At 40.9% G+C, this 72,089-nt stretch overlaps 3 long non-coding RNA genes across 4 annotated transcripts in view; 2 read left to right on the top strand and 1 right to left on the bottom strand.

Moving 5' to 3' along the window:
• The window catches only part of LOC128851345 (uncharacterized), an 11,095-nt gene extending 8,269 nt beyond the window's left edge, over positions 1–2,826 (top strand). The window contains exon 7 of the long non-coding RNA XR_008448701.1: positions 1–2,826. This exon is cut by the window's left edge and continues 643 nt beyond it. This is a non-coding gene — a long non-coding RNA (uncharacterized LOC128851345).
• A 10,561-nt stretch (positions 2,827–13,387) lies between these two features.
• Positions 13,388–46,922, bottom strand: LOC128851343 (uncharacterized). Of its 2 annotated transcripts, XR_008448697.1 has the most exons (4): positions 43,554–46,922; positions 31,498–31,592; positions 29,703–29,764; positions 13,388–20,131 (listed from the first exon to the last, which is right to left on the bottom strand). It is a non-coding gene; the product is annotated as an uncharacterized LOC128851343 (long non-coding RNA). The 2 variants fall into 2 exon arrangements; XR_008448696.1 differs by lacking the exon at positions 29,703–29,764 and having other exon boundaries at positions 43,554–46,907.
• Positions 34,792–43,546, top strand: LOC128851346 (uncharacterized). The gene is made up of 3 exons (XR_008448702.1): positions 34,792–35,087; positions 36,310–36,408; positions 43,025–43,546. It is a non-coding gene; the product is annotated as an uncharacterized LOC128851346 (long non-coding RNA).
• Positions 46,923–72,089: the final 25,167 nt, after the last annotated feature.

The following is a 72,089-nucleotide window of genomic DNA, read 5'->3' as shown; positions in this document are numbered from 1 at the left end:
CCCAGGCACCTGTTAATCAAGAAGTTTAGGAAAGGTTCAGGAACTCTGTACGCTCAGGGTTCCTCTGCTTTTCTTCTCAATGATGTTATTCGATTAATTTATTTCCACTGAAGAGTTGGACAGGCTTTCTCCATCTTTGGTGCTGCACATTAATACTTGTGCATAATATGGCTTAAAAAATAGATGAATTTTTTAGTAGTCTGAGAACCTGAGGCACATTGCCCTTTTGAGTAATGATTCTCCATATGGAAGGGGGTGGAGAATATTGCCTTTGGGGCCTCTATGACTTGTTCATGTAAATAATTATTTAGGAAACAGTGATTTGGAATGAAAAGTCATCTTGGAGGTCTGACAGTTATATCACAGTCTACAATGTTATTCTAGGAAGCTTGTGAATTCGGTCAAAAATCAAATTCATTCCCTGAACAAAACTGCCCTGGTTAAGATTTATTTTGGAAAACAGAGAGAAAAAGCAGTGTTGACTGTTGTAGGTGGAGAAAAGCATCCTCCAAGCTTGTGACATTTTTAAGACACAAAGTCTTGTACATCAAATGGATCAAGCCCAGTGTTCTGTAGAGCATATACGTATATATCCCTAGGAACAATATCCCTTTGAGGGATGAGTGAGTAAGCTCTGCTACAATTTCCAGCACATGAAAGACTTTAAAATGGACTCAGATATCTAAATTTTTATGGCACGCTGTGTAAGCCAGCAAAGTGGGGTTTGTGAGTCAGGCAAGGCACCTGGGAAGGCAGAGGTCTCTCAGTAATCTTTATTACCTTGAATGTCTCCCTTTCTCAGCTTCAGATTCCCAAATGGAAAATGAGGATAATGCCAAGATCTGACAGACAATGTGTGCTTTACTTGTGCTCAGTTTACAGGTTAGATTTCTTTTTAAAAGAACATGGTTGGCTCAACTACAGCCCTTGTGAGAGGTAGATGGATCTTCATAGCCTTTATATCTGTGCAGCAGTGTCAAGAAGAAAGTGATTTTGGAGAAGCATGGCAGAAAGGGAGGAGCAACCACTCAGTAAGAGAGGCTTCGAGCCCAGTGTGCAGGTTGGGAAATAGCAAAGATAAGCAGACTCATGATCGGGTATCTTTGGAATGTGAAGAAGATTCACAGGGACCAGAAGCAACTATACATGGCTAGTTGTAGTCCAAATATTGACTGAATTGAATGAAACCAGGCTAGAAGGCAAGGACTTTTCTTGTAAGCATGCAGTGAGCAGGGAAAATTTGATTTATGTTGTCCATTTTATGGCACTTGTGTTTGACCTAGTCAGTCCAGTTTACACTGCTTTGAGAAGTTAAGGATTCTAATTTACAATATATATAGCAAAATATGATGAGAGCCTTGCTGAATTCTACAGAGATTTTAAGAAGTTAGTCTTTGAAGGTACAATGTTCTTGTCTGCTGGTACTGAATACAAGCAAAAGCAATGAAGGTTCTTGGCTGAAATGGAAACATCTCAGGCCAATTAAACAATTAAAATTACCTTTTGTTCTTTGATCCCTTTTTGTTCCTATCTGTCCCTTTCATATGTCTTTTCTGATGCTGAAGTGAAGGCTCTGTAGAGACAGGGCCACCTCTACTTCTGCATCTCTGGAGGTGGGCAGATCATTGCATGGTGCTGCTATGTAGCGGAGCACCAGGTCCCAGTGGGGCATATAATTCTCCATAAATGGAGAGGCAACTTCCCAGGCTCTACCCAAAATAAACATGCAAAAAAAAAATGTGCAATATATGGTTTTCTTTCTTTTCATCTGTTTTTCTGCAGAAAGTGCATGTCAAGTTTAACTTGAACAGTCCTGTGGATCCAATTTATTAGCTCTAATAATTTATGTCTTACAAATATAAGTCTCCCTCCTTGACCATTCCTGCAGAATTTGCTACGCTAAATTCCCAAAATATAGTCTTGAGCCTACACAGACATCAAGATCCCCTGATAATTCTGGAAGTATCTTATCAACCAGAGTCAACTATTGTTTGTAAGTAATATTAATTCTTATTAATTATGGCTATAGAATTATGTTGGACTCTATCCATTTGTTAATGTTTTAGGCAATGTTCCATGACACTTTGACCAACAGTTAGAAAAATGGCCTGTATGTCTTTTTCTCGGAGCAAATAAATTAATTTTTATGGAATGGAAGTGGAGGGTAGAACTGAATAAGCTAGTTGCAATGGAAACAGTCTTTCAAAACACTGGAAAACTTAAACACTTGCAATAGCGTGTGGTCTAATTTCCTGAACCTGTGAAAAAGAACATGAATTATTATATAGCTTACTGCTGAACTGCTTGCTTCCTCGTGTATATAGAAGGTAAGGGTGGAATATGTGTGTAAGTCAGGTCCAACATTTCTCATCCTGTCTCTTGCAAGTTCAAAACCAAAGCAGGCACTGTGAATGACAAAAAGGCATGTGAAGAAGTGAGTCAGAGCAACTTAGAGTATTCTAGATGCTTCTGAATTGGACTGGACAAAAAGAAAGAAAAAACTTTTGCTAACATATCTTTCTAATCTCTCTGTAGCTTCTATTTTGTTTAAAAAAAATATTGTCAGAAGCTTTGGAGCTATATGTTTTCAGTGTGTACCAAAATGATCAATGCTGTAATTTTGTATAAGAACTGTACTTATCCTCTGCTTCTCTGACATGGTAGTCTTTCTTCAATATTCCTGTACTGTTTTCAAAATGTTTCTAAATAGGTTTATTGATGATTGATTTAGGGGTGGGGACAAAGAGAGTGCAGTGTGGGTTTCTTTGCTTTCATTTGGTTTGGGGACTTGGTTTTGTGTTTGTTTGGTTTTTTTTTTTAATTTGGTTTGGGGATTTTTTTTTTTGGTTGGGTTTTTTTTTTTTTTTTTTTTATTTTAAAGAAAGAAATGTATCCCTGAGTTTAAAACTCAGAAGAGATCATGGCTCCTTTGAGGCAGCATCAAGGTGGGATCCTGCGAACATAGGTTTGGTTGCCATCTAGGGTATGCAGTGCGTTCACAATTCATATTCAATTTACTGCCTTTACATGAAAGGATTCTGGACTTCAGAGCCTGGTGGTGTGGTGACATTAAATACAAGATTATGTAGCACTTTATAGAACTTTTCTTTTATTAGCAGCTCTATAATCACATTAAGTTAGACTGAAAATTTGAACTAATTCTTTCCCTTGAGGCCCAGGCTTTAATAATGGTAAAAATCTGTGAAATAGAATAAATACAATTCAATAATTATATTGATAAATAAAGCAAAAATCAACTAATTTTGTCATTCAGTCAGTTGCTTGCCTCCGTTGTTGCTGTCTTTCTGCATCAGTGACTGCTAAACTTTTTCTGTCACACTTCAATAAATTTAATTGTGCAGAATAAATGAGCTAATTTTTGAAGTCACAGGCTCTGTTTGCAAGATAAGGATGGTGATTTATTGACCTTCTCTAACTCTGCAAGAGCGTCACCCTCCTTTTTTTCTGAAAACGATTTGTCCCTCTTCATCCAGTGCCTTGCTAAATCCTACTTTGTGTATTTACCTTTCCATCTCATTTTCTCGAAGTCACATAACGCAAAACAATAGACCAAAGATCCTTGCTTCAGCTGGTGGCTTTACAGATTATTCCAAGTGATCAGGGCTTTTTATCTTGCTTTTTAATGCTATTTTCTTCTGATGATCAATTCATTATCTGGATTTTGGAAGGATGGCTGCAAAGTGGAAGTATGAGAAAAGGGGCATAGATTATTACTTGTTTTTTTTTCTTTCTGCAAGCTTCAGTCTAATCTCATTCATGAAGCATAAACTCATCCACATTACCAGGATTCACATTTACTTCAGTGCTCATTCACATTGATAGTTTGACCATGGGCACAGGAAAAAGGCAGATATTAGGCACTGGATGTGTCTCATGAAAAAATCGCCTGCTTTTTTAACTTTTGTATCAGTTTCCTGGTTTCTGTCTTTAGATGCTGAGAAGAGGAGAAGATACTAGCTATCTTATCTGTTATGTTACTGTTGCAATTTTTACAGCAAAGGGTTTGTTAAACTGACATAAAATGGTAGGAGTGAATAGGCTGCACCTTTTCTTTCCAGTGTCTTTGATTTACTTTGTAAGTCAGAGTTTTTTTGCAAAATATCTATATGACAGTCACAACTACCCTTTTTTCATCTTTTGCTCTATTCTTGAAATTAAAGTCATAAAACAACCTATATGCATATGAGAAGGGATGTTTAGATGCTGTGGTATAACTCTATCTCTGTTATAGCAGACAAACCAGTTGTCATGTTGTAGCAATACGACCCCTGAATCAAAAATCTTGGTATTCTATTGAGTTAATAAAACTCTGGCGAAAAATCAACACATCAACTATGTCAAAAAATGCTCTCAAAGTTCTGCCTCCCTGCCCCTGGCAAATTCAATAAATGAGAAGGATGGGGACACCTACTTCATATTACTAACTATCTGCCTGCATAGGGCTATGCAAGCCAAATATTTTGCAATCTCAGTGTACACTATGGTTGTTCTTCCCAGTGAGATTGAATCTACACCTCTCTGACTATGGTGCCAAGCAATGTAGCAAGGCAAATACATATGAAAGCTAGATAGACTTTGACAAACTTGGCCTCCAAGAAGTGCACAGCAAAGGACTTTTTAGGGAGCCAGGGTTTCAGCTGGGCATCTGGAACACAAACTGTGAGAAACCTTTTTCTCATGTTTCAGTTGTTATATTGGACCTATTTCTGCTGTAATTTTCTTCTGAAGAAGACTTACAACCTCCTAAATATATTCTGTCAGGTGTTGGCTAGGTGAAATGCATCCTAGGGAAGTGAAGCAGGTGGAATCACAACACCCCACATACAGAGCAGTCCAAATTTCTGCCAAGCTCTTCACTGTGCCTTTAGCTCAAACTGCTTGCATTCTTTGTGATTGATGCTTGTAGCAAAAGGCAGACCTAACCCATGAAAGCCTCCTGCATCATGGCTCTGCCTTTTTTCGAAGAACTTATGTTCAATTTAACAGCCTGCCTTGGGAGCTTCACTTCAACCTAACACAGCCTTTGCATGAAATTATAATTGCTGTTCTTCCCTTTTTTAACAGTGTAGTTGGCATTTGTGCCTTGGTCGCTGTAGGTCACTTAATTTAGTCTATCTCAGGAATGTGCCAACCTGCACCTGAGCTATTTCATTGATTTTGGGGGAGTATGAAAGTGGACTAAACCTGAACAAAACTTATTATTTGATGAAAAACCTTTGCCAACTTTAACAGGATAAAATTCTGCCAGACTTTTATTGGGTATTAGTGAAATACTTCAGAGAAAGTTTTCCAGTTCATAAAACATTTCCAAAACATCAACTGGCCTTCTGTTTTGTGGACCATTATCATTTCGTTTCTTCACAAAACAAGTTCTGATTGTTCTGCCAATCCCTTGCACCAAGAACAAGAAGATAAAGTTTGTACTGAAGAGCTGGACTTTGTGGTAGGTACAGGAGATTTCTAAAAATGCTGTCTGATTCAGGTCAACATTTTTAAAACCATGACTTCCACTGAATTAGGACTGTGTGCTTTCTTTCAGAGGAAGTGAGCAAACCTTACAATAAGTGTAATGCCCATTTTCTAGTTCAGATTTTCTGCTGTGACCTTTGCCATATCTTAAGAATTAAGCAGAGGAGTAGAACATATTTTCTGTTCAATCTGAATTGAACACGTTCATCATGCTTCGCAAATCATAGTATGATTCTGCCATTTTATTTTCATTTTTGTTGGTGCTCTGGTTATGGTAGGTATGACTGAGAGTTGCTGGTCTGATCTGCAAGAGACTTAGCACAATGCCACATGCTTGTCAATCGAAATCTGATTTACAGACCAGCTGAAGGGCACAAGCTTTGGTTAAATATGCAGTCTGTAGGTGAAACCCAAGTTAGGCAAATAAGGGCTCTTTATGAAAGAAAGCCTATCTTCCCTGATGCTGAGTGTGGAAGCTGAACTGCCCAAGTGTGGAGATAAACCGCAAACAAATACAGAGGTGAGACTTCATATTGTCTGGTGGAATAGAGTTATCTTCCTAAAATACCAGGCTTTTGATTCATTCTGCTAAAGAAGTAGAAGTCAGCCCCCTTATTGGGGCAACGCATGGCCAAGGCCAGGGCTGAGATTTGAGATCTTCCTGCGTTCTTTGATGTTTAAAAACTAAGGTGGCAAGAACAAAACCATCCAACTGTGTAAAATGGGAAGCTTGAGGGTGCACCGAAGCCCAAACTAAAACAAATAGAAAACAATGTCTGGAGACAAGAGCCATTCTCTGTCCCTGGCTTGCTTGGGTCGCTGTACTGCTGGACCTCTCCTAGTTCCCAGGACAGACCTTGTATAATTAGATCAGAGAATCCCCTACTTCACAAAATATTCTCACTGCAAGACACTTGTTTCCAGTTGAGATTTTTTTTTTTTAATATTTTACTTTTGAGACTGTCTTGGAATATTTTATATAACATCAGCCACTGTGCAGATTTGTGTATTGTACTGTAATTACTTAAATAAGGGATTTTGTATGCTACAGCCAGTGATTCATGAACTGCAGGGTATCTGCAAAAACAGGCTTTCATTGGGATTATGGGATGTAAAATGCCTGAAGGTTTTTGCCTTTGATAGCAGACTTGCCATTGCATCCACACAGGGTTTGTCTAATAAATTGTATTAGTGCTTTCTAGCATCCTGATAACTTTTCTCCCCAAACTCCTAGCTATTCTGGAGTGTTTTGAAGGAAAACTGGTTCTCTCTGGATTATTGCTGTGGCAATCATTAAAGCGTATATTCAGCACGCTTGTTGTTGACCATGCAGTATAACAGAGAAGAAAGTTGCAAACGTTCTTCAAGAAGGCCGTTATATTGCAATATTTGCCATAATGTCATTTCTAACTAAAAATAAGGGAGTTGTGGAGGGTGCGGGGGAAAAAAGCACAGCTGAATATTCTCAATGTCTTCAAGGGGATGTACTCACTTAAGTTCCATTAGTTTAAGCTTATGTAGTTAAATCCCCTACCCACTTCTGGAAATAGTCTCAGCCACAGAAGAAAATGGAGTTACTGTTTGATTTAAGCATTATCTAACTCAGCATGCCAAATTATTCCAAGCCCACAAGAAGGACGAGGACAAGCTGATGACAGTGTGTTCATGTCTGTGTATCCAACCAATGTATTAGATTAGGAATCCTTGCAGACACAGGTTAAGTCTAAAGCTTTGGTCTTCTGTGAGATCCAGCAGAAACTAGGCAAGGAGAATCATGAATATATTATAGCAGCTTGCTGTCTGATAAAAACCCCTTATTCATCTGGGGCAGATTTCTGGTGAAATTTCCATCCTGAATTTTATATTAGCCCATTTCTAAATGTCTGCAGGTTTTGTGCTGTAAAGAGAGAAACAGAGTTGTTTTGTAGTTGCTCGTGAGTTTTAATTACAGCAGGAACAATATTTCAGACATGCCAATACTTGGTTTTATGTTGGATCCACATGGCTGCATTTTACTTCCAGGGCTTGGGAAAGATCTTTTCTTAGCCATATTTCTCTCAGATCTCGATCTGGGCAGCTAAAAACAAAACAAAAAAACTTACTGCTACTGATCTCCTTCTTCAAGTCAGGGTAAGTAAAATTGCAGTATGTGTTCAGTGCCTATAAGATTCTTCACTGACTTTTATTCCCATGCATAAGGGTCATGTCAGCAATTAGGAGCAAATAAATCCAAGGCGTCCTCTCCGAGTCTCCACCCTTGTTCACTTTTGGCTGTGCCTGTTCCAAGCTGCCAAGTGTGCTGTGAGTTGCTTGCTATTTTAAAAACTCACTAAAAATATGAGGGTGGCATGCAGGGTATAGCTGTGTATATATTGTGTATAAAGAGACAGAGCTGTATGTTCTTGACCAAAATCTGTTCAGCAGAGTTAGGTGCTTTGTAAAGGCTTGGTTTTGTTTTTAAAGCACTGCATGCTCAAACTCTTCCTGTTCTCAGCTCTGTTTTACAGTGCTTGGCCATGCAAAAGCAATGCTTCTGAACAGGGCATCAGAGGAGGCTCAGCCCAACAAAGCTGCAGGCTGAGCAGAACTCACTGCCACTGTTTTCCATATGTTCCTCTCTCTATGGGGGCCTGACTGGACCTCAACCTGAGAAGGAAGCAAAATGAAAACTTAATGGAGAAGTGAGCCCATCCCCAGGTATATGAAGCAGCCAAACTCTTTTGTTCTCAATCTCTCTGGTTTTAGCACGTTTCTGTCCTGGAGGGCAGAGAGTGTGCATGTGTGTGCAGCACATTCATCCTTTGCTCTGCCTAAATCCACAAAACCATGTCCTGATGCTCAGCCTTAATTTGTAACCCTTCAAAAGAATCTTCCTGTATTTCCAATCTTTTTGTTGTTGTTGTTGTTGCTTTTTTCTTTCTGTTTTAAGTTAGTGCACATTGATTAATCATTTTAGAAATGTTTAGGGCTGGGATTTTGAAACCTTTGCTGGCAAGATTTTTTCCCCTAGAGTCAAGGAGACTACTCATTAGCATGACTACTTGCCAGCGTGAGGGAGGGATTCACAATCTGGATGTTTGTAGTTTTAAAAATATGTCTCTATTTAGCTGATTTGAGCAGCTGAACAGGGCTGGTTATGGAAATGAGACTAACAGGCTGTCACACTCGGGTGTTTTACTGCAGAATGCATCTATGGTGAAATAATGTATTTTTACATAACACACACATTTAAACAGTATTTCAGTTGTTTGACGGGTATCTTCAGTCTCACTTACAAGCATCACGTGATACCCTTTCAGCATAAACCAAACCAAACTCTTTGTTGATAAATCCCCTCTATATACCCCTCTTAGCTTACAAACAGTGTAAAAATGTATGCGGGTCAATACTGGGAGGAAAGCCATTGCACAAATCTCTCAGAGGTGGCTGGTGCTTACAGGACACATGGTTTTGAGCCCAGTGGGTGGAAGGGTTAGAATATGAGGAGCCTGCTAAGACTGTGTCTGCAGGACATGGACATGGCATGACTGTACCTCTTGTTCCTGCCTGCAAGAAACAAAACTCTGAGGAAAGAAGTCTGGCTCTCTGACAGAAAACCCTGTGTTTTTATATTACACAGGTTCCCTGCTGTGAGTCAGTCACTCCCCCTTTTTTTCTGAGGACAAGTGAAACAATTCTCCCTCTCCTCTGCATGGTTAGCAGAAGCAGTGACCTTCGGACTTGCCACTTAAAACTGGTCTGGGATCATCTCAGTAAAAATTCAAAACACTATCTTTCCCTTTCCCCCACACTCCTCCACCTCACTCGGCCCTATTTACTGCTCTGCCTGCAGCTTGGTTATCCAGCCTAGGTGCTGGGCTGCTGGAGCACAGGAGTTCCTTCCTCCATCTGCATTTCCCTCCACCTTGCACAAGGCTGACGGGGTTTTTCACCTTCTCACTTTCCTTTTTCCTCTTTGATTAACTTTGGACCAGATGGCCAGTCCCCACTCTCTCAGCATGCATTTGACTGACAGGAGCCTTCGATAAACCTCATAAGAATGAAGTCATCTTCAGGTCACCTCCTCTGCCTGGCCTTTAGCATCCCGCACATACCACCATTATCTGCTGAATAGGAGACAAAGGAAATTAACTCCAGTTCCCCATCAACCCCATTATTTCCACACTGATTTAAACAATGAGGCAATGAGATGCCCTTCACTTTCCTTAGGAAGGTACAAATGTCAGCTGTTAAGAAATGCAAACAAGAGGATTCCCATGTTAATGGATGGGCTTCTTTGTAAAGCCATGAAGTGGGAAAGTGGATTTATTCACGGCCTGCCTGTGGAAAATGCTTAATACACTAATAAACAAATTCTTTAACCACTTTTATTTTATACGCAGTGCAGAGTGTTTGAGAAGCTTCATTGTTTTGTTCTGTGTCTATATAATAGGGTGATATGCCACTCCTGTTTTTTTCATATACAGTTACCAGAGCTTCATTTGAGACAGTCCTAAACTTAAGTCTTGAAATCCAGATTCCTTGATATACCAAAAGGTTTATCTATGTATGGATCCAAGTACTGAGGTGTAGAAAACTACCTCCAGTCTCAAATGAGGAAAGAAATTTGGATAATCTGGACAGAGAATACAAGACTGTGAATCAGAACATAATCTCTCCAGAGATTTGTAAGTAGTTACCTCACATCCTCTTGGCTATTAACCTTTTATCTGAGAAGAGAAATAGCAATGCACCGTCAATGTTGCCCCAGGGGTCTTTTAAGCCAGGCATGCTAAAAAATACTTTAAAAATATTTATTTTGGTGAGATTTCTTTCCCAAGACTGTGGTCTTCCACTTGAGTTGATTTGACTGACAGTTAACTCTGTTTTTTTTCACAACTGAAAGTTTCTGAATGTTTGGGCATTTGCATGAAACCATTCTCCTCCAGATCACTGGCACACCCACACACATTGCAGAAGATTAAAACAGCAGTGATCTCCAAATTAACTCTTGGGAAAACTGGTCTATAAACTGTGCTTTATACTAAAAGTTTACGTTTGCTTTTTATCTTTGCATACTTGTCTCTCCTTAGTAAAGCAGTCCAAGATCTTGCCTCCAAAACAGGGCCCAAAACATAGTCATCTCTAGATGTGCAGCTGAAAACAACACACAAGAATGCATCTATTTATTCCATGGAGCAAGGATCATGCTGAGAGCTAGAAACTGTGAGCTGTATTCCCGTTACCTGCTATGAAACATGGGAGCAATGACAGCATGTCAGGTCAAGAGTCTAGTGAGCAATTCTGACCACCCATTATGCCAAGTTGCTAGACCTTGGTTTCCTGTGTAGTCAGTGGAATAAAAAGTCATCTTGGTACCCATGTAAAGCATATAGAGAAGTCAGTCCTGCTTACTTGATGCAGTATGACTGCTGCTAACAAAAGGTAGGACTCTGAATCACTTCTTGCTTATTGACCTTAGATGCTATCGTAGAGGAGTTTTCTAAGTTAGGGTCTTACACTGGGCAGCCTGAACGTGGCACTGAAAGTGATGGCCTTTCTGTTGTTTTAGTGTCCCAGGTACTGTTTGTTGCATACTTTTAGCCACTGATAAAGGATTGTCTTTTTCTTTACACTGTTATCATGTGTACCTGCAGTTCACCAGTGGCAGAGAGTCTTATAATGATGATCTAGACTGACTTATGCTTCCAGGCTTAGCTGGGTAGCCTCCACAATGAACTCTGAGTCTAGAGAGTGGTAGTAGAACTGGAGCGTAAGAGGACATATAAGTTTTAAATAAAGATCCTCTCCATACAAATTCAAACATACTCTTGCTGCTGGAGAAGGATGCTAGTATGGAAGTCAGGTAGCACCTTCCTTTTTCAGCTTTGGGAGAGTCTTTTTTATGGCTTACCTTAGTACTATAAGTTCCATATTGTGGCACTGCATTAAAGGAGTCCCATTCAAAGCTGGGCATTTAAACTTGATAGAAGTCCACTAGCTGAGAGAGGGCTTGAGAAAAGTGAGTTAAACCTAATTAGTGAAAGTGTTCATTCTTTAACCATTCCTGCAAAAAAACCCCGAAGAAATGTTTTGCTTCTTTCATCCTTCCAGCTGAAATGCTTCCAGTGTGGCCTGCATCGTTAAAGGACTCCAGCTGCTTTGCAATTATACCTTTTTCCTCTTACAGTGGTGAATCTTCAATCACCACAATTTTGTTGTGTGCTGACGATAAAAGGACTGTCTTCTGACACCTCTGGAGAACTTATAATTCATGTTACCTCTTGAAGTATTTTACTAGCTAACACAGAAGTCCAGATGCTTGCTTCCATTTAAGTGTCTCCTTTTCCATCCCAGAGTTTCCATACTGTTAATGACTGACTTTGTCACCAAGCTGCCTTTTTTTCTGACCCCTTGACATCATGCCAGTAAACTGATTGAAGATGAGGCCCTAGGCTTACTTATCTAGAACATGGTCTAGTCTTGGGATTTATCAGAACAGATGGCTTCTGCCCCTGTGATGAGCAGCCTTGGTAGTATTTTTAAGACTTCTGAAGGCACCTTTGCACTAGTAAGGGTGGGAAGCTCAAGACATTTCATGCAGCCTGCTGCATGCTTTATGATTGAAATCTGGAGGAGGAATTGAGCTTCTGGCAGTGGCTATGAGTTTGGCAGCCACAAAGCTTCTTTTAAAGACCCAGCTGTGTCAGGGTGCAGATCAAGGTGCAAAAACATTCCTCTGAAGGGCTTATTTTCCTTAGATAGGGAAGACTGAGTTGTATGGAGCTAACCTGTGGCAGGGATTGAAAGCTGTCTGCAGTACTAAGTAGTTTTTTTAAGCACATTTCTCTCCCACAATTTGTTTTTCACATACAGACTGTCATCATTTGAGGTGTTTCTCTGTCCATCTCTGGAGACAAATGGATACACCAAAAAGACAGGTATACTGGCGCCAACAGAATTTGACCTAGGTCACTTATCTGTAGATACTCAAGTCAATCTGAAGAAGCAAGAACATGGCAAAAATTCTAATCTCAAGGTTTTGATTTATTGTTTTTTAAGCAGAAGTATCAGCTATCTGCAATTCAAAGTGAGAGTTGAGGGTGGGGGGCTTATGCTTTCCTTTTTTCCTATTAAGAAGGTCACAGTGAAAGCTTATGATTGAATATTTTGCATGGAACTGCCTATGACAAAGACAAAGACGAGGGGTTTGTCAGAGTGCTATGAAAAGAGAATGAGAGAAAGATCTGTGTTAGATTTTTAAGGTGTATTTGAAAGAATGAAATAAAAAAAAAATGCTTTCAAATCCTCAGGGACTTTCCAATTTATCAAGAAAGACACATTCTTCCTAATGAAAGGTTACTGACCTTCATGAATGTGACAGTTCAATTACAGCCCATTCATATGCAGAGCAGCCGTTGATAAAGGATTTAGGAAATGTGACTAGCGTAGCAAAAAAGAAAAAAAAACCGGGGGGAGGATGTCTAGAAAATTATTTTTTATTGTGAAGCAAGAAATATAAATAAGACTCAGTCAGGTAGTAGAACCTTTTCTTCTCTGGCCCAGCAACCCATTAGATTTGCTTCAATGAATACATTGACTTTTTCCTCTTCTTTTTCTACTAATATTTCTGTCTTTTTAATCCTCTGAACTACTAAACCTAACAAATCATAAAGCCCTCGGGGTGCTGAGATGCAGGGTTTCAAACATTTTTTCCCTCTGACTGGCAGAGAAAGCTGGAATGTGTCCTAATGTTATTTTAAGTGCTTGACTAGTATTTAAACTCTTAAATGGATGGAAAGTTAAAGCAGCAGCAAATGCACATGCACATACATGTAACACTGTCCCCCCACCCCCTTCATTTTCCTTCCACCTTGTTCTCCCCTGGCTTCCCCACACACACTGAGCTTGGCCTCTCCAAGGCTGTTAATAGCCAAAGCAGATATTGGCTAGACTCTCTGGAGCCAGCCTTCAACCAATGGAGGGTGACACCTGTGATCTGATGTTTGTTGAACTCCTCCAGGTGTAGGAATGATGCTTAAATTGACATAAGGCAGGAGCTGTAAAAACAGACAAGTATGTCACTCATACATACAGATCCCTGGAAAATCCCAAGGCCAAATTGTTGCGAAACAACTAGAAGGAAAAGAAAAATGTTTCACTTGCTTTGAAATAATTCCAAATTATCTGTTTATCTGCATGCGCATATATACTCATGGATCTAGGTGTATGCATGCTGTGTGCATGTGAAGTATGCACAGAAAATAACATGAGGCTTAAGTTCCTACATACACACATAAAACCCATCTTCTCTTTAAAGGTAATAGCAGTCTGAGCAGCTGTGGAGTTAGATGAGGACAATCCTTTGCTTAGTATAAGTTCTCACAGGTGGTCCCAGATGGAACAGCTGCGATGGAAGTTTAGCTCTCACCTATATTTGTGTTAGTTCACGATTGTATTGAAGGCATTGTCTTCCACGGAGCAGCAAAAAGATTCTTGACTTTAAGCAAGTGCTCAAATCCAAGTGCAATCAGATGAGTGTGAAGAAGTGCTAAAACTGTCTGGGGAAGTCAGAGCCAAAAGGCATTTCCTTGACCTCCACTCAGTATCTGTGAAATGGCATGCATGTTTCTGAGAAATGAGAAGCTCAGCTAATTGGTGCTACCTCTGCCCAGATACAGGGCTGAAATATTCCACACTGTTCAGGCTGGACAAAACTGCAGAACTGAGACTGTGAGATCTCTGTTCTTCCTTGCAAAAATAACTGTGAGGAGATTAAGCCAGTGCAAAGTACTTTCTACTTCTGTTATGGCCGATTAGGTTCTGGGAAACCAGAACCACTCTCATTACTTCAAGCTGTTGCACTGAATGTCTGTCTTCTCTGCCTTGTTACCTTCTCCGAGTAAAATTCCAGACACATCCCTAACTGAAAATTTGAGGACCATGCTTACTGGGTGCTGAAATTTGTGTCTCCCTCAGGAGAGTCCTGAGGGACCTGGTCTTGAGGTCATGAGGTTTTGTCATCGATAATCACCCATTAGTACTGGCTGATTTGCAGACTCTCAGCCTCTGTTGGCTCGTTTGTGTTTAGGTGATCATTGTAGAGGAAAGAACACTTCCACGTCCTTAGTCTAATTTTAGATCAAGGGCTGGCATGGAACTGGCTTTGGCAGCATCGAGTGGTAGTGTCTCATAGTGATGTATACAGATGAAGTAATCAATCAGTCTTTATTGGTTCTTTCAGATGACTTTGAAATGCATAATTGTTAGCTATTGAATTATGGGAATCATGATAGAAATTAAAGGGATCCCTTTGGAATGGTCACGTTCTCGCTTATCTTTTAAACATGAATTCATCTGATCAAAGGGCTTTTTAAGTCAAAATGCTTAGTTCTCCCTTTTGTTCAGCATGTACCTGAGACTTTCAGGAGGGTGTTAGGAGGCCCCAAGAGAAATGAATTCAATATATTTCTACAAGATCTGTTTCCAAGAAATCTGTTGATGCAGTGTAGCAAGCAACCTAGCATCTATTTTGGACCCCCTGAATTTTTTTATATGCTTCTTGCTTTTCCTGGTATTATGCTTCTCAGAGTATGCTAGAAGTTCTGGAATGGCTTTCGCAAACAGATGACCTTCTACCCTGTCATAGCTTTTAGCTGTCTCATAGCTGGACAAGATTAGAACCAAGATGCTCATAGCACTAGAGAGAAGCTTCCCAGTGGTATGGTCACCACTTGCTTTTAATATTGAAAAGGAAAACAAGATAAAGGGATTGAAAATGTTGACATTTTTAAGTCCAGAAAACCTCTTTGGAGTCTGTGCACTTAGATTCATTGTAGGCAGAGTCCTAGTCCAGCAGAACAGTTAAACACTGAAGCCGGAACATTATTTTATCTGAACTGAGGACTGAATCAATTAAATTTAAAATTGAGAGAGTACAATAATGAATCCACGTACATTCTATAAAATTCCCTATGTCATTCCTCAAATATGTTTTCTGCAACCTACTGTAATCTAGTTGGACTGTGATATGATATAACAGGTTTACTGGAATTCATCTGGCACAACCTTTCTGCAATGTTTTGTCTTTGCCTCTTGTAGATAATGCATGCCATCTAGGCTTTTTTTTTTTCCCTTGTAAAATCCACAAAACAAGACTATAAATCATTTGACTTAGAAATTCTTTATTGTCTTTTGAAATTAGGCTTAGTTTTCACCACTAGTGAAAAGCATTTAATTTATTTCAAATCATCAGTGGACAATTTGATCAACTCTAGTTTTTAGATGGCTTTATGTTCATGACACATTTTGATATTCATATTCAATTAAAAGCCATCTTTATTGAAAGCAAAATAATAGGAATAATTATCAGTACCAGCATCACGAGGACATTTCTGATCACATTTGCTTTGGTTAAAAATACAGTCTTTGTTTTCTGCTTACATTTAATTGGCAAAGCTCCTTTAAAGTTTACTCGTGGCCTTGAGACTTGAGAGTGCAGTCAGGCATGTGACTGAGAGCAGTCCTAATAGGCAGGCTGCATAACCTCACCAGCTCACGGGCTATAAGGGGGTTGTTCACCAGGGGAAAAACACAGTCTACTGCCACTCAAGCTAGCATGAACTTTACATACTGCATGCCTTGCTGATTGATTAAAGGTGTAGTCATCCTTAAAGGTAAATCACCTAAGGACTTACAATAAGTCACAAATGTAAAGATGGTTTTATGTAGTGTACTTTTACATAACAAAGTCTTTCAGGATGAGGACTTTGTTTACACTCAGTGCAAATTGGTTGGTGACTCCTGTTGGCTTGCTGGTTTAGGCAGGTTCTCCTGAATCAGTTCATGTGGAAATCAAACTGCACCTGAGCAAACATTGGAAGGTGGGGAAGGAATTGCTTTCATTTTACAGCCACAAAAGTTAGAGTGACTTATGCATGTCCCAGTAAGGAAAAATTTCTCTCATGGCCAATTTTTTGATAAGATATGGTAGGAATTAATTTTAGTGGGGCTAGGAAATATGACTTATTGTATGTCTGGCCCCCTTCTAGCTGATTTTAGAGGTATATCTGGAGGAAAAAAAACATTAATCAGTCTCTGTCTCTTGTTTTCTCTGATGCCTTCAGTCCACTGGTTTGAGATTGCATACAGGAAAGCATTTGCATACATGTCCTCTAGATACCAAAAAGAATAAGCAAAGAGATGTACTGACAGTCCCTGAGCTTCTTATGGTAGGCTTGAAAAGTTTGTCGCCACAGTTTCAGGTCAGCCCGGAAAGCATTAGGAACAGAAGAGAAAAAAAACGTGCAAAAGCACATTGTGTCTAGCCCAGCAAAATGGCCCCTGAAAGAGTACTCTTAGTAATTGCATCAAATTGTTGACAGGTTTCCTTAAGTGAAGTAAGGGCGGAAATAATTAATTTTCCAAGCATAGGTGATGCACTCCCAGTGTGTACTAGAAGTCCTCTTCTCACTTAGGCAGAAGATTTCAATATGGGCATAAATTCTTTCAGGTGCCGCTCATTAAACTGTGGTGAAGAAAATATAGGTACAAATTGTCTGCCTTAATACTATCTCTCTGACCTACAGTATACTCTACGTGTTCAGGTAAAGACCACTCTGTCTAGCCTTTCCAACAAACTGATAGTAAGAACTGGATCCAGGCAGACAATATTGGCTCATACCCAGAAAATGCTGCAACTATATGTGTATTTAACAAACTTGAAGTATTTAAACAGGACCCAACTCTGGTGTGTCAAAGTGCCTAGAAAACACATTTCTTCAAAAGAGACTCCTCTCCACTGGAAGAAGAAAGAAAAATAGTAACAGGCAAGATCTATTACAAAATCTGGGCCTCAGTCCAGGAAATGTACAAGTTTCCAAGACCCCTACATTTTTACATTATGGCCTATATTGAGGTCAAACCTTTTTAAGGTGCAGATTTTTCTTCTGGGTACTTGAAAAGGAAACAATGTGGGTTCATTTCCGTTTTGTTTCTTTATGTTGTGTAAAGGAATCCTGTGATATTTGTTTTTTAAAAGGTTGCAGCTTCTTTTTTATTGTTAGCTTCCATTCTTGTCTCGTCTTCTGGTTTGCAGTGAATCTTGCTGGAGCTTCTAGGGCTGAGGATTGTGATCCCTCCTTGAGTAGGAAAGATACTGAAACTTTAACAGACTTTCTCCAACATGCTTTTTTCATTCAAAGAAAGCCTATGAAAGCTTGAAAATTCTAAGTCTTGGTTCATTTAAAACAGGTTTTGCTTTTGTTGTACCTCATAAGCCTACCCATTTTTCAGTCCTCCAAAGTCTCAGTATAGTAATGAGATAAATAAAGCATGAATTACTATTGTCTGAAAAGAAGGCACTGGGAAAAATATCTCAAAAATAATATTAATAAAGAAAAAATGCTGAAAAATGAAAAAATATGCCATCTTTTTGTAAATGATAGGGATGACCCTAAAGATTTTTGGAGGATAAAGAAAAACTACCTCAATGGGTTTAGCAGTTCATCTCTTCTGACGACAGTAAGGGAGAGTCTAGCCAGGGGGTCGCTCTGCTCCAGGTACCATCCGCTTAGAGAGAAACCTTGCATCAGCATAGGTTAATATCTGCAGCTGCTTTCCAGTTCCTCTCTTGGGTTCCCTTGAGGGCAGTGCTGGGGTGACTCCAGATCAGTTTCAGCTCGCCAGAGCAGTTGATCTTGTCCTACTAGTTTTTATCAGGTAAGAATTATAGTAGATATATAATATACTGCCGTCTGTCATTGGCCTTGCTGTGTAGACGCTGACGAAAATTCTTTCTGCTCATTCTCCTGCCTGCCACAGTTAATCTTATGCACCCATTCTTTTTAATGCTGCATGTGGGTACATGCAAATGGTGTCAGTAAGATGCCTTGTTTGGGTTTATCTTACTTTCAATTTGCCTTTGAATGTAAAGGAACCCAAGGGATTTCAAACTGGGGCACGTACTGACCGTTCAGTGGTGCTATTAAGAAAGAGAGGTGAGATATAATGGATAAGTATCTCATCCTAGCTAGTCAGCTATGTAGCATAACACTGATGCTACTTTCATGCTTTTCATGAATCACTGACAAAGTCAGTTTCAGTCTTATGAAAGAAGATAATGATTTCAAGTGGCTCCTCTATTATACGTTAGTACCATGTACATCTATTGCACAGGCTTTGTCTGCACACAGATACTGCTTGAACATTTGCATGTATTGACAGTCTGACAGATGGATAACACATTAGACCAACCATGTACATGCTGTGCAGATGCCCACATGTCCATCCTGAGCTCATCCAACCTGCTGTCTGTGTGGGTTGGCTATATTCTCCGTGCAGTTGGACTGGCCTGACTTGGCAGAGGAAGTCCTGAGCTGTGGTCCTTGGTGTGTTCAACATAGCTGGGCACTGCAGCCTAGTCAAAAGCCTGTTACTGCTCTTGTTCAGACCTGTCTGTGGGGCAGCCAGCAAGCCTAGGCAAATGTCCCAATGCTTCTTTTCAGTCAGATTTCATGACAGATAAAAGAGGACATGTCTGGTGAAACTAGCCCCTAGGTTAGCCTTTGTAACCTCTCAGTTCTTGGCCTTCTGCCTGCCAGTTTAATGCACTATTTAGGGAGTCTTCTCCTATGTGGTTCTGGTGCACCACAAGACTGGTACTCTGTTCATCTCCTCTCCTGCAAGGAAGGCCAACGGAAGAGGTAAAGCTAATAGAAAATGGGTTATTGCATAAATCAAATCACTGGAGTAGCCCTGCAACCTTGCTAGAGACACCAAAAGGCTGAAGTGATGCAGAATAGTCAGTCCTAGATTTCAGTCCTCAGCTCTTTCCAGGGTGAACACTGTGCAGTTTCACAGAGACCTCATCATTTGCATGTTGTTTTCCGGCCTATTCTTGAATTAAATTGTAGCTACTAATCTCAGTGTCTCATAGCGAGAAACCTGGGAAGTCCATACCATCTACTTCTGCTTCATATAAAAGCTTGCTTTGTATACAATGAAAGATAAGGGCTTTATTTTTTTCTGCAAGAGAATGTGTGGGTAGGAAAACATCCAATCTGTCAAATTCTTAGTGACTAATAAATATTAACTGCTTCAAGTCTTCTAATTATCTCAATTTTTTAAAATCTGTGGCCAACTACTTAAATATTTAACCATCTGCCAAAAAGCACGCTTAGAGGCTTATTCTACAACATACAGGCAATGTTGTTGAAAATGGAAACTTTTAATATAGTGCCTAGATTAATATGACATTGATTTTTTCCTTAAGTCAATAAAGATAGCGTGTTAAATTTCGTCAAAGTCTCCACAAAATAATACCCCCAGTCTCCACTAAGCATTCCTCCATTTGAACATGCCTGAAGATCAACTTGGCACCGAAAGGTTGAAAAACTCCCTGTGTTAGGATATTGAACAGTTAGTTAACCCATGTTGAAAACATTTGAGCAAGCCACAGGATATGCCTGTTGCCTCTTCTAGGTGATACAACTACTAAATGCAGTAGGATGCATGCAGAACAAGAATAATGATACTCATTTTCAATGCAAGCTTAGCAAAGCAGATGTATACCAGCTGGTCTCCCAACTCATCATCTTCTCACTTTTGTTTTCTTTTGCATTTTTGCTTCTCTTGATCTGGCAATTTCTGTAACACTGATACCCTGGGGGGGGAGGAAGAGAGAGACAGAGAGAGACTTTGAAATCCCAGGCAGCAAGCAGGAACAATCCAGACAGCAGGTGATATTTCAAAGCTTCAGGTCAAGATGAGTCATCAAACCCTGAAGCTTTATGTCTCTTCAGATTGCCAGAAGTCTTCTGAATTCCAGAAGCATACTGACCTCTTTAAAGGTAATAATGAATAATCAATACTATATCTAATCCCTCTCATGAAGGTATTACAACAAATGGCACCAGATCTTTTGAATGGAAGAATAACATTTTGATCTTACATTGTAAAATAACCATGCTCAAGACTACCTCCTGGCTTATGTGCCTAATTATGCAATAAGATCCAGCTGGACTACAAAGGACTTGCAGAAAGTGAGGCTCCTCTGAGAATAAAGTGTCTGATAGGAAAGACCGTGAGATCTTCTGATACAAAATGGTTTTTCTGAGGAGGATCTTATGACATGTCATTTTTTTTGGTGTTGCAAGAAAAACAAGCCCATTCTTAATACAAAAGATAGAGAATCTTCCAAGATCAATAGACATCTACCATCTTCTTAAGTCTTAGAGATGGCAGAGCTGACACCAACTCTAATGGAATCCTGTTAAATCAGGTTTCAAGCACACTTTGGTTTGCCAGTCCTACCTTTCCCTTGAGTGGTTTGCATCCACATTGCTATTAGAAGCAAATATGTATGGAAGGAGGTATTACATGATAAGAAACTATATCACAGAAGCAAATCTCCTCGTAGTCGGTGGGAATATGTACAATGACTTTACTGAGTTGCCATTCTGACACTCTTAGCTTGAGCTTATTTGTCCTCTTCAGCTCCTTTTCAAATACAACAGCTCCATAGCTATGTATCACTCTTCACTGAATGTGCTTTAATCTAAGCTCTACTTTAGCTTTGCTCTTTTCAGTCACTTGATTCTGAAGTTATTCTTTTCCTCTATACAAACTACTCAGATCATTTTCTGTGAGTATCACAGTTCAGTGGGATTTTCCAAAAGGATATCTTCCTGAAGGATAGGTATGCAAGAAAACATTCTAATCATAGAAACAGAATTATAGCAGAGGAAGAAGAACAAGTGAAAGATCTGATATCTAAGCTGTAATACTTCACAATGGAGTATTAGCTTTCTCCTGTTTCTGAATACGCTAGTTTTTTCCTTGCTTTTCTGTAAATTCTATTCACTGTTGGGCTTTGTGTGTGTTTATGTATATGTATGTATGTATATATTTGTGTGTCTGTATATATACCTCTGTGTGCGTAGGTATAGATATGTGCCACAGTTTGCTTTAACTTAGAGTAGTTGTTGATAGCTGAAGGAATAAAAGGAGCGAAATTAATATATAAAGGAATAGAGTTCCTAATGTTTCCATAAGGCAACAAAAAAGCTTGTATTGTTTTTCTGTTTCATAGAAAAGTCCATGTCTCTGCATCTAATAAACTCATGAAAGTTGGGACACCAAAGTGGTGGAATGCATTGACAATGAACGCAGCCCTCTTTCAACCAGTGATGGATATTCTGTAGATGGTATCAGTAGGCAGAGCAGAAATGAAATGCAGTGTATTCTTTCCTTGGAAAGCTGTGGCTTCTGGCTTCTGTGCCTGGAATTTTTCATTCTCTTTTGCTTGCTTTGCTAGTCTGAGGACACTATCAACTTCATGAGGGCTTTTGTTTAGGGTTGTTTCCCACCCGCCCTCTCCTCCGGTTTCCCTTCACCTCCCCAAGCCCCAGTATTTCCTTTCATGCTTTGGCTGAATGCAAATGAAACTTTCTGACTGCCAAGAGCAAAACCCATAAATAAGCATAACCAAAGTAAAACTTCATTTAAATGTTAAGCAAAAACTCTGGTCTAACTCTAGCTTAGTCATGCCCTCTGGGCTTGTCAAGTCAGTAGCAGTGTTCTATTTTTCCTGCATGTGGCAACCATAGTGACATCTGTCTGGAACAGATACATTCAGGAAGATTTAACTTTGTTGAAATGCTGGTAGTAGTCAAGTTATAGCAACGCAATACTCAGCACACATTAATTAGCCATACCTTTTCATGTAGGTTTGCTGAGCTTTGTGTTGACACAGCTACTGTTGGTTCATAGATAGTTTTTAAGTACTAGCCTCTGCTACACAGCAGCCACCATATTAACTGCAATTCTGACATAACTTCAAGTACTGTTAGCAGTGCTTGCACTGAAAGGACCTTGCGTTTCTCCTGTGAAATCAGTGAAAAGGAAGCAAGGTCACAAAGTGGCAGCATCTTGGTCTGTGACCAGGGAGGATGTATAATGCAGTCCTTTTCAAGCAAATTTGCTTGTAGACCCTGTTTAAAATCTCTGCAGGTCCAGATTCAAGGGCTTAGTAATGGTTAAGGCCCTCATCCACTGTCTATTAAAGACTTCCACACAGCAAGCAGCTGGAAGTGTCTGAAAAGCCTTTGACACAGTTTCTCACAGCATTCTGCTTCAGAAACTGTCAGCCTCTGGCCTGGATGGGCGCACACTCTCCTGGGTTGAAAACTGGTTGGATGGCCGGGCCCAGAGAGTGGTGCTAAATGCAGTTAACTCCAGCTGGAGGCCAGTCACAAGTGGAGTTCCTCAGGGCTCAGTACTGGGTCCAGCTCTGTTCAATGTCTTTATCAATGACCTGGATGAAGGCATTGAGTGCACCGTCAGCAAGTTTGCAGATGACACTAAGCTGGGAGGAAGTGTGGATCTGCTGGAGGGTAGGGAGGCTCTGCAAAGGGATCTGAACAGGCTGGACTGCTGGGCCGAGACCAATGGCATGAGGTTTAACAAGACCAAATGCCGGGTCCTGCACTTGGGGCACAACAACCCTATGCAGCGCTACAGACTGGGGGAAGAGTGGCTGGAGAGCTGCACGGAAGAGAAGGACCTGGGAGTGCTGGTTGACAGCCGACTGAACATGAGCCAGCAGTGTGCCCAGGTGGCCAAGAAGGCCAACGGCATCTTGGCTTGTATCAGAAATGGGGTCACCAGCAGGTCCAGGGAGGTTATTCTCCCTCTGTACTCGGCACTGGTGAGACCGCACCTCGAATACTGTGTTCAGTTCTGGACCCCTCACCACAAGAAGGATGTTGAGGCTCTGGAGCGTGTCCAGAGAAGAGCAACAAAGCTGGTGAAGGGGCTGGAGAACAAGTCTTACGAGGAGCAGCTGAGAGAGCTGGGGTTGTTTAGCCTGGAGAAGAGGAGGCTGAGGGGAGAGCTTATTACTCTCTGCAACTACCTGAAAGGAGGTTGTGGAGAGGAGGGAGCTGGCCTCTTCTCCCAAGTGACAGGGGACAGGACAAGGGGGAATGGCCTGAAGCTCCGTCAGGGGAGGTTCAGGTTGGATATCAGAAAAAAATTCTTCACAGTAAGAGTCATTGGGTACTGGAACAGGCTGCCCAGGGAGGTGGTCGAGTCGCCTTCCCTGGAGGTGTTTAAGGAACGGGTGGATGAAGTGCTGAGGGACATGGTTCAGGGAGTGTTAGGAATGGTTGGACTTGATGATCCAATGGGTCCTTTCCAACCTTGTGATTCTGTGATTCTGTGAAAAGCCAGGGTCTGCAAGCAAGTAGTACTTCTCCATGGATAATGCCATTGATTTCAATATTTAGATCCTAAATCATTATTCAATCATTTAAAGACTCTGACCCAGATGGCTATACCTGGCTTGAAGGACTTTTTCACGAGAGGTAGCCTTTACCTCCTCTGTGATTAACTGTCAAAAAGCATATCAGGCTTTTCTCCCACATTGCCTAGTCACTTCTCTAAAATCGTACTGAGACTAAAAAAATTAGCAGTGTACTGAAGGCAAGATCAAATAAAGTAAATAAAAATGTATTTTAAAGAAAAGGATTGAAGGAGTTAAATAAGTAAAGCAGAGTCCGTTCCAAGGCTTTACATTTTGAAAACATTGATGAGATTAGTTTTTCACTGTTTTACCAGTACTGCATTCAAGCTTCCTTCCCACGCAGTTGTGCAAGTTACTTGCAGAGTACTCAGTGATACAAATCCTCACCAAACCTGACTCCTGGTATTTCTGACAAATGCTCATGCTGTGAAAGAAGAGGCATTGGGCTGCCCTGGATTGAGCAGGCTGTCAGACATTTCCCGAGAAGTTACCATGAAAAGAAGCTTCTTCAAAACTTTGTTTAAAGTGGGGGCTGTTAATCAAGGCCTTGGTGCACTCATTAGAGAGGGGAGGAACCATTTAAAGTCAGGAAGCTGCAGTATGTGAAAATGAGGAAATTTAAATGAACGCATCTTTTGCCAGCTGGTTTCACACCCCCAGTTGGCAATCCACAAAGGTTTAGAGGGGGAATTAAAACCATTTTTCAGTAGAAATAACTATTTTTGAGATTATCATATAGATTCTACGAGCTACACTTTGGTCCTATCAAGACAGGCAGGCAGCTGCATGAGAGGTGGAAAGAGAGAAAATGACTGAGATGAAATCACCACCAACAGCTACTGCAGGCAGGAAGGCAGCATTGGATCCCAGCCACAATACTGCCGCAACCTGGCTTGAATGAGCCTGATGGGATGCCATAATGTAACCTACGCTAGAAAAGGTACGTGGAAAACTGTCTGACATGGGGCTCTATTTCAATGAGAAAATACAGATTCCTCCCAGGCTTTAATTGCTTTTGTTTCACATGTTTTCCTTTTGGGGCTAAGATTGCCTTCAATAAAGCAAGATTTAAAAAGTAGAGTGAAATAACTCTCTAAACCAGAGTCAAGTGGGAAGAGCTTGGAGAAGAAAGGGGTTTTCTCAGTGTCAGCTAGAAGGCCCTAATGAAATGTGTGAATGAAGTTTTTTATCACTGTGTGGGCTACAGTTTTGTTCTTATTTGGGGTGGTTTTTTTGGTTTTTGGTGGTTTTTTTGTTGGGCTTTTTCCCCCGAAATCACTGGTCTTCTAAGTCCATTGTTATTAGAGTGGAAGTGATTTTGGCCAGGAGATCACTGCCTTACTTCAGAACCAATGACTCTGCTTCCACCTTTATCAGCTCTGGGCGCAGTCTTACCCTCCAAATACAAATGCTGCAACTGAGTTTCCAGCTGCAGAGCAAACCTGTTTTGTGTATCAAAGGTCAGGATCAAGTCCTCAGCTGTGAACTGCAGGAGTATAAATACTTTCTGTCAATTGGAATGTTACTGTCCGGTGTATCTTCCCAGCCAACAATTGTGGTGCCTGCTGTTTCTGATAGCAATTCCTCCATCCCCTTTTGGATTACTGGAAATTCATCCCTATTCAAAGAGCACATGTACCCCTTGAAGTCCCAATTTATGTCCCATTGTGATTATTGAAGAAGTGCCTGAGAGCCTTGTAGGGACTCAGGATGGGACGAACTAAAGATGAGTTTCTGTTTACTGCATAGTACCAGAAAGAGTAGTAGCCAAAATGCTACTGGCAGGAAAATAGAGAACAGCTACTGTAGCACTCCAGTTACCTCGCTGCTGGTGTCACTTGAGCGGTCAGAATGTCTCTGGCTGCACACACAGATGAAAGAAACAGAGAAAAGGCAGGCTGAGGAGGAATGAAATAAGTGACCTCTTTGAGCTCTCTTAAAAAGTGTGCTACTTTAGACAACAAAAAGTGAGGAGGACTATCCATAAAATTTAGGCATTGGTTTAGCAGGTACTAAATATCAGGGAGAAATCTTGTTTTTCTGTCTAGAAGATAGTATGTCAGTTTTTGAAGGCTTACTAGCAAGACTCCCTTGTACCACTTCATTCCTCAGAAGATCCTACCTTGTGAATACTTATTATGTTGTGAAATAGAAATAAAAATGGGTAGGTAATGGATTTAGAGACTGGGTTTAGAGATTTTTTTTGTAACTCTGTCTAGAAGACACCACCGATTCAACCAGCAAAAGTGAAGAGAAATATCCACAGTGTCTTGTTATTGGTTTGCAAGTTATTGAATACCATACAAAACCTGTGGATCAGTAGTATACAACCTTTTCAGAACCCATGTGTCGTTCTGACAACTTTCCAGGACAAGAAGGCCAGAGTTAATCTGCATACATATTAACATAAATTTACATAGGAATTGAATCAGAGATGAATGTGCACAGTTGTTATTATTGTGTATTTACAATAAACTTCACTGTAAGTGTTGACAGCACTTCACGAAACAGAGAGAAAGACAAAACATTCTTTGAGAGTCAAAGAGTAAATGAAGGACCATTTTCCCGAAAATGGTTCCTCATATTTTCCTGAACACTTGATATGGTCACAGGCATCAAGGAATGCAGCTTTTAGGCTGTCAGATGGCTACTGCATTTGCATGAATGGCAAAATAAATCTTCCACAGACAAGAACGTGCTGTGGTCTGTGGCTGGAGGAATATTTTCAAGGATGGAGATAAAGATTTTGGAGTTTTTTGTACCCTTCTCCTAGAAGTTATCTTAATACCTATATTTTTACTACATGAGTTCCACCTCTCTGAGAGCTGTACAGCAAGAGGAAAAGGATTACTTATGTTTCTATCTATTAACTGTTCACCCACTGAAGCTGGCATTTGTGAGTCAGAGGTGAGTTCTGAGCCTGTGCTGGAAGAGAGGTTGCAACACTGATGCAGATCTGAGGGCAAGACAAGGAAAACTCTCTGTCTCCTGCTATGGGAAAGTCAGTGATGCTCGGTAGGGTTACAAGTATAACTCTTTCATGTTATTTCATTCCAAAAGAAAAGACTTGCTCTGAAAGGACCTTTAAGTAGTTGTGCTTTTGATATGAAGCAGAAGGAAAAATGTATTCTAGGGTGGGTTTTTTTTCAAAAATTAATCGGCAATGGGCATTGACATTTTAAAAAATGGCCTGTAGCATCCTTGGCCATAGAAGATCTTGGGAAAAGCTCCAAACTGCCAACACAATTGCTGGATAAGCCAGCCTAAGGGACCTGGAGGGCACTGCCAGAAGAAATATCCCTTTTAACTTTCAGCCACGGTGATGCTGTGCATTCATTACCAAAGAGGTGGAAGAACAGCATGATGTGCTCTGAATAAATAGTTCAATACACTTGTTTAGATCTTGGAGTTAACTCTTCTTTAGACTGTTATACTCTGCCTTTTCTCTTGAGAAAGTGTAGAATAATAAGGAAAAAAATCTATGTGTCCAGAACATACACAGGTCTCTCTGTACTGTGTTTTGGGGGTCATGTTGTTCAGGATAGGGGGGGAAATAAATAAAACCTTAAAACCATACACTTGTCAGTTCAGATAAGTCTGATTTATGCCCAGGGTTGAATGTGGCAGCTCAGGAAAATTTTGTTTGGAACTAAGTGTATCCTAGCAGTGGTTTGAGGGTTAGCTGTGGTACAGGTATAAAACAAAGCCCATACAAGCTTTACAGGAAATGTACCAATGTGGGACCCCAATGTTGGCAGGTCTGACCTCTCTTAGGACCTTGGGAGTGAGAGAAAAGTGGTTGTGAGTTGGGGCTCACAGTCCTAAGCAGTTTGCCATAGCAGCTTAACTACTCACCCTGCATCAGCTACTGCTCATATGTGAGCTCTTAGCCTGTGGTGAGTATGAAGTAACGCAATTTATGCTAATTTTTTTTTACTTCAAGTTATCTTTGTGAGCCTATGTCTGAAAAGGAGAGAGGAACAATGGCCTTTTTAGATACCTCTGCTGTGCGTCCAACCTCAGGCTGTAGCTGCACCTGCAGGAATAGGAGGTTGGTACAGTAGCATGTCTCTTTGTCAAGTTTTTCTGGGCTGTTTGGTTCAAAAGCTTATCTTTTATACTCTATGAGTCACTTTGCTATTTGCACTCTAAAACAGGAGAATGAAACAATCCTTCTGCAACTCTTGGGACAGCTATTGGCGTTCCTAAAACATATTCATGCCTTATGCCTTAAAAAAAAAAAAAAAATCATAATTTATCCATGTGAATCAGAGTAACCCAACTCAGGGCTTTTGCTTACAAATCATCTCATAAATTATTCAGTCAGTGCCAATTTTGGGTGACTTGCTGAGGAGAATCTGGGTCATAAATTGATATATCCTAAATTGGGCCAGTGACAGGGTGGATTATATAAGGACTTTCACTGCAGAGCCCCAGCTCCTATCCCCTGCTGCAATAAATACTTAGTTTTTTTATGGAGTATGGGATAAATCCAAAAGACTAGGAAAGCTTTGATTTAAAGTACCCTGTAGCCTAGTGGTTAGAGACATTTCCTGGGAGATATAGACTTGGTTCTCTGGTCTAACTCAGTAGAAGAGGAAGCTGAATCTAATCTCCAGGTTCCCAAGAGACAGACTCAGCTGGCAACAGATGGGAAGGTAGTCATGTTCCCTCCAGGTGCTTTCTGCAAGGCACCCACATAGAAGACAAGTTCTGGGAACATAAAAGTCAGGCAGAGAAATGCTTAGTTTGTAAAAGTGCAGATACAAGCATCAAGCTCCTTGGAGTCAGTGTAATGCACACCTCCGGTAACTGAAATGAAAATAATTCTATCATTAACATTAAGCATCTGTAGAAAGTTAGACAACCAGATGGGAGGGGTCTTGAAGATCTAAATTTGAATTTGGGTGCCTAACATGGCAGCCAGTTACTTTATTCTGTTTAGTAGTTTAGGATCATATGCTTTTATGTTTACGATAACCTCTTCAGCTTTTTTCCCCAGATTACTAATTTGAGCTAACCCCGGTACCCACAGAGGGCTCCATGGCCCATCCACTGACTGCTGAGTTTGCTATGAGACTAACTGCAACTCTGAGCCTGCTTTTCCCTCCCATCTGGCAGCAAAAATGAACTGCTGCTGACTGAATGACCACTGATTCTCTTGGAAGCAGAGCTACACGATCAGCAACAGCCAACTCTGTCACCATTTGTGAGGATTTGTAGCTTGGGCCCTGAGACATCTGGCTGAGATATTTACGCGGCCCTGTATTGCACTCACTGAGGCTCTGCGTTCACATCTGGAGTCTAGACTGAGTGACTCTATGGGCTGGCCTTCAAGGCTCCGAACAGCTCATGTCCCCCTTGTTCTCTCACTTTGTATTTTTATTGCTTTATTGGTTTATTTATTTGCTGTAGGTTCTTCTATCTCATCTCTTCAGACACTCCTGACACAGCCACTTGAGAGATTCAGTGAGGAATGGCAGTGACTGAAAGAGACCCGGTAAAAGCAGACATGACAGATAGGGGGAAAAGACTGTGTTGTGGCGAGGCTTCAATCCCATGGTTATGGTAATGGGGGATGCCTGGTGCTTGATTATGCTGTTTCTTCTGAGTTCTACAGCTGTGATTGTGGGAAATGACAGTGGTCAGCTGCAAACAGTCTGCATTCAACACATGTGGCAAGGAGCAGGGCTATTAGAGGTGGTGATGTGGTTGAGCCAGGCAGGGAGTTGAGCTGCTCACTGTTCTGGTTAGATTCATCAGCAGGCTGCAGGTACAACCTGGGTCCTCACAGAGCTGTTCTACCTCAAGCTGGTTGGAGTTGTTCCCCATTCATTTCCTGCTTTGAGGATGAGGAACAAGGAGTCAAAGATTAAAACATGACACAGTGGTTAGTATTCAGTAGCCTAAATGTAGAGATCTGAGGTACCTTGGACACTGGCACAGGGCTGGTAGATATATAACAGGTCCTGTGAGAGACGCTTTGAGCACCTAAAAGAAACATCCAAGTTTAGGAAATTAATCCTTTCAGTTAGTCATAGATTCTGTCTTTGTGCTTAGTTGTGTATCGTTTTGTGGGATGCTAAGTACTTTAGCCCTGTGGTGGTGCTGTACTTTTGCAACAGGTAAACTCCTGCTTGATCAGACACTGTCCCTATCAGTATTGGTGGCTGCTGCTGCTGTCTGCACTCAAGGCAGATGCGTCCTCATTCCCAGCCCCTTCATTTATTTTCCTATTGGGCCTTTAGTCTGTTAGTTCCACTCACTCTTCTGCCTGTCCCAGATTCTCCTTTTAACAGTTTTCCTTTGTTTTAGATTTCCTGGTTGCCTAACAGCCCTGTCTGCCACTGCTGAAGAAATACTGCTAGGAAGTCAAGGGCTAAGTATGGCTGACAATGGTGGGGTTATGACCTGGAAATGTAGTGGAGGAACTGAATGGGCTAATAGTGAAAATGTATGTAGTGCTTGAAAAGATGGGTATTATGAATGTACCTGTTGGTGTGGGTAGATCTGAATGCATTTGGATATAGCTCAGCCAGAATCCACATTAAGAGAATGTCACAGACTCTAGAAATACAGGTACTTATACACAGTTTAATTCACCCTTTGAAGAAGGATAAAACCAGATTTCAGGTATTCTCTGTGCACTTGAAGTAGCCAGCAACAGCATGATGGCAAATGTAAGTAAACAGCCTTAATCAGAGTATGAAAAAAAAAAAAAACTGGAATGATGTTTGAACAGTATGTCCAGCTCCCAAGCGTTGTCTCTTTCCTGCTATCAATGACACCCATTGTGCAATAACAACATAGATACGTCCTGTTTTGCACATGGAGAATATATTGAAGCAGCCATAGGGCTGCACTAGCCTTGGCTATAAAAATCCCCAAGGGCCCGTCTACCAGCTGCTGACTGATGTAGCACTGCTCCTGCTGATAATAGGGTACATGTGCTGGCTTTGAGCTGAACTAGGCAATCCAGGGCACAGTCAGATGTGCTCATCAAGGATCAAGTTCAAACCTGTTTAAGAAGTTAGTTCCCGTCAGTGGTGATTTAAGCTAAGTAGTTTTGCTGTGTACTGGAAAGGACAAGGAATGCTCACACACTCAGCTACTTCATCTTGGCTGTCACAGTGGTGATTTCAACACAGCCAGGGGAGTCAGAAAGACAACAGACGGCTGAGATCTGTGACAATCTAAATCATACAGACATATGCTGCTAAAGGTGTGTTTCCATTACTTGTTTGCCTGCTTCTATGTAGCAGAATTGTGCTACTTACTTCACTGTCTTCTTGAGGTAGCTGAAATCAAGAGGTACCCAGACTTCTTTGAGGATGTAGAACCTTGTTTCACGTTGGAAATGGCTGTGTTTGTTGAATGTTGCTAATCCGTTCAGGAGCTCAACTGCAGCAGGCAAAAAGTCAGCGTGGGTACTGACCCACATGCTGCTCTATAGATTGATATACCACCACTGGAGGGCAAACATAAATTCCCCCCCCCCCCGCCCAAATGCTCTCAGAGGAGAGGAAATTAGAAAAATGAGCACTGCAAGACTCAAAAAACATAAGTACGCTAACAATTAGGCAAAAATCATTGTGTTAATGTCACCCAAATTTATCATCAGCCAGGTTCCTTCTAGGAATAGCCACATGTGCTAAGCAGCATATACTTTTCTGTAAATAGTTATACCATGATCCAGTATCACAGGGATGGGCTGTATTGCTTACCAGGGTTGAAGGCCAGAGTTCGCCTTGTATCGGAACCGTCATATTGTGAAGTTGCTGAGCATAGCTTCTCTGTGTTTCCCAAAATTTTTCAGTTCCTGCATTGGAAGAACACGCATTGCACAGAAGGAAACACAACTAAATATCTAGTGATTATTGCTTCCTGAAAGTATTAATGCCATATTTATTCTGGTGGAGAAACTGAGTTCTGGAGCAGCAGTTCAGCTGTAACTATTCAGCTTTTTCCTGAAAGAAGCCCAATGAGGGCACTTTCAGGCAGATCTAAAGTGTTTAAGTCCCAGGTAGGCCCCTGAGCTATAAGTAAGACTCAGTCTCGAGATTCCTGCTGGTTGTGTCAACAGCAATTTAGATATCAAAAAAATAGTAAAAAAAAAAAAAAAAGGCACAGTAATTAAATACCTTTCCGGCTAGAACAGATTATGGCTGAAACAAAGATGACTTTCTGGAATAAATTATTCTGACTGCTAAGCGATCACTTCATTTTCTAGTGAAATCGCATGTGAAGAGATACAAGGAAAATGGTTTCAATCTTGTTACCCTGGCAAGGATCCCACTGACCACAATAGTATTTTACCTTTGCATGGAATAAGAGAACAGCAGGATCTGAACAGCTGGTCACTTAGTTGGGTTGTTGGTATTTCTAAACTTATAATAAGGCAATGCTGAATGCAAATATTTTATAATCTGAATACAGAGATCTTATAACATCACTCAAGGCCTCTTGAAAGCAATGCATACAACATATGAATGGAAGCTGTAATCTATAATGCCACAAATCCTTTAGGAGGATTATCTCTGTTATCTCATCTGACATCAGAGAATTACATGTAATATAGACACTTAAATGGCTTAGTCACAGAAAGATCCTTTAGAAAAAAGGTAGCAAAGAGGAAGTTTTGTTTGTTTCTAAGCTGTGGAGAAGAGGGAAAGCTCTGGAAATGACAAGTGGATCAGAGCTAAAGTCCTGCTTGGGTTCACTACAGATCTTGCTCACTTGGGAGAATTAGCCAAGGGAACTGAGTCCCTACTGTCTTGATTTGCGTGCAGTCATTTACAGCTATGCAAAAGGTGGATGGAATATATGCTTATGTCCCCATTTCTGTTCATCTAGGTTCAGCCAGCCTGCTTGAGGGTAAGGGGCTATGGGAAGTGTAAGACAATCAATGATTAAATTCTGTAGCTCCACACTGGCCAAAAAAAGCCTTATATTTTAATAAGTCGAGCTCAGGATTGGATTGCTTGACTTAGGAAGCTCAGTTGCATAGCTAAACAGAAGATTTACTCATTGCACAGCCAGCCTAGATTCATCTTTGATAGTTCTCTCCTACTGCCTTCACTTACTTTTATTTATAGGACCCTGCTGATTTCTTCAAAGAGAAAACTGATAGAAGTATAATGTATTTTCCCTGCTGTCTGTGACTTTCCTTATGCCTCCTACTTAGCTTGTCTATTTTCCATCCAGATGAATGAGATTTAAACCCAGCTTTGTACACTTGCTCTAGTTGCCTTATTCCTTCTCCTTCACACCTGCGTATCACCCTATATTTCTTCTTAAAATCTCAATCTGGCTCTTTTTTATTAACAATAAAGCAGATTTGATCTTTCGCTTCTTAGGAATACTTGTCTATCAACTCCCCTTCCCTCTCTGTTTACAGACCAGTTACCAACTCTTTCCTTTCTTCCATTCCTAATTGCATCTCTAACAGCACGGAATGTGTTGTTTATTACCTATAAGCCAATGTCTGAGGTGCTGGCTTAGACCCTCTCCAGTCCAGCCTCTATACTTCTCATTCATCTCAAACCACTCTCACCAAGTTCTCTAATGTTGGTAGGACAAAAGGAAAAGAAGGGAAAGGACATGTTGGCATATCTTGTAATTTTAAATATCTATTTTGTGTTTCCGGAACTGATTAAAACTCTGCTAATATTTGTGAATTCTTTCCACTGATGTAATGATCCTCAGACTAGGACCAGCAAAATCATACATCATGTGAGTCAAGGTTCGAGAAAGAATTCCAGTATTTTCATTTATAGATGGCTCATTTGCTGTAGCTTTCACACTGTCCTTTCCACTCCACTGACCTCTGTCTGATCATATACAATCTCCTTTATATCCCCTCTTACAGGATAAGTAGTTGGATGTGCATAGAAGAATGTTCCATTTTCTAAAAGAATTTCTTGGATTCCCCAAAGAGATTAGTACAAAATTTTAATTAGGGGCATTGGCAGAGTTCCCAAATGCTGGTATATTAGGCCGTAGGTTTCATTTTCATCGCCTGCTTTGGTTCCTATACAATGCATAGGATTTCTGATGAGTAGTTTACTTTAAATGATACACGTTTTGTCCCTCAAATTTTTGTCCATCCTGTTGATACAGATGAGTCATGATTAGCTGCAAAGTCTTGTCTTTTCCTCCCAAAGACTGGGGAGGCTGCCCAGTATTCTGAGGACAATTGTCCAAAAGATGTCAGTTTGAAGTGACCAGTAAAATTTCCACTAAAACTCTGGAGGGCATACGGGATGCAAGTGTCATTAATTAAGCTCTAAGAACCTACAGTGCTGTGGGAACCTGGCATAAAATACACAAGCTGAACTTTGTTTGCAACTTCCTTCTGTTTAGGAATTCATTAAGGGGCTGAAGCATTTGCGGAGATTTCAGGACTCAGTGCTAGAATGACTAATTGCTGGCTTGGTCTTTTGTATACAGTGTAGCACATAAAAGGACTGTGGTCAAAGAATGCAGGTGCTGCTGAGGGCAATGAGAATGCAAGTATGGTGATTGCTTGCCGGATACAATATGTAACATTTCATTTAGTTGTACTTTGCTTTCCTACATGATAGGATTTTGTAGGAACTGCTGAATGATTTTGACGGAAGTGATTTAATAAAGGCATTGTTTAAACAGAGGTAAAGGTTTACAGTACTACTTTCATCTTCCTCTAGGGTAACATAACCACTACTGCAGATCTAACTTAGATGAAGGCTTTAGTAAGTTTAAGTTGGTTTCACCTTCTTCAGTACACTAGCGGTTGTTATCACAGTTAATTTGTGCTGGATCCATGGTCTTGTAGTGGAGGAGAGCAAAGTTACACAATACAGTTTAGCTTACGTATCTTCACAGTGAAAGCTAGAGAAATCACAATTTTATGACTGTATTTACCATACCTAGATTTTCTTCAGTTCCTGCTCTAACTGCACTCATCTTGCCAATCTTTTCATACATTGTTGTCATCAAATAGCAACGAGAAGTCTATGGTGAAGCTTCCTCCTTTTTTAACAACCATCCTATTTGATCATCCCCCTAAAATAGCACAAACCATATGAAACAAGTGGAGCTGTGGACCCTGTCTTGGAGAGCATGCATGAGTAATTAAATAATGTGCCCTTCTGCCACTGTTTTTGCAGGGAAGGGGATTAAAATCTGTGTTCACAGGCAGAGAGCAGGTGTCTGTGACGAGATCTCATGCTGTGACATGCATGCAGCACATTCTTACATGAAAAGCCCTGGCTGATGAAATGACCACAGGAAGACAACATGGAACCCTCCTGGCACGATCAGAAGCTTAATTAAGGTCTGTGGTTAATTTTAAAGTGAATGCGTGCCTGTTTTAGAGCAGCATTAGGAAAACTGAATACATGGTTATTTTTTAATTATATTCTGGTCTTCATGACATTCCTGAAGCAAACTGTCTTGCTTCTTGCATGGTCAAATATTACAGTGATTCAGAAATGAACACATACATCTTTATGTAGATGGGATTTAGTAACTTGTCCAATGTGGTTTTAGAGTTCCTTTGTTGTGGACATTTTTTTCTTTGACAGAAGACAGCACTGAACCTGCAGTTTCTGAAGTTATTCTCAACACAGTTGTTTTAGTTGTAATTATATGACTAAAAGCATACAGAGACCACAAATTGTCCATAATCTTGTTAGAACTTTCACTTGAGAAGATTAAAAATAAAAATTGTGCAAGACTCAGAGAAAGAATGAATGTGTTAGAATGATTTAAAAAGAAAAAGAAACAGACATTAGTACTGATGGCAACAGCTCTTTGCCTTGTATTACTGTGCTTTTCCACTACAGAACTTAAAATGCTTTCCTGATTTCTGTGAAGCAACTTGAGAAATTCTTGACTTGTGCATGACTATGGCTATTGCAATAGTGGTAAAGCAGTGGTTTGAAAAGTGAAGCCACTTGTTCTAACAATGCTGTGAGTCAGTGATGAAACTGGAAAGTCAAGACTAAAGTACCCACGTGCATCTTAACGCACAATGTGTGGTGAAAAACTGTAGCCTCGGTATATATGGATTGATGGAGTGACAAAGAAAAGCTTAAGGCTTCATGAACACTTTTACTTTTCTCAATAGATGAATTTGTTCTCTCTTTCTGGTCTTGTTTCGGTTTGTGCCTTTTGTTTTTAACTTTTAACCTCAATACAGGCTAGGTCCTTCTCAAACACGAAAGAAGGCTCTGTCTGAGAAATTCATTAGCCAAAGTAGACATAGAATAATGAGGTAGTGAGAAGGAGGCAGCAAGGGATGCGAGTGGGAGGGAAAACATGGACAAGGATAGCTAGTGACAGTTCTCTTCAAGGGTAGCTGATTGAAACACTGGTACAGTACCTTGACTAATGTAGCACTAATTAAAACCGTACAGGAGAAAGCACTTCTAAATATACTATAGGGAACAATCTTTCTATGGTAAATCCATCCTTAATGAAATTCGATTGACTTAAATGGGTTTTCTTTGGGATGAATTTGGCCTGATAACCTAATAAGTCTTTTCTGTCTCTAGTTTCTAAAGACCTTTTGTCAGGAGCATAGCAAGGAACTTCAGTCTGGCTTTTGAAAGTGCTGAACACCCAAAACTCCTGTTAAGATCCGGGAACTACAGGTACTCAATATCACTACAAGTTAAAGCTGAATGAACTTTTTCATGTTTGCTGTGAGTTTGCTGTCTGTACAGTGCCATCACGTCTGCAAAATGACCCTAAGTTAACCTCCTAAGCCTTTGAGGCAGAGACTTCCTACGCATAGGTACAGCACCTCACACAATGCAATACAGAGCTTAGCAAAAAACTCCAGGCATGAATACAATAAAATTCATTAGTAAAAATAGCAGTAAATTATAAATTCACGGTATCTATGTTTGCAGTGCAATGAGGAATACATATTTAGGCTGGATATGTATAGGTGGGCCTACTTTTGTTACCCAGTTTCCAATTGACCGTCCATGAACTTGTCAGACAAATTATGTCCAGTGTGTTCACAGTTGTTGTGAACTTAGAAAATTTGTCTTTTTATGACTGTGTAAAAGCCACATTGAGAAATCATAAAAAAAAAGAATGCATCTTATTATTGCCTTCAGCACAGAACGCATGACTCTTCCCTTCACACTTCAAGCTTTACAGATCCATATATTTCTAATAAAATCTTTGCGTACCCATTAAATTTACAGTGAGAGTTACAGTTGGCATCTTTGAGGTGACCGGGATTACTGTGTAAACCCACATTAGGCTTGTTTTCAAAGGTTCAGATCAAACACAGAAAATGCTCTTTGGAACATTTTTCGTTTTACTGCACCACTATTGTAAAGTTGTCATTGCTTTGGCTTCCACTCCATGGAAGACGTACATCATTATAGATAATGGCAGTGTTTTAATAATGTCCTTCTTTCTCTCACTTAACTTCTTGGGTTTATCTGAGGGAAAAAAACCCAAGCAAATGAGTTCCCAATAACAGAAAGCCCCACCATTTAATGGGCTGTGCTCTGGTTTTATTCTGAGAGGATTAATAGTTTATCTCCATTACTTTAAAAAAACAGATCTGTTCGATTACTCAGCATTTAGCTTTTAAAAGAGCAGCTCCTGGGGATCCTAAAGAAATCCATAATGCAACAGGGAAGGAATATAATAGACTGGTTTGGAAAAAAAAGTACAGTGAGGGGAAAACATAACATACAATACATTTGGTGAGAAGTTTTCCCAGAAGACTGCTTGAGCCTCATAGTTCGCTTACAACCAGAGTACAGTGGTGCTGGGCAGCCTGCCAGTGCTTGTTATTGTAGTACTGTGTGAGCCAGTTCCCTGGTAAAGAAAGAAAAAGAGACTTTTCTTTGCCTTTCATAGCTGTCCCACACTCTCTCCTCTGCTCTCTCTGAACACCGTCCCATTCTCTACATCAAGGTGCTTTGGTGCATCCTACACTGTGCAGATGTCATGCTAATAGTTTCACATGTGGTACTTTCACAGTTCAAGAGGACTGACATGGGGCTGTATCGCTTCACTGAACTGGAGGTTTCAGATGACAGCTTTGCCTGACAGTCTAACAGTAAGGCACCCTGTGATATGTGTAGTGAGGATGAGTAACACCTTGTCCTCACAGCAGAAGTATCTGGGAAGGGAAGCATTCCTAGGAGTGGATGCCAGGCTAAGTTGCATGTCTACACTGAATTTTGCAGTCAGATGTGAGCCAGGATAACTTGGGCTTAATACCATCCTACAGATGCCAGTGAGGCATTTTTGGGTTGTTCAAAGCACTGGCAGACCTCCTTCATGTCAGCCTACAAAACACTGCGCAGACATAGATGAGTTAAAGGCTCAATCTGGCCATGAACATGTAGCAAAACTGAGAATGGATGCAGGAGGCCTCCCACATTCTTGTGTCTATATTCTACCTGGAAATTCATCCAAGAACATTTCAAAATCAGCAAACATGGCATGCGGTTGTTTTTATTCCTCAACTTCACATCCACACACCACCTCTTCATGCTGATATGTTGCCTTGAACCCTGAAACTACAGCACTCTCTGGGAAGCACTTACACAGCCTCCATCAGGAGCCTGCTGGGCTCCCAAATGTGATAAGAAGGTGATAAAAATGATCTGGGTGTTAAAACAGCCCTAGTGGAAAAATGTTTAGCTAAATAGAGACCATCTGCCTGTTAAAGTGATCGTGTCCTTGTTCTGCCCTGGCCTGGCCACTACGAGCTGTTGTTTTTGTGGTGCAGTCCATGCATGGATTTGCTGTTGTTTCCAGGACCTGGGGCAACTGTTTGTGCAATGTGTGTAGACTTCATGAGAAACAGCTTCAGTGGCAGGGTTTATTTTTTTTTTTTAAGGAATAAAGATTGATAATGAAAACAACATTTTTGCCTAATACAGAAAAGTTATTGGACTGGAGCTCAGCTGAACACTCATATTACCCTTTACAGCACATTTCTTTAGAGAAGCCAAAGAAGGAAGGAATCCTAAAGATCTAAAAGCAGTGTGCAAACTACCAAGAGAACTTTCATGTCAGTAACAAACAGTGCAGGTATTTTCAAAGGGACACAGGGTGATTATCAGGCAGCACTGACTACAGTTTTTAGATGCATTTCTTTACCTCCTCATAGCCATACAGGAACAGAGCTTGGACAGACTGACACTTCAGACAGTTAATTGAGCTACTATGCAGGTACATGGGAAACAGATTAAAAGACAAGAGTCAGAGAGTGACTTGCTGTGAGAACGATGGAGAAAACTTTGGGACTTGTAGGATTCAAGCAGGAGTGTGATATACCTAGAGCAAAATACAGAAGACCATGAGGGCCTTAAGAACATAACTATCATGCTTCCACAAAGGGAGTCAGATAGTGAGACCTGCAGTGGGATAGTTGCACCATCTAGCTAATCTAAGCAAATTCACATTATATTGTCCAAGTGAATCTGATTATCTGCCATGGGGGTGATAAAGAGAGGTCAACCTAGTTGAGGTGCCTCACTAGAATACCTAAAGGTAGACAGGTCGATGTCCCATGTTGGATGTAAGGGCCTTGAGGGCACTAATAGGTCTTAATGGTCCTGACCAGCCTAACTTGATGTCTCAGCTCACACCCCTTCCCATGGACTCACAACCTGGGCTTCCAGCTCTGTTAGAGCTGTGTTGTAGGTAGAATGGAATGAAAGAGAAAAGTAGAGTTGGAAGGGACCTACAACGATCATCAAGTCCAGCTTCCTGACCACTACAGGGCTGACCAAAATCTAAAGCACGTTATTAAGGGCATGGTCACCACCCCTTTAGTAAGGCTGTTCCAAGGCTTGATCACTCTCCTGGTAAAGAAATGTTTCCTAATGTCAAGTTTGAACCTCCCCTGATATAATTTTATCTCACTCCCATACAACCTTGCACTGGAACTCAGCGAGAAGAAATCAGCACCTCCCCTTCATTTTCCCTTCTCAGGAAGCTGGAGAGAGCAATGAGGTCATCCTTCAGTCCCCTTCTCTCCAAACTAGAAAAATACAGTGACCTCAGCCTCTCCTCACAGAACCTGCCTTCCAGACCCTTCACCGCCTTTGCTGCCCTCCTCTGGATGTATTCAAGGACCTTAACATCCTTCTGAAATTATGGGTGTTCTGTTGACAGGATTCCATTCCCATTTTGCCTTCTCTCACAGTACTAGAAGAGTAGTAGAGCAACAGCAAAGTGTCTCAGGATGTGCCACTTCAGCATGTGTTTGTCTTGTGGGGCCCTTTGAAGAGAGGAAAAGCATGGTCTGAAAAGCATGGTAGCACTAGCTACCAGTTCATAACTCAAAAGTTTAACTCAAAGCATAGGTTTTAGCTTACATACTCCATGTTGTTTGAAATCCTTACTCTTTAAATGCTGTCTTCTTCCTGAAAGCCATCTGGACAAGGGGCATTCCTGGCAAGCCAGTTTATCTCTAGGCTCATGTTGCCTGCTGATTCACCAAATCCACATTTGGACACATGCAAGGGCCTGTTGTCTCTTCACACTGATCTTGCATCAAACTGTTGAGGTTCTTTCACGGAATAGACATAGTCTGGCAGCTTTCTGCACTCATTACAGTTTTGCAAGCTGATTACCAAGTGTGTCCTAGAAGATTGTTTTTCATAGTTGCTTCTGTCAATTTCAAAAAAATAAAGAGTGAAGATCCTTTGTATCTGAATAACATCATCAGTAATTTCATCATATTGACATTCTCAAGTGGTTTCAGGTAGGTGTAGAAGAAGAAATATCCTCACTCCTTCTTTGCAGCTATCTTGCAGGTGCATAGGGGCTCTTGAAGAGACATCTTTTAGTGTTGGATGGCCATCTGGCTATTAAAGTCCTTACCCACATCAGCATTATCAGTAACAACCTTCCTCTTCCCTAGATGCCTGCAGAATTCACTTAAAAACTCAGCAACCTGTCTTCACTCCTCCAAAGACTGCAGTGCCACTAACTGCATCACATTGGCCCGCCAGTGTTTCATCTCCTGGAGCTTTTTCAGTGTCTGAGCTAGTTTGCCACTTTCTCCAATGAAAATTCCCAAATGAAACTGCTCAGTTAATGCCACCTGTGATTATTTCCTTTCCTAGGGCTAAACATCAGTTTCTAAAGTGACCAGATTGACATCACCAACTTCATGCTTGGAGCCTACCCATAACAGTGCATCTGTTGCTCACCTGGCTGGTGGAGAGTTGGGTCTGCTGGTTGTGACTGTGTAGAGCTGGACTCCGGCAGGCTATTCATGAGTGAAAGCCTTATCAGCACACCTCTCAGGCTCCATATTTCAGGTTTTCACGCCAACAAATATTAGAAACAGTGAAGTTCATGGTCAGGCCTTTCCTAAAAACATGCTGGCTGGGCCTGATCCTGATCATCTAGTTGTCTTGTACATGCCCCATAATGGCATTCAAGATGAACTTATCCATAACCTTCACTGGCACAAAGGTCAGACTGACAGGCCTGCAATTATTTATGAAATAGAGGCTCCTCATATTTCCTGCATGGTTATTGTTGTCAGTGATCTAGTTGAGGGAGCAGGTAGGTGGTGCCATGACTTCAGTGCTCTGAAACTCTGGACCAGCAGCAAATGAATAAACAAAGTGTCCTTGAGTACAGAGGTATATCAGGAGAGATGTTTGTGCAACACTTGTGCAGGGCAGTAATTTTAGTTAAAATCTCACACGGCACCTCACCATCACAGCTGCCGTGGTGGTCAGCAGAAGTAATTCTCAGAGTAAAACTTTTGCTAAAGAAAGAAGGCAGGCTCAAGAGAACTAATTGTTCCCATTCGTCTGCAGTGGGGTTTGGGCTTATAATGACTAAAGATGCTGAGAAGCAGGGCAGCTGAGACCTCCAGAAAAGGGACAGGGTTTCTTTCATTCCATGCCTAAATATCTCCAGAGGCAAGGAGGTGCCATAGAGTCCCAAGAAGAGGCAGAAGAGGATGAAGAATGCTATACTTGAAGGGCTGTGACACTTGTGGTTTGAGGGTGAGGTCACTGTCCAAATCTGTGTACCTTTTTCTCTTAATCTACTGCCACGACAGAGTATAGGAATAACTTGCTTGAAAGAAAGTGGCCACTGGTTTACACACAAAAGAGTGCAATGGTTAAAAAAATGGATCCTCAAAAGCAGCTTCAGTTCTGTGTCTACATAAATGAAAAGCCCAGAAGGGCTCTTATGAGGAAAGATACCTGTGGAAGTGACATCACTTTGATCAGTTTGGGTGTCTGCAGCATAGTACTAACAGAACAGGTTGTGCTTAATAAAGAACATGGATAGCAAAGAAGTTATAAAAAATAGTACTTGCCATGCTATCTTTTGATTAAAGCTCAAAAACCCAGGTGTTGGAATAGGTTGCAGAAGCTGAAGCCTGCTAGCCAGTTGATCGTTGAAGAACCTCTTCAAATGTTCATAACTATAGTCAGAGGATAGCCAGATAAGAGGTAGAAGTCAGTTCTGTTATTTGAAAATTTCAGCATCAGACCTACTGAGTATATTTCTTCGTGTCATGGGAGGGTGAAATGAAACTTCTCTTTGATGGGTGTTTCAGCTCAGCCTTCTTTACTGGTTGGAAGGGCTGTTCTTAGGACCTGGTCTATTTTCATTGCATGTGTTATGCAGATTTCCTTAAAAAGGAATCTTTTGCCTTAGCTAGGAAGACAAATAATGAGAAAACATCTGCTATTTAAGCTCTGGACTGACCTATAAATCTTAATGACGTATGCAATCCCAGAAGCAGAAATCATCTACAGATTGCAAAATTCTCCTGCTCTCTCTTTTTAGTTTTCTTTTTATTCTGTTTGTTGCTTCTTTTAATTCCTGGTAGTTTGGGAGCCTAAATGCATTTCCCCTTCCCCCCCACACTGTTTAATTACAACTGATAGGAGCTGCTGAGAGGAGGGCATGGCAGTCATAATAACATAAGAGGGATGGAACAAACAGCCCCTACAAGGAGCTGACAGGCAGAGAATAATGACAGAGTAGAGAATGGATAACTAATGGTTTGGATGATTTACTCTTGAGATGCTCTGGAGGGTAGGATGCTTCTTTGCCTGTTTATTTCAAACTCACATGCTGGAGAAATGAGTTTCGTTCACTGCTTTAATCCTTTGCTGCATTTTCTCCTACCAGGGGATGGGAATCTACCTCTCTCTTCAGTGCTTCCCTGTGGCCTGCCTCCCAAAGACAAGATTGCTGTTAAGAATAACGAGAGGTTTCTCTCTCCTTTTGCCTCTACAGCTGCAACAGAAGGGACTCAGCAAACATTTAAAACAACTGTATTTGTCATGACCATAAAATTAAAGAGGCTAGAATTCAAAATGCTGGTGAGAACGTCAGGTTCACTATTCAGAGAAGGATGTTAATGTGGGACGTGGCTCACATGCCACACAAGCAAAGGTAAGGAAACTCTCGTCCTGAATTTGCCTGAGATGCTGAATAGAACTGGATGACCTCTCACACAGCAAGTCATTCTGTTACACATTTGTTTGTTGCAAGGTCAGGCTAATTTTATTCTCCATTTCGCATTGCTTTAATCTAAACATTGGAAGAGATGATGTTGGGGTAAAAGTCTCAGGAGACTGTGAGCAGCATATGGACTGTTTCACTTGATAAACCATAGAACCACCCCCCTGCAAGTGGGCAGGGATGGAGTAATTCTTCTACCGAAGTTGTTAAGATATCCTTGCATCCCACGAGTCAGTATCCTTGGTATGTAATTTCACTGAGAAGTCTGTAGGTAAGATGCCTATGGAAATCATTCACTTACCTATTCCAGAGTGGGGCTGGAGAGACAAATAAACTGAGCTGGAAACGCAACCATCTTCTGGGTGATGCTCCCAGGGCAGAAATTACCTCATTGTGAATTGCAACAGAGAGGCAGGACTGCAGTTCTGGAGTGGCTGGGCTGGCACTATTCAGGCACACAAGCAGACTAAAAATAAGATAGTGTGTTGCAGTTGAAACAGCAATTCAAGGAGTGAGAGCTAAAATTAAACACATGGTGATATTCTATTTTGTTGTTTCCCATGGCCTGCTTGAAAATCAGATGAATCCCAGTGTTATTCTGAAGAGCTGTCCTTATTAGATTGAGATTTCTTTAAAGTGGAGCAAAGAATATTGTCCTAAAGAGGAAATAAATAGGAATATAATAAGTAAATATGGAAAAGATGGCAAACTGATCAGTGATCAGAAGGCAGTGAATGGGTTTGACTGACATCTGGAGTAACATAGTGCTGTGCTCTTTCAATTACAGGTTTAAGACTGCCACAATTGACAGATTAAAGGTGTTCACCCTAATCCAAAATTATACTTTCCTCAGTCAAATTGACCATTGTGTCAGCTTCAGTTTGTTGAGATACGTCACCCACAGTGACTGATTGAACTGATTCACTTGCACACTCCTTGACAAGGTCCCTGTTTTGTGTTCACTCCTTACGCTTGCTGTTTCCCTTGTCAGACAGATACTCTAGAGGCATTTCCATTATCTCCCATGTAGCTGTACCTCAGAAATGTACTGGACTGGAAAGAAAAATCCTCAGGCCAATTATTCTGACATAAACTCTACTTATCAGAAAGCACTAGAATATGAAGCGTAAGTTAAAATAGCTCAAAAATAGGACACATACATACACACACATATACACCCCAGGCAGGCACCTAAGTGATGTTATGCTAACACTCTGCTGTGACTGAGAATGGATCTGCACTTTTAAAGAAGAAACAACACAAACATTGCGTCAACATCCAGACTGAAACAGTTTCTCTGAGAAAGGAAGTGCATTAATTTAAAGCAAAACCAACAATTTCTTTGCACAGATCTGCTCTATATTTTTTTCTGTTAGAAGCAGAAGTAACATGCTGCTTAGAGAACAGTTACCCTCTAATCTTCCTGACTCTGAAAAAAGAACAGAAGTAAATAATATTTACAAATTTCTGAAAACCATACTGGCGCTGATACTCTTTGGGTGAGGAGACAGAGAAGAAGTCATGAGTTGCACTTCTTTTCCACAAACTGAAGGAAGAGGATGCACTCATCTCAGAAGCATAAAGATGTGAAGTGGCATTCAGATTAGTGAGTTTTAACTTTAGCCAAATTCCTCCGAGAGGCACTACCTCATGAGCCAGAATGTCGCATCCCTCTGCAGAATGTTACCATGCGGGAGCTTTTGGAGAGGTCATAGTGGTATACCCTAATTTTCCATAGGACTACAGGCAGTCCTGCAGACAACAACATGTTAACAGTGAGGAGGGTGTCAAGGTGCAGCCTCACAGCCTGTGCACCTGCAGCAGTGCCACCAGAGTGGTCAAATTCAAGGCAATGCAAAAAGGATGAATTTTCTTGATCTTATCTCTCTCAAGGTTCATGTAAAGAAAGAAAAAGATCACTTCTTAGCTCTACATACAGTACATGGTGGTATGACTGGCACTCAAATCTCAGACATGATTCTTTCTGAAACTTTACTTGAATCTTACTTCAAGGTGATGTAAATGCGTGTATAATTAATTTCATTGTCCTCCCAGATTCTTTTGCATCTCTGCTAGTGTTTTGGGGATTTTTTCTGTTGGTTTACTCTTTGAAGTCATTCATGGACATAAAAATGAAATACGTTTGATCAGGTTACAAGTACATAAAAATGGCCAGTGTCATCTATCTCTGTAATCCACCTGTCACAGTTTCACACACAGCCATTAGTGGAGTTTCCAGACACTGCAAATATATAAAATTTAGAACAGATACTACAGCCAGAACAAACATTACTTGCTTACCCACCAAAAAAAGGCTTGCACTAAAGTTGAAAGAAGATATTTTCCTCTCTGCTTGCAATAGCACTGCAGAGTGGGATGCATGGATGGGTTCTGTGTAGCTCTCAGTACAGTGGCATACTACAGAGGCTTGTGAAGCAGGGCATTAAGGATTGACTATGGTACCACTTGTTATCAGTGTTAGAAAATCCTTTGCTTCACAGTCTGTAGACTGCCATAGTTAAGATACTTTTATTCTACAGGGTATTTGCAAAGTGTTGATCATTCCATCAACACTTTGCACAAAACGTTACATATCCATTGAAGGACCCAGAGTGAAATTCCTGGATTTGGGTTTGTAATTAAGTTTTGAATTACAGAGAACAGGGGGGGAATGTTTCTCTTTCTGTTATGTTTTTTTAGACAATTCTAACACCTTAGAGAATTGGTGTAGATGTTTGTACTTTGGCACATACATTATCCCCAACTAAAATTGTGCCTTTGGGTTTTCTGAGTAGTTACAGTTATCAAGAAAGATATGAAATGTGAAATGTAAGAACACAGCAATACCTAGTACTGTCTATTTACCCAACAGTCTCATTTGCCTCTGTAAGATCCTAAGCACATGCCTCATACATATCCCTCAGTATTTGTGTATAGCAGCAGAATTTGGTTTTAATTACTGTTTTCCCAGCTTTCTATTGTCATGATTCACAATGCATGGAGGCAAGTAAGCTGCAAACCATTCTTTCTGTGTCTTTGGGTATACTTGCAACCCTCATGCATAAGCAGGTTGAATGAACGCTTTTCTTTAAGACATATGTTCACATGGAATGGATCCTGTGAGGGGAAGCCTTGGAGCAGCTAGGGTCCTTGTATGTTTATTGACTGTAAAATCAATAGGTATCACTGGAACAGTTTATGTGACTCATGGTTCAGTTTTCATGGAGATGAGCTGTAGCTGTCACTCCCACTTTTATCTGGAGGTGAGAGACTTTTATAAGCAACTAAGCCATGCAAGGCAAGAAGGTAGAAACAAAGAACGACCGCAGAAGTGAACTTGTTGAGTCACTACCAGTAAGTAAGGGTTTGAAGCAGAGAAGCAAAATCATCAGAGATTCAGCAGAGGAAAAAAAGCAGAAAACTATCATTGACTTGATGAGATCTAAAAACCCCACAAGAAGATGCAGAGAGAAAGAAGGCAGTGCATCAACAGCCCTGAGGATCATCCTGTTCTAATGAGAAACAGAGGCTGACACATCTCTGCTTGATTGACAGCACCTTGGCCAGCAGAGACTCGCAAGGTGACTGCCCCGTGGATAGTGAGCATATGAATGCTTAGCCTAATAATGTTAGTCCTGACCCACTGCTGTGTTTTAGTAGTAAATAAGACTATTTTTATATATGCACAATCCTGCTTTTGGGCTTCTATGCCAATAAAAAATGCCTAAAACATTTTGGTTTACATTTAACATGATCTCCTGTATTGTGCAGACTGCAGTACTGGTCTCAATTAATTCCTCCTTAAATCAGAGCATAGCTGTTTGGGGAAAAAGAACCTAAACTCACATTCTCTTTTGATTGAAAAGTTTTCCAATGATATATACTCTATTGTAGCCCTTGGGAAAGAATTCCACTGTTTCATTATTCTGAACATTAAAAATCTGCATGTCAGTTTTATTCTGAATTTGACTGGTTTCAACTTCCAGTCACATAATGTCGTTATACATCTGTAAACTGAAAAGCCCAAATATCATCAGGTTTCTGTCTCTTGGTTTAATGGTGATTAAATAAGATTTTCGCTTTCACCTTTACATGCTAACTATACTCCCACCTTCTGGTTTGGGCCGTAGTCATGTGTCCACATCCCTATGAGTGGATATTTTCTAAATGCTCGTCAGTGCTTTGACACCCCGAAACAGATACAGTGCTGCTGAGATCATGCTGCTACCAAATGCACTGGAGATCTATGAGTGACAGAGGAAACAGTATTTCATATTAATGTAACTAAGCACTGTGACACATCACCCTGAGATGTGACCTACCTTGTCGCCAACCACACCGCTGAGCACTGACTATTGGGGTAGCCTGTGCACCTCTTCACTGTGAGGAATTCTCCGTTGGCAGATACAGGCCTCTATCACCAGGCATGTCATGCCCAATTTAGTAAGTGCTCCAGACTAGTGATCTGCGATCTCTGTCACTCCTGCTGACTCTTTATGTCAGGGTAGACTTGGTCCATAATGCAGTTATGTTTCCACCCATGTCATTGATAAAAGTGTTTGATAGCAGCGAGGCCAGCTTTAGTTTGTAGGGGAGCTTGTCTAAGTCTCATCTCCTTGATCGATGTCACTCTGCTTAAACTCTTCTGAACTAAATCTTGTAGTAGACAGTGCTGTGGTTACCTGGTTTTTATACAGCATGGAGTAGTATGTGTCTTGACACCTGTTGAAGCAAACACAGAGCCATGACAGGTTGGTACAGACAATGCAAGGTACCACTTTGTAAACCAGGTTGAAGTCCTGTTCACCTCTCACACCAGACCAACGTGCTGTTATTGGATCTGCTTTTTCTTACCTCTTTGATACTGCTGCTCTAAATCTTAGATTGAAATAGGGCCAAGAACTGATCCTTAGTGACTGGCACTCAACTCATCACCTAAGAGACTCCTGCAACTCTGAAGTCTGCTGGTGCCAACAGGCTCACTTCGAGATTGCCGGCTTATGTTCACTGGACAAGTGTCGACTTAAAGTTGAGTGTTTTCTGGTTTCCCACTGCTTGTTCTTGCAACATCTGTGTTGTTATGACATCTGCTGTAAAACCAGGACAATATATAAATTTGAAAATCATTCCTATAAACCAGCAAGCAATATAGCAGACAATGAAGTGCAGGGGGATTACATGTGTATCATACAGGCAATACACTGTACTAACTAAACACAAATATATTTTATCTTGGGGTTTGTCTTTTGGAATGAGAATGGAAGAGACAAATCAACAGAACAGGGATAACCCAGTGAAACCTCATTGAAGTCAGCAGAGTTACACCAGGGATACATTTGGCTGATTCTTTCCCTAACGGCTGTATGAAAGCCTTAATATAGAGTTTCTGCATGTGTGAAGCGTATGCCAAGACAAATGCAACGTGCTAAATGGAACCTCTTGATTTATTTAAATAAAAAAATATGTTACAAAAAAACAGTGGATAATTGGAGTGGAATAGATCCAGACTGGAATCATCTGTCTCATGTCTCCAGAGTGTCTGAGGGAGGAGCAGTAAGGCATATCTTGCTTGTATACTGAAGGAATGTTGGATTTGCAGATAGCAGATAATTTCTTGAAACTCTAAGATACACCAAGGGACTTGGAGCTCTTTAGAAGACAAAGGTTGTAATCAGATGTAAAACAGCACTTTCAGCTGCAGCTGATATTGACTAAGAGGTTACAAACTGAGGAACCACCAGTTCTCAGCTGTTCATCAGTTATCTTCCTTATAGCCATTTGCCTTCCTCTCCCCTTCCAGTGCAGATCTGCCAGTGTCACTGTCACTCCCCACTGACCAAAAAGGTCTAAGTACAAAAAAAAGATATAACCTATCAAAAATGTTAAGGCTAAACAAGCTTATTTTGCTGTAACTGGCTTGGAGTATAAAGCTGGGGGTGTGCTATGGACATAGAAGCCACTTAGTCATTTCTGGGGCTGGGCTAGAAGAGGCAATATCTTGGTGTCGATACAGGTCAGCAGCAGCCTAAACACCATCTCTGAGCACACAGTTCAGCATTTGAACATCATGGACTTTCTCCTTAGAACCTCTGATTGCCTGCTAGTTGTGGAGGCTCACAGAGCCTTCCAATGGTTACCTTTCCACTTGTGCTGAAAAATACCATGTATACAGTAACTTCAGATACAATCTCCGGTTTTGAAGGAATGCTAGAGGGAAATCTAGTGCTCCCATGTGCACTGTTCAAAATGATGCAAAGAAGCTTCCTCAAGACATGAAGCTGTTCTACTTATCATGAAATAATTACACAAATTCCTCTAGGAAGAGGTCAGAGTAATCATAAAAGCTAATACACATATTAGCAGCATTTCAGGTACATTGAGTGTCTCCATCTTCCATGAAGTGGCACAATGGAATAAAAATCCTCAGCAAAGTTCTCAGCTGAGATAGGTCACTGTTAGAAATAATAAGGCAACTTTGTGTCTACATATGCATTCACAGGGGTGGCAGACTGTTTTAATTTTAAGGGCCTGTCTGTGATAAGAAAATCAGCAAGAGGAGAGTGAAAAACAGGAGAGAAGCTAAAGCACTCCAAGAAACTCCATGGAGAGAAACTCCATGGAAAATCCCTGGATAGATGTCATCTCACATGTTGAGAAGTGTGATGCTGCGGCTCTAGAGGAGTTATCTTGGTTACGTGAGTATTTCAATACTTCTGTGTTTGGTGAAAGTACCAGTTAAAAGAGTAGATGGAGTTTGTATAAATGTACTGAGATGGGAAAATAGTAAGATATGGTCCATAGTAATACTTAATGGTGAGATTTTCAAACTAGTCTTAGAACACTCATTGGCACTCATTGGTCCTTATTTCTAGTGAGAAAAGGGTTTCCTAACTGGACAGCTTTGAAAATGCCTCCTTTTTTCAAACGAACATAAATTGATTTTAATTTGTTTGTATTCTTCAGCTGTTTAAGCACTTGAGAAAATGTCACTATGAGTCAACAAACATGTGCTAATCGATTAAATCAATGAGCATAATATCAGCACCCCAATATTGAATTAATTCCTTAAGATTTATTATATAGCTTCTAGAAGAACTTGTGTCTTGTTAGACTGGGTTATATGAAACTGGGTTATATATACATATATAGACTGGGTTAGTAGATTTGCCTTGGGGCAGTGTAAAAGTCTAACTTTGACATTCTGAAGTTTGGATACTGACATGTGAAATCATAATGTTCTTTCATAGCCTGATCCAGTGTCCACAAAATTCAGACAGAAAATTTCTGATGACTCCAACAGGTCTTGAGTCAGGCTCTTAATATGTTTTTTTCCACCCTACTTAATGTCTGACCTCATACAGCTTTGTTCCTGTAACAAAACTCCTAGGGAATTTCATTCTGTCCAGTACCTGACTTCTGCCTAATTTCTTAGAAATAGCAAGGCCGTTTGCCAGCTCTGTTGAACTCTGAACAAAGCCTAAGAGCTGGTGAATATGTAGCTTCTTTAAACATATGCATGTCTAGACAATAAGGCTTCAGAGAGTATAGGATACATTGGGTTTTAAATTAAGCAACTCTGGTGAGAGGATGAGACCTCTCAGTTACTTTTAGAGTTTGTGAGATACAACAGTTATGCACTAAAACACTAAATCAGTGTGGAACACAATGAGGCCTGAAATAATTTCTGATGTTGGGATCCCATCCTGTAAATAAGCTCATCTACTGGAGGGGACAACATTGCAGTCCAGCAGTTAATATGCTGGACTGGGCCCTTGGAGCTGTGTGCTTTACTCCTGGCTTACAAACCACATTGTATGAATTACTACAACTCTGCCAGCCTGTAATTCCCTCTGTTTAAAGGAAGAGAATTATCTTTTTTTTCACAAAACTCTCTGGTAGGTCCTTGCTTTGTTTGATTGGGACTAGCTTGCTTATTATCAATGAGACAGCAAGAAAAATTCAAAGAAGTAAGAGTATTTTAGACAATGCCATTAATTATTTTCATGACATGTTTTGCATTGGTGGCACAAAAACTAAAAGCCACGACTCTCTCTGAGCCTCACTTTCTTACTGCACATAGAGTTTTTCAGTTCCACAATGCACTACTGATTCTGCAGGGGGATAGGGGGGAGCAGGCAGGGATGAGAAGAAAAGTGATGATTTTGGCAGCTACACCGTTATGATTTGCTAAAATAGCAGCTTGGCAAATCTAGTTTCTCAGATATCTAATGTTTTCTTAATTACTGACAGCTTTGTTTTTAACTGAACGTGGAACAATGTGGAGAAATGGGCAAGCGTGGCCCCTGACTCACCACTGCCCAGCTGAGCTCGGCAGGTGGGAGCAAGCCATCTCCAAGAAGGGGCCCAAGCAGCAATTCCTTCCACAGTTCATGAGGCTCAGCAGATAGATGCAAGGGGAGGGAGGTCCTGTGACCCAGCTGCCAGTAAAAGGTTAGAAAATTTGCCAAAAAGAACGTGAAGAAGGGTGTTCAGGTCTCAAGGTTTCCTGGTGAGGTAACCCTTTCCCCAGCCATGGTTTGATATGGGTAAAGATGAGGCAGGAGACAGCTTAAAGGAACTGGTAGCCTCCGTTCTGTCCCATGTGGAGAACTGAGGGGATGTGGCTGCTCTAGCCCATCAGTAGCTGGAAGCATCCCTTCAGGGGCCAGTGTGCTTGCCTGGGAATACATCTTCAGGGGTAGGTGGAACCAGGTCACCTTACCCATGTTTACTTCAGACTAGGGACTACATTTCATGAAAAGCATCTCCATAGTTTGAGTGATTTTTGGTCTTCCTGGTTAAACCAACACAGGGAATGTACAAAGCAACACTTCATTGGTCAGGCTTGAGATCTTGGGATGGGATCTCGTAGGTGGAAACATAGGACCTTTGTGTGAGCAGCTAGCTACCTGTTCTGCAGCTCCTGCCCTCCCTGCTCCTCTACCAGCAAGTGCCAGAACATGGGGAAATTCTAAGACATAGGAAAGTGGAAAGTTGAAAGCTAGAAAAAGACAGATTATTTTGTATGCCTGCATGCATGTAGCTAATCTATTCACTGCTCCAGAGATCTCAGGGACTAAGAACATAGCAGATTTTCTTTTAAAGGACTTGATACTTAACAAGATAACAAAAACATCCATCCAGGTTAACAATTTGAGAAAAGCAAACTCTTTAAATTCAAGGCTTTATATTCATTTCAAATGAGCGGAGACTAGGATTAAAATATTCATGGGAACAAGCACTCTTAAGGATGCTTGTGTGGTGACAAGATACTGGACTAGAAAGACTGCTGGCCATGTAAAGCTATTCACGCATAACTGTGCTCCTAATGATCCCATGGCAACTTATTTTTTGACCTGTGTTTATTGTATTGGGTAAATGTCACATCCACTTTCTGTCTCATTATTAGCATAGCTCATCAGGCACTGTGCCTGTGTGTGCTTGTGTATGCACAACACATAGGCATAATTACACGTAAGTCCTTTGGTGTCCTTTTTCCCAGAACAGTGTAATACGTCACATATGAAATGATTTTTTTATAGAAATAACGCTGCAGAGATCATTTTTTCCAACTATTTTTTACTTTTTACTAATACATAGGAGAAATGGAAATAGTGAGTCAGAATGTATCTGTAATCACATGGCATGGAGAGAAATTCAATTTCAGAAATGCTGAGCTTTGTGTCTCAGTGCAGGATGAAGACTCAAAGTCGGGCTGTACAACACACACCACAGATCTGTCATTTATGACAGATAAACTGTTTTGAGAAGCAGCGGCATCTAGGCACTGATTAGTCAAAGATATTTTGCAACTGTCCTTTCACTGAGGTTAACTGGAGCTAAGGAAGTGTTCTGGGAAATCGAGCCGGTACAGTGAAAGCAGAGCGCTGGGAATGCAGGCTGCTAACTTTGGCTCTTCCACAAACTTGTTTCTTGACCTCCAGCACATCAGAAGAAGGACTGGAGTCCAAGAGCGATCTGGAACTGCTTATCCATCATTGGGCTGTCCCTCTTTAACCAGCACTTGTTTGCCTTGCTTTCCATCAGGATCTCATTTCCTCAGCCCCAGACAAACAGGTGGGTTGTGAGAGGGTGTAGGAAATCCTGTAAAGGGATCCTGAGTACCAAAGTCCAAGCCCCTGTCCCACCAAACCTTGCTGACAGGTTTCTCCCTTCTTACGCAACGCAGAGGAGGGAATATTAGTCTGTGAACTAAGATTGTGCTGGGTGAAGCATTGAATAACATTTCTGCTTATAGTCAGCCTACCCATCTCGTACACTCCCTCTTCTCCCTTCTGCCACACTGCAGAGAAACAAGACAGCACTTCTGCCTTCCGGGAGGGGAAACCTCCAGGTCCCATGGCCCAGCGCTCCTCTGGGCTGCTGCTGAAGGCCCAGAGGCCAGCTCCCAAGCACACCCGCCTCAGCATCCCTGGCTGCCCCCCCAGTGCCTGCCATGCTTCCCTCTGGCAGGTCGTTGCCTTGACCTCTAAACAATGGAACTCTATCTAAAGAATGAAGGGATAAAAAAAAGAAAGAAAGAAAAGAAACCAAGCGATGCCTGGGATTAAAGCAAAGAAAAAAAATTACAGGAGTGCAAAGTACAAAGAGGGTTAAAAAGGAAAGAAAGAAAAAGGGATGGGAGACTTGAATAGCATTGAATATTTGAATTTCTTTTGTTTGAGCAGGGTTTTTCTTAAAGCTGCTTGGAACTGTGGAGGGGCTTTTTTTCATACAGGTGTTGTGTATACATTTTTCCAATTAGAAGAATGTCCTTTATATATTTAGCACTATTTAGAGAGAAGTGGGAAGATAAGGCTGCTGAGGAATGCTTCAGGCTAAATCCAGGTTCTCCAAACTGGCTTTTGTTGCGCCAATGTGAATCACTTAATAATTCATATTTCAGAATACATTAATGCAAATGATAATTTTAGCTTGCTATTGAATTTTTAAATATGCAATACAAGCAATTTATGTTTCTGTTCATTTTCCCTGGTAAAACTGTTTAGACATTTTTAACATATGCTTGGTTTCTCCCATCATATATCATCCTATTGTTTTAATTCAAGGTAATTAAAAATCAGAGGCATTGCAAATAATACATGGAGCCCTATGTTCGTGCAAAAATAACATGGGACTGATACTCAGTCTTGCAATTTGAATGAAAGAGATTTTTCAGTGATGCTTCAATAACAAAATAGCGGTGTCCTGTGTTTATGCAGATAATCTATATCTAAATAGTAATTACTGTGATTAATCTGTATCTATCTCTTTCTTTACATCATTAGGTTTTTTTCCTGGAATTTGTTTAAGATTTACAAGGAATATTTGATGTAGGAAGGACAAACATGTTGTTTCTCTCCTACTGGGCTGGCTAGATAATTTGAAGACTGAAAATTAGAGGTTATTGAAGATTTGCTTTCTTTTTTTGTTTGTGGAAATTAATTGTCAGCTTTGACCCCACTTTGCAGAAACATGGTGGGAGCTCAAGTGGCAGGCAAGCTGTGAGACCCAGAGAGCCCAAACTAGGCTTTGCCCAGGGAAGGCTAGGAAGCTCTATTACTCTTACATTGCCCCTCACTCCTGCAAGATCCCCATGGGGCAGGAGCCAGCCCTGCCTGCCCTAGTGATGACAGTCCAACAATGTGCCACTTTGTAGAGACATATTTAAAGCAGTCGTTGGGGACATGGGATGCAGCATCTTGCAGTATCCTGTTCTTCCAAGAACACTGCACGTGCCTTCTGTGACCTGTTGCGAAGTAATGAAATGTTCACAGAGGGGGCCAAGGGATGAGTAGGACATGCTGATGACCAGCTGCTGTCCTGTTTCTCTTCCTCACATTTCTGACAGTGGCTTTCCAGCTCCCACTGTCTGTGGGGATGTTAGCTTGGCCCTTGGTCATGTAACTTCTCTCCCATTGAACCATGCCTGTAAAGAAGGACAAGAAACAGATCTTGCCTTTCTGGGCAAGAGAAATAAAAAATATTGCCTTCGATCACTTTTCAGGACAGCAAAGCCATCCTTTACCACCCATGGTGACAGACTGCATTCCACAAACACCTTCTAGCCCTTAACTTCCACTGGTCTGTGACTGCTCAGCTGTGATAAAATGCTAGCATTTCCTGGATACGAGATATACAGACAGATACGACCCACCCAAATGCTGGACATATCCCTGAGCTCCCATATGCAAATCTCATCTTGTATTTAATCAAATATCATCCATTCAGGGAGGAAGAAAAGAAAAAATGAAGGCACTATTAGAAAGGAAATGATAATGAGAAGAAAAGAGATATCAGGGAACAAAAAAAAATTGTTATAAATTAATATTACAACCTGGGGATATAAATATGTCTGATTATTGGAACACACATTCACCCCCTCAAACCATTGCTGGAAGCATTAAACTTCCCACGACATGCTGTATTGGTCAATGTATCTCTGTAAGAAGGTGCTTTGTATCTCAGAGGTAGCATAAGAGCCATTAGATGTGGGTGTTGCTATGGTAACTGCTCTTTTTTTTTTAATTGAATAGCATAGTGAGTAGTCTTGTAAAACCCACCAACCCGTAACTTGCTGGTGCCCTGAGGCAGCATTAATGCAAGCACCTTTCCTTTGTCTTATTTCCTTCCTAGAGAGATGCAGGTATCTCAGCGTAAGCTACATCCTTACAAGCATAGTAGCTGTGCCTGGAGAGTATGTCCAGCTGCTTCTTAGTAAAGGAACAATAAACAGAAGGTCAGGTAAGATATACCAGTTTTATTCCAGGCTACTTTATAAACCATGGTGTCAAGTAGACATATAATTTGCCCCTTCTTTCACAGCTGAGATGGGTAGCCAGGACCTTTTGCTAACATGCCACCTTTTACTTCTGTCACACACACAAACTGAGATTGCCCCACCACCACCTGCCTCACCTAATACATGGTGCTGTATTGCAGTAAACCTCAGCCTTCCAGTACACTAGCCAGTTGGATAAGATTATCTTTGTTTGCCGTAAGATTTATTGTTTTTCTCTTCCTCTTGACGGGTGTCATGTGGACACATGTCAAGTTTGACTCTTTCTAACTCTCCAAGACCTTCTGCTTTTATAGTCTCCCTTTCAGACAAGCTGGATTGCCTGTTTGGTCTTGGATCCTGCCTGGTTTTGCTGCTGTTCATGTTTTAAGTCAGTAGCAGAGTGTTTTTGTAGGTACAAGAGTACCAGCACTCCTCGGAGGAGGGAGGCTGTCTCTCTGGTTGAAGTAAGGCTTGTTTAATTTGGGCAAACACATCAATTTTTCAGCTTCAGCTCCAGAATTCCCCTTGACACAGCTGACACACATGCCTTGTCAGAGTTTTGCTTTGGGATGCTCTGCACAGGGTGTATCCCCAGTTTCATTGTCCTTGGCAATTGCAGCTCTCTCCTGTAGTCACAGCCAGTCTGTACTTGACCTGACTGAAGTACGTGCATATACCTATTCAGAAAGCTGCCAGCAGCTGAAGGGGAACAGCTAACACTTCCTTTGCCCTTCCAAACCAGCTCCGTGGCACTGCTGTGATATTTTAGGTGGTGCTCAAGTAGCTCCTGACTCTGGCTGACTGGAAGAGCTCCCACGTGAACCTGGGACTCTCCACACATTGCAGTATTGTGTCACTTTTTTAATGTTTACGATTCCCCATGACCTATCCATCCCTATGCTATTCTGTGCAAGCCCACTTAATGGAACACTTTGTCATGATGAAGGGGAGATAACTGGATTTGATGCTGAAAGAATAACTAATATAAGGCTTTGTTTTGCTTTGTTTCGTTTTGGTTTGGTTTGTTTGGGATTTTCATTTATATGTTGTCTCGGGCAAAGTTCACAGCTGAGATCTTGGGGATCCCCATTCAGGTGCTAACAAGCAAGGGTAGTGCTGGCACCAATTTTTAAGATAAGTATGCTTTTGTGTTTTTTTTCTTCCTTAAATGTTTTCTGGGCATCTAAAGTTCTGCTTTGAATATTGCATGGTTTCAGTTTTGGCAGGGCTCAAATGGATTAGGTCTAGAACTATGGTTCTCCTACCTAGCTGTCCCAAGAAGGTCTCAAAGCACCTGACGTGCCAGCAGGATTAACCTTCCTACATAGTAATGTTTTCTCCTAAAGCGCTGTTGAGTGGGCACTCTCCTGTCTCCATGCTGTATCCCAGGCTGGGCAGGCCAGCCTCAGGCTCTCCTAGCACAGTTTTTCCACTATGGGAAAAATAATTCAGGATTTATTGGGTTAGACTTTGCTCCAAGGTCAATGTCTATGTATTTTTCAATGGCATTTTGACATCAGATAAAAAAAAAGGATAGACAGAAAAGATGCTAAATGCAAATGTCAGCTTCAGACAACTGTAAACTTTGGGTACATTAGAAACAGGAGCTGAGCAGTATGGCCAGAGCCCATGATGTATTTATTAACCAAAAGTGAGAGAATTCGTCCTGCTTCAGAGAACTGAAGTGAACTTTGCAGGGCATGTAAGTCTGGTGTTGCTCTGCCATTTGTGAAGTTAATTTCCCCCTAGAAGGAAGTTATGGTCTCTAATCAAAGGCCTGTGAAAAGTGACTCATTTTGCTAGGGTGGCAAAGGCCTCTAATTTGTTTTGATATTTTTGGTCCTATCTAGGGAATGTCTTTTATTGGAAAAGGCAGATTAAAAAAACAGATAAAAAAGAGGAGGAAATGCTTGATGTGCACTTGAGGAGCCTAGATTTGTTCAAATACGAGCGTGGAAATTCCGAGTGATCTTCACATTCAGGTCACAACTTCACTGTAAAGAAAAGGTCACTTCAGCTTGTGTTCTGGGGCAGCTTTTTCTCTTTTGTCCCCTCAGTAAGATCTCTCCTTTTGTATTATTATAGATGTACCTTGGTTTCAAACTATTACTATTCCTTTTTCTTTTCTCTTTTCTTTTTTTTTTTTTTTTTTTTTTTTAAATAGAATTGATATTTCATCTTTTAAAAGATATACAAGAAAAAGAAATAATATATGCACCACTGTGGAAAAGCATGTCTCTGTTCATACCTTTGCATTTTACAGGAAAAGATGTCATTCCTTTCAGATCCATGAATTAAGATGCACTATTTTTTGCTGAAGGCTATTTTAAATTAGGCTAATAAATTGCTGCTCTCTGCCTTGCGTGATAATGCATTACATTATCTACTGATGTACACGTATTGTTTGACTCTAATGGTGTGGAAATTAAATGTTAGACATGGGCCAGATGTTCCTATAGATGAATATGAAGTATGACTCCATCGTAGCTGAGTCTCAATGGGACAGGAGGTAGACAGTGAGGTTTTCTGAACAACAGCAACAAAAAACCTTAAGTGGGTCACTTGCATCCACACCCAAGATCCAGCCTTAACACTGAGCTGTTGAGGAGCATTATCAGCCTGAGCTCCATTATTATTCTTCATCCAGAACTAGTGCCTTTCTTATTTCAAATGCTTTGGTGATTATAAAAACACAAAGAATGGCTTGTAGAGATGATAAATGTTTGCCACCCTTCTTAGACTGACAGAAACAGCTCAGGGTGCATCCCTAGCTCCTACCTTAGCTACAAACATTTTGAAGCTCTCCCTCTGCCCTTCCCCCTCTCCCTATGTATTTTCATGCAGTGGCTGAGGGGGCAAACAGATGCACATTACAGTGAATATTAATAAAGGTCTCCCACTGGCATCTCCTCTCTGGAAAAGACAGGGGTAGAACAGCTTACAGTCTCCCTCGCAGGGCTAAATTATCCAGTGACTCATAATCTCAGTACTAGCAGAATGTTGCTGAACATGGGTATTTAGGATATTTGATAATGATGGACAGGAGTGTTTTCAAAATTGGTAATAAAGCAGCTTTGCTTTGGGAATGTTCTGACTTGCTACAGCCCACTAGCACCTAAAAAAAATCCTAACCATGAGATCAATTGAATGTTTATATTTGTGTCTATGTGCATGTATGTCCATATTGTGTGTAAGGTGGAAAGGAAGGGTAATTTTTGCATTATCAGTAGAGGTCTGTGAGTAAACCAGAGGGACTTTGAGGAGTAGTGAGCTGGTAATACATGGATGTTTTATCACCAAGAAGGAGAGATGAACTTCCTTTTCTTTTCACCAGCCCTGCTTGCAGGAGTGGTCCCCTTTGACCACTGAGCTCAGACCCAGCATGCAGATGGCTCCAGGATGGCATGAGAGGGAGAGTGGTGAACTGCAGGGTGCATGTGGGAATGAGCGGTGGCAGGCAGAGGCAGAAAACAGCTTTGCAGCCAGAGAAAGGGGTTGCATAAATGCCTCTAAAGAAAGGTGCCATGAAGTACCCTGAAGGGTGAAATGAGATGAAGGATAGCTAGCTGTGTCCATAGCACCACATTGCTTTTGAATAGGCAGTGGTACTCAGCTGTGTCCCTTGAAGGGATGCAATGGTCAGTCATTTTTGAGGCACAAATACATCTGGCTTGAGAGCTCTGAGCTTTTACCATGTCCTGACTCAGCCTCCTGTTGGGGAAATATTTCTGCAAACATTTTTGGTATAAGCTTGGTTTTTGTGTATCTGAGCTCACCAAAGACCAGGGATTATAATGAGTTATGTTATTCCTCTGCTGAATGTGGCAGTCGTCCCAAGAGCATCAGACCCTGATGGTAAGCTCTGTGCCAGCCACATCTGTGTCTCCCACAACTCGCTGAGCACTGTGGCGTGGTGGAGGGAGGGCATAGTTGCCTCTGTTGTGGCCATAGGAATCTCCAAAGGCATCTTGCTGTGAACAAATCAGAGTCCCTACCAAGGACAATGGTGCCGCACTGACCCAGGGTGAAAGCCAGCACCAGGTTTGCCGAGCAGGATTTGTAGAAAGCAAGGCTCATTACCCATCTAGCTGCAGTTTCTCAGGCCTCTTCAGTGGCAGACACCATCGGATATACTGGAGAATGTTTTCATCACAGCTAACAGAGGGCTATCCAGATTGCTTGTAACTGTTTTTAGCACAGTAAACATTTAAACCAAGTGCCTGGGGAAAGGAAATAAAAAAAAAAAAAAGTCTGTCGTTGCTTATCATTTTTAATTAAATCTCAATCTATCAATCTAGTTATTGTGTGAGACAGAGAGAACCAGCCGTGAATGATTTAGGATGTGGGTGATCTGAGATGGCTGCTAGCTCTGTGGCCTGTGCAGCAGCAAAATCCAGCCAAGGCACTCCTGCTGCCAGCGTAAGGGCAAGGCACAGGGGCAGGATGGTCCTAACAGCCTGGCTGCCATCGTACAACCTGTGGGCTAAGAGAGTCTCCCAAAGGCTGGAGTGGGTTTCTGTCAGCAGGTGATGTGATCCCCACCTCAATGAGCTCCCATGGAAAGCAGGGTTTGTAGCAGCTGGATGACTTTGATGGTACAATGAGAAACATGAGCACTTCTGCCCATGCTGCTGCAGTGCCAGCTTCCTCCCTGGTCAGATGGTGCTGAGCATGGCTCAGGAGAGCCAGATGCCATGGCAGATGGGCACCAGAGGATAGAGTGCTTCTCCTGGGCACTCAGCACCCTTGACATTTGCAGTCCCATTCCCTGTAGATGGGGAGAGAGTGAGGGTGTTGTGAGTGACCTTTTGATCTCTGGGCTCAGGGATTTAGCCTTTCTAATGGAACTGCTCCAAAGTACTTTAAAATGTGAAGGAAGAGAGGGTTCATTTGACAAAATGTAATACTTACTGTCTTCAGGTCTTTTCTTTCCCAGAGTCAATATTAGCCATGTTGTTCATGAATGAAGAACAAAACAACAAAAAAAAAGTAAAGGCAGTTTCCATTTTTGGTATCGGTTTTGGGTCTGAGTGGAGGTGGGAGTGGGAGGGAATGGCATATGTTCATCTGCATTTCAGGAACAATGAAGCTCAAATCTGAAATTATTTCCTATTTGAAAATAATACCTAGACAGATTTTTATTGACAGAGCCAATTTAACTCACTGTAGAGTTCCCAGCATCTGAGCTCTTGTAAATCATCTGCAAGCTTCTCCTCTTCTCCACCACTTGCACAGTAGTGAAAACTGTATTTCAGATTTCACTGAAGCTGATCACCAGGTAGCTGGAGAAATATCTGAGAGAAAGTGAAGGGAAGCGAAAGAGGCTCAGGGCCTAGAAATGTAGGAGAAGGGTTTTAAAACCTGAAACCGTACCAATATTTCTTTGTGTGACAGCACTAGAGTTTATACTGGGTTTGTATCCTCTCTCCATAAGATGAAATATATGCCTGTAGGTCTCACTACACATTACTTTTATCCTCTGTGGGTAAAATATATGTTCTTAGCTATCTGATAACTATAGCCTGCTCACAGCGTGCATTACCTCTTTTGCTCACAACGTGCATTACCTCTTTTACTATCTGTTCTTATGAGTGAGCCCTCCTTGATTTTTAACTCTCAGTTGTCTGGTCAAGTCTTACCACTTAATGAAGGATATGAGTGAGAAAAGGAAATACTTTTTCAGAAGTCAGTGAAGTGGGTCTCAGCTCCATGACTGAGAAAACATGCTGTTTCCCCTTCAGGATCTGTCCATACAACCAACTACACACAAACCTGAAGTGACCTTGATTACCTGTTGAGGTACGTTAGTCCAAGAGAACAAGTTTCTTATCCATTTGATAATATCCTCTTGGTTTGAACATGGCATGTTGCTTATATATTAATTAGTTTTACTGCAACTCACATTTCATAGGTCTGAAGCTCTTCAGTGAGAGGAAACCACAGCAAGCCAATAGGAGCTATTCAGTTAATATATCTCAAAAAACCATCAAGTTTTCCACACTCACACTGTAGCAGGAATTTTGGCAAAGTACCTTTCATTTACTGTGGTGGAAAAATGTCATCAATTCTTAATTCAGTGGAAACTACTAAATTAAAAACACTTAAAATATCTGGATCTGGGGAAATGGAGGGTTTGATTCTGCATCTATCAACTGAATTGTCATATTTCTCTCATACTTTGTGAGACCAAGATTGGCCCCTGGACAAAGGAGATTCTGGATAAATACAAGCAATACATAGTGGGGCGGGGGGGAATCCAACCCAAGTATTTTCTTTTTCTTACAAAGCTGAGTTGTTGTCATTCTAGGAACCCTTACTTTACTATACATCTCTATATGCAGCAGCCTTCCCTGTGGCAGATGGGTGAGGTTTTTCTACATATCTACCTCAAAATTCTACATCCTTGCTGGTTACATAAATTAAAGTGATATGATCCTTGTCTTTTTGTTATAAAAATATTTTTTTATATAGCACAAAGGGACTCACATGGCAGACAGGCAGAGTAGAAAGTGAATGTCAGGCATTTTCTATACCTTACCTAGAAGAAGGTGCCCAAGTTTCCTGCACAGGAGGTTCTCTCCTATCTGCGATAGGTCCATGATGGGCTTGCCTCCTTCTGAATGGCAAGTCATCCGCTTTGTCAGGCTTTCTCCTTTGTGTCTGTGCTTTCATGATCTCTGCAAAGACTCCCACAGAAACTCTTAAATGAGAGCTTGTCCTTCGCTTTTATGATGTAGACGTGTGGCCAAGGAAATCTGGGCCAAGATCTTCAAATTCACACAGGCTACTGTTTGATCAGAACTGCTTGAGCACATTTCAGCTGGTGACCCCTCTGACTGATCGCTGCTCATATAAAAGCCATCCAGCCCTCTTATTACTAACAGCTTCAGCTGGAACTGCTGATTAATTAAAAATGCCTTGACCAGTCCCTTCACTGTGGGAAGCCAAGTCCACGAAGACTTTATAAGAAAAGTCACTGTGACTCCAAATGAAAAAACCTATCCTGTCTTTTCCCTCTGATTTTTAATTCCCACTGCAGATTCATGTCCTGGTGAGTCATGACATATGCACAGCACATACGTATGAAATCAGTTGTCTGTTCTGCCCTTCCCCTGCTACAGCTGCTTCCTCACTCCTACACCTCACTTTTGTTTCTAGACCTGATTCACAAAAACCATCTAAGAAGAAAAGACAGAAGGAAAGAATTTTCCCATAGCTGCCAGTGCTGTTATGGCAGTACAAGCATTCAGTGTGGATTTAACCTACAGCAACAGCCAGGGCTGTGAGACGGAGCTGTGGATGATGATGTGAGCAACCTCTCTGCCACGCTAAGATAATCACACCAGACTAGCTTGAGGTGTCAATGCAAGATGGACAAATGCTAAATGGCAAAATAGGTGGGAAATAATAAGTATTTTACACTGTGAGCCTATCACTAATTGTTTGCTAGTGGTGAATCCTCTGCAAACGCTTCCCTACAGACAGCTTGAATATGGCCTGATTCCAGAGCTGGTAAGTGAAATACACTGTGGTTTCCTCTTCACAAGTAAATTTTTGTTAAAAAAAAAAAGTTGAGGTTAAACTGTTCAAAAGTACAAAGTGCTTTAGATTGGACATCTGGCCCTAGATATTGGAATTTTGTCCCATTGACAATGACTTTGACAACGTCCTCCCAAAGACTCTCCTCCGGCACCACTGGGAGGGTGGCCAGGGATACACAAATAAAGAATAGATACATCTGAAGAAGAAAACTCAGTCAGCTGGCATATGAGATGCCACTAGAGCTTTGTTTGCTGTGTAAAGCACGAGGGCCTACTTCTGGCCAAGGCAGTAAAAAGGATTTGTCTGCAAGCTTATCCTCCTACATTGGTAAAATATTTCTTTCCTGCACTTTTTCATCTCTCTATTTTTGACGAAATGCCATGCCTCTGCTGTCTACTGCTCCCTTCTCCAATGGTTCTCTTTTCTTCCAGCTTCTCTTTTCACTGTTTCCTTCTCCCATTTGTTTTTCTCTTGTACATTTTGTGCAACTTCTCATTCTGTAGTGTCATATTTTACCCTCTCTCTACTCTATAGACTCCAGCTAGTACTTGTAAGCTCCCCTGGCAGCTGTCCTGCAGCAGTGTTTCCATACTAGCACTTCCTTCATCTGTTGCCCTTAGCCAATTATGGGCATACATTCGCATTTGCACAAGGCATTGACACATTCTTCTTAAAGATCTTATCCCATTGCTATGTCAAGTTCCTAACACCATTTGCATCATCCAAAATGCTGCATTCTTCATAGATGAAGTGAGAGCCTGCTGGCTGTTACAGTGACTGATAAAATGGCAACCACAAGAAGCCTAAAATATAAAATTAATCTATGTGGGCTAGTTCATAACCCTGACAAAGCATCTGTCTATGTAATAGATCACAAATCAACCCTTTCTAGGCTGCTTTGAGCAAATTCTTCAATTGCAGAAAAAGCCACACTTGGATAACCAATTTAAGATTATGCAGCCAACCCATACAACATGCACCATGCCACACACATGAGAGTGCCAGGCACACCTGTTCAGTATGGGATGTTATTGGTGGCAAGAGAGAAATGTATTGAAATATTTCTAGCAGTGTCTCACAGCTTTTACTGTGACAATAATGATGATGACTGTGGGGAGATTAGGTGTTGCTACTAGGTCTGCTCAAAGACCACACAGATGAGACAACCCATCTCCAGTGTTTCTTTCATCCTTCATGGACGTCTCCTCAAGTCTAGGAGTCTCCCCTCACACACCAGTGACATTCAGCTCTAGGGTGACATCTTGCTCTGCAGTGGACAAAGTCTGCAGGCCAGAATGAGCTGGTCCAACTGATGGATAACTCTGCTTTAGAGGACACACACGAGTCACAGTTTCTACCATGGAAGTCTTTCCATTTTGATGCCCTGCTTTCATGTTCTCAGAACTTTACCAAACTTAATTTTTTTAACTAAACTATTAAACTGAATATTTTTCTTTTCCTGTTACCCAGGATCTGGGACAAGGTAACAAAAATACTTCATCGTTTTTAATTTTTTTTTCTTGAGATTGAAATCAAGGAAAATTATTTATTTAGGAAAAAAGAAAGCATACAACCTTCATTAAGATGTTCTAACATTATGTCATTTGCTATCTTCTTTCAGGATGTTACCGTGCATATGCTTGTTTGCCATTTTAGTGGACATTTTTCTCAAATGTGGCAAATTATATATATATATATATATATGTGTAAGATGAAAATTACCATATGTTCATGTCTGGAGAAGACTTTTTGAAGCTTAGCAACTGAAGTATCTGAAGAGTCCCACTTTCAGACCTTTCCACTGCAGATACTTCATCCTTTCATGCCTAGAGACCAAATTATAAAGTCTTGATATCAAGTGAGGTGGCATGGTCCAGCTAGCAGTACAACATAGTACTTCCCTGTACTTGCTGAAGGATAGTGTTTTACAGCCACTGGGACAGAAAGCCAGAGTATTATCTGTTTCAATTCCTTGTTCTCCATCTGCTCATGCCCAGAAAAACAAGTGAATGGGATGGAATATTGGGAAAAGATTGAGCAAGAGAGACAATCTCAACCTTAATTCCATTTTTTTCTCATTTTTTAGCCTGTTGGATTCTGGTATCATCCTGTTCTTTTCTTATGATACAATTATATGCTATCTTTTTAAAATATACTTTTCATTTCCAGGCAAGCATAAGAATAAAATAAATGCATCATTTTCTTTGCACTGTAGCTGCATGAAAGGTTTATGATATTGATGGTGGCAGTTCCTTGACAAGGAAAACTATATATTACTATAGTAACATTCAAAGGTGGTTGCAATGAAAATAAAATGATTAAAACTAAGGCAATATTTGCTCACATAACGTAAGTCATTTGGATTGTGAATTCCTGACAATGGCAAAGGAGAAGAAAATTGTCAAGAAAGAGTGGCAAATTGTCCCTGCTTCATGCTGCAGAATCCAAAGGTTCTAACTGACAGCCAAGGAATAAACAGTAACACAAAAGCAGACTTAAGATATGCACTAACAGTGGGCCGAGTTCTGCTTTCACATATGCTTTAGATTGCCTCTTGATTTCTGTACAAGCGTCTGTTTATAGCAGTGATATATCTGCTCAGAGAGGGATTCGGTGCCCTTTGGATCAGGCTGCAAATATGAAAGACACCACAGCTATCTTCATGACAGATCAGAGATAATGCAGGAAGAATCTGAGAGCAGATTTTGCCCTGCACAAGAGCATAGAGTCAAATGTGGTCATTCCTGCTCTGCCCTCCACAAAGTATATGTAATAATAAAAATAAATACAAAGCCTCTGTGCTTCTCAAGATCTCTGAGCTATTAAACAAAAAGTAGCCTAAAAGAACATACCAAATTCTGTTCTTCCTGTGGGTCTCCATTGATGTACCAGGGATACAAAGATAGAGTTTGACATTAGATTAGCGCAGTGCAGGTGGGATCCAGAGCACCACAAAAAGGCAAGATTATGATTTTTCCATATAGAAAGACTGATGAGGCACTCCTCCTCCAAGTGAGTTCATGTTAGACAGAAAAAACCAAATGGAATAGAAGACTGTGCATATGCCTCTAATGTGCTGTAGCAGTTTGGCTTGATACAATGGCAGCTGGGAGTTTGGGGAGATACTCCACGGAACTGTAAAGACTTAGGGAAAATGCAGTCATATCAGACACAGAGCCCTGGAGCACTGGAGTTATCTGCCCCCAATATACGCTGCATTTACTCAATAGTGGGCAAAACACACCTCAGATTACAAAAACACACCAAAATAAATGGCACCTTTGAATAGTAGTCTTGACCTGTAAGACAAGGAATGGCACCAATAGAAAATTGATTTCCCTGACTGCCATTCTTAGCCTGCTGGAAAGCCTGATTCCAGGAGAGGCAATTCCACAGGCAGCTAGCTGCTTTTGGTGTAAGAGAATGTTATGCAGAGGCATGGAGGGGAGAAGAACAGGCCAGGAGCAAAGGAAATACTTTAGTTTGACCCTTTAAAACCCGATTCTCTCCTTTAAGAACATTTTTGTTCAAAATCACCTTGACTGCCAGGCTGGCCAGCTCTGAAGTAGGAAAGTTCAAAGATATTGTGCTTCTACTGCCTAAATTTTAATTAGTCTGTGCATAAACAGGCAACTTTGAAGTTGTCTACACAGTGATTTTCATGTACCCTGTTGACTTGAAGAAACCAAAGACTTGAGCAGCATTCAAAGCCACCTGCTGCACGTGTGTAAAGGATTCCACAAAGTGCAAATGTGGTGATTTAAGTCTTAGCCTGAAACATTTTAAGGATGTGGATGTTAATTCCAAAAAGAGACCTTCCACGCAGACCTGTAGGTCTCCAAAGAACAGCTGCAATGTCAGGTTCCCAAAAGCGCTGAGGCCTGCAGACCCAGTACAGACCGCTGTGTTTTAGTTTAGCTCAAGATGCTCTGAGCAATAAAATAGCGTAAGCCATAAAATCACCCAGTTTGTGGGAAAAAACCAGGTTGCATTCATTGCTACAAACCCCCCTGCTTTGATTTAGCTACTCTTGACTTACAGTGACAATCTTCCATTCTTTCTGTGGGCTGCCAATACCTGTGTGCCCCTATAATGGTATTAATCATCTTTTATTTATAACAGGACACTGGAAGCTTCCATTTTCCCCCTTCTGATTTATTTGTAGGACAACAGGTGCACAACTTACGCAGGTGTATGGATATGTTGTGAGTTTACTGACAGCCACAAAACTTCTTTAGTAAATTATTACTTGTATCAAAGCTGCCATTATTTTTATTCCATGCCCAAACAACTCCACAATTGTTAGCTCCCACGGTCCATTATCTGCTTTGTATTGCAACTGCAGTAATGCAGCTTATAGGTGCAAGACTTCTTCTCTCACCCTCCAAAAACACCCAAAACCAAAACATCCCTAAACCATACACTGCTTCCAGTTTCTGAAACTTGGAAAAGGTATTGAAAATGTATCAACAGTTTCCATTGGCAACTGCTGCAGAATAGCATGATACCAGTTCAACAGCTGACATGAAATGCCTTTCCATATGTAAAGCTGTGCCTTAAACACACAAGAGATACTAAGAATAAACTTTGTACTTTCTTTTTCTTTTGTCTAACAGCAAATGAGTTGTGAAGAAGTGCTGGATGCTTTAAAAAAATGCAGTTATAATTTTGGATCCAAGCTGTGAGAACACTCATTGGAGACAACTGTTCTCTCATGGGCTAAACCTTGAATAAACAATCACAGCTCTGTGTGATATTACTTCTTAACCAGATTCTAGCATTGAGCTGTTGCCTTGCCATGGTTACTTGCCTTTTAAACCAATGTTTCTTTGCCTTCCTTTTTGCCAAGATTCTTGCTTGCTTGGCAGTGACTCGTTCTCATTTGAACTTTTGCCCTATTTTAATCTCCACCAAATTTTTACTCCAAAAGAACCTTTTCACTGATATCTTTTTGTTGTCCTGAATTTCCTTTCTGTGTGTGAGAACTTACTCGGGGACATGGCTTACGGGAAAGAGCCCAAGTGACTGTCTTCTTCTGAGTATCCAGCAGTTGGCAGGCATCCGTGAGGAGACTAGAAAACAAAACCACAACAGCACAAGACGGTAGCCACTATCAAAATAAAACTTAATAGGAAAGAAGGATACACACATATATGCACACAAATTACCATGTCATTCACTTGGAGATTTATTTGTGCTTGTTATCTCCTCAGCTTGCCTCACTTGAATATTTGAGCATAGCACAGTTAAAACCCATGTAAGAGCACTCCTCAGCCACGTAGGGGTTTGAGGCAGAATCCCTCCCTTACATTGCACCTCTGGAGCTGACAAAGCACCAGGTTCCCATGATTCATATTAGAGTTCTAGGGAAGGGGAACATATCTCTGGTTGCTTTGGGGCAATTCTATAGGCAACCTGGAACAAAACAATGCTTCTATAAAGAAGTTAAAGTTCAATTTACATGAGGACAATAGGTCATCTTGAAATATCTTGGTTATTTTTTGTGACGTTTCATGGAGATTCTGAAGGGAGAAAATAAGCTTGCTGAAGGCTCTCTACAAAATGTATCTGGCCACATAGTTGACATATTATTCCTGCTGCTGAAAAACAAAAAACCCACAGCAGTCTCTTACTTGCTCATTCACTTTCTTATTCATGGGAAGGCATCACTCTGTGTTTGCCTGAAAGAAAGGCAAGTACATATGTATAACATACACATATACATATACATATACATATATGCATATATGCATATGTATAAAAACACAGTGACAGAATATCTTACTAATATTTACTTTTGGTAAAATCCATTCTCTTACCAGAAGCTTACCTGCCAGATTTCCAGTTCTAGTGAAAGCACAGTTATTGCTGTTTGGAAATCTCTCAGCTTAAGGCTAGTTTTGGCTGAGTTTTTAATGTAAGTAAAAGCTAGCTCAAGCCGCTAGGACAGCAAACCTCTTCGGTGTTCTGGATGTAAAATGAACCAGGATAACATCCTTCTGGTATGTACATCAGGTTTTCTGGTAGACAAACCAGAGGCCAATGATTTAGTCATCTTTATTCACAGATGAATAAGGAGCTGTGTCCATAGACTAACAAATACTTAAGACCAACTTTTCACTATTTAAAATTTTCTAACTGACACTTAAATGTAGGAAAACCATCAAGTTACCTCTTTCTTTTAAAACATAATCTTACCAATATTTTACATATTAGAGGATTTTAAATTAAATCAGACAATTAAAAGTCTGTCCTTGCTTCCTTTTATTTATTAACTTTTAGAGAGCAATTTTCTTCACAGTAGCAAAATCAATACTCTGAGATAATGTCTCTAACACAAATTTCCTTTCTCATAAAATTTTATTGGCAATTTAATTTTTCATCTGTATTGAAATGGTAAAATGTACAAACAATGGTCTTTTTTGCTAGTAAAAAGTCTTTATTTACTTTGCATTACAAGCAGGAGGTACACTTTCCGCTAAGTTCAATCACTTTCCACATCCTGAAAAACTCTTCATTTGCACAGAATCCTGGCTGACAGAAAAATCACTAGCTAATTGACTAGACTATGCTTTACATGCAAGTATTGGTTACAATCTGTTTCTCAACTCCCTTGTGTCTGAGTTGTAAGTGGGCAAAAGTGCCCATCCAAAACACAGTACTGCACTGAACAGAACCAAGCTATTACCTTGGGGCAATCTACCCCTTAATGCTTAATATACACACTTATAGTTAAATCTAGCTGAAATACTGTGATTTTTATTTTCCTGTAGTGTATGTACAGCAGAAAATCATTGCACTACCTTAGGCACGGAGGGGAAGTAAAAGGGCTAGATATGTCGCTTAGTCCAGGATGCGAACACAGACATTTCTATACATTTCTATGACAAAGACAAGGTCTTTTCCCATAACAAAGCGGGAGACAGAGAAGGAAGGCTACTCAAAGCATTGCATAGGGTTTGGCTACATGGTAGTAATGCTTTGCTCCATTCTAGGCTCTCCCATCTGATGATTTCAAAATTATTTGTATAGTTTGAGTCATCAGAAGGTGCCAAGGTAGACTCAAATATTATGCCCATGCTGTTCACAGGAAAGAAGAAACGCAGCCAAGTTAGGTAACTTCAGTCCAAGACTCACACTGAGACCCACAGCTAGTACAGCTCCTGTTGTACTCGTTTCTTATGCTAGAACTGATCTTTCTAGTGAACAGAAGCCTCCTTAGATAGCTGCCTCCTGTGTGGTGAGCAAAATCAGCACAAAATTGTACCTTGCAGAAGCATGGATGAAAGCACACATGGCCAAGCTCTGTCAGCAGCTGTGTGGCTCCCACCAGCTAGCAATTTGCTCAGAATTTGCCCCATAATGTGTAGGCACAATAATCCCAAACTGCTGGCAAAGCCCCTCATTCGAAGTCATAGCTATTCTGGTAGTAATTCAGGCTCACACAGCCAGTATAGCCTTTGGGAAGGAGGCTTCTGCCTGTACAATGCTGACTTGAGTCCCAGTGCTGAGTGTCATTTTCCCACACTGAGTAGTCCCTTGATCTGTGAGTAGTGCCTATGGCTTCTACAGGGACTACTTGCAAAGCACAATTCGGCTCAGCAGGCTCTTTGTAAATGTGTGGCTGCCATTCATTCAGCAGTAACAATGACCCTTGTAATCATTTACAATGCCTTTGGGCCTCCACGCGTGAAAAAAGTGCTACTATGCCAAGCCAGTGGGAGAAAAACTTGTGCAGTGGTCGTGGATTTAAAATTTGAATTTTGAAGCATTACTTATATCGAGAGATGAAACAACAAGAAGTGGGAAGGGTAAGAAAACATGAAAGGAAATAGACTTAGGGAAACAGAAGCAGAAGGAAGTAATCAATAAATCATAGAATAAAGTAAAGAGAAAGAACCTTTAAAGTGCCCAAGCTTAAATGTCAAGAGTATTAGAACAAAAGAGCTCCAAGCAGAAGAATGTGTGACAGAGGAATATGCTGAAACTCTGACAGAATGCATGCTCGCTCTTGAGCTTGGAAAAGAGTACAGACAATAAAGGGCAACAGAGAAGAACAGAATAAGAAATTAGGAAACCATTTAGGTTCCTCTTCCTTAAATAGTTTTAACACACAGGATTAATATTATTGTTTCTGGAAGATTCTGAGGAGTAGAAGTGTTAAAAAAAACCACCATCACAGTGGTGAAAAGCAAAAGATCAGTTTTAAACTCTGTAGTGTGCTGGGAATGTGCTATTACATATGCACGCAGGTATGACACCAATATTGCAGAGTAACAGGAACATCCTTACATTGCACTACACCAAAACCAAACAGAGCCAGCCAAGGCAGAACTGTTAGGTTTGTCCTAGACAAATTCATACAGCTAAAAAGTAGGGTTTTTTTCCTGATGGCACTCTTTCAGTGATGCACTTAATCACATATAGCTCTAGTCATATATGGCTCTAGGCACGTGTGTTTGCCCCCCTGAAATCTATGTATATAAACATACACTTAAGGTTAAGCAGGCACTC

This window comes from Cuculus canorus, chromosome 2 (assembly GCF_017976375.1).
Source record: "Cuculus canorus isolate bCucCan1 chromosome 2, bCucCan1.pri, whole genome shotgun sequence".
NCBI classification, from domain to species: domain Eukaryota; kingdom Metazoa; phylum Chordata; class Aves; order Cuculiformes; family Cuculidae; genus Cuculus; species Cuculus canorus.
The sequence above is the reverse complement of the archived record's forward strand: the minus strand, read 5'-3'. Positions and strand labels throughout refer to the sequence as shown.